Source organism: Oncorhynchus masou, chromosome 25 (genome assembly GCF_036934945.1).
Source record: "Oncorhynchus masou masou isolate Uvic2021 chromosome 25, UVic_Omas_1.1, whole genome shotgun sequence".
NCBI lineage: Eukaryota > Metazoa > Chordata > Actinopteri > Salmoniformes > Salmonidae > Oncorhynchus > Oncorhynchus masou.
The window spans coordinates 33476190-33537137 of NC_088236.1; the positions used below are offsets into that span (position 1 = coordinate 33476190).

At 42.4% G+C, this 60948-nt stretch overlaps 1 protein-coding gene across 1 annotated transcript; it reads left to right on the top strand.

Annotated features, from left to right (window-relative positions):
- The first annotated feature begins 5487 nt into the window (after nucleotides 1-5487).
- Nucleotides 5488-58249, top strand: LOC135513621 (uncharacterized). Its single transcript, XM_064936497.1, has 4 exons — nucleotides 5488-5564; nucleotides 5684-5880; nucleotides 8671-8854; nucleotides 57085-58249. Exons 1-4 carry the CDS (start codon nucleotides 5488-5490, stop codon nucleotides 58247-58249), a joined length of 1623 nt encoding a protein of 540 aa, XP_064792569.1.
- Nucleotides 58250-60948: the final 2699 nt, after the last annotated feature.

Genomic DNA, 60948 nt, shown 5'->3' on the forward strand with positions numbered 1-60948 from the left:
CAATTTGGAGGGTGAAACCAGAGGAACCACAAAGTGGGAATTTGCTATTTTCCACTGCATTATGAGATAATGTGTTAAAAGTGGTGTGCCTGTATTCAATAGCCACAGACTAGAACATTATTTCCATACACTTTTCCCAAGGCAATTTGAAAAAGGAGTAATTTCTACTTCAGGCTGAATTTCCTGTCATCTGAAGGGATGGTTTGATATAAAATGATATCACTATACTGTATCGTATCATCTAATGCATACTTGTGGAAAATGTTAACTTGAGCAGTGAGTAATGCACAATGATTTGATACATTTTCCATATCATATGCAGGAATGATAATTCAAAACCATTTAGAGCTTCAAGCAAGAAGCATATTTCTCAGGTTACAGTAGTTGGCTTGAATTAAAGTAAAAAGAAGGGATGTCTCAGAGCAGAAGTACGGTGAATCTTCCTGGTTATGGCTGTGGTTCTGGACCTGACCATCGCTCACTCAAATGCACTTAAGGGACAACAGAGGGACAGAATAGGATGGAAATTAACACACACACACACCTATCCCCTCGGCTCCATGGTCCAACAGACTCTGCTGAGCTCATAGTTTGGACACACCTCTGCAGGCTCTTTGCGCCCGTTGAGTAGCTCCTCCACAACCACAGGCCCACTATTCCTCCTGCTCCTCCACACCCACAGACCCAGTATTCCTCCTGCTCCTCCACACCCACGCGCCCACTATTCCTCCTGCTCCTCCTGCTCCTCCACACCCACAGGCCCACGATTCCTCCTGCTCCTCCACACCCACAGGCCCACTATTCTTCCTGCTCCTCCACACCCACAGGCCCACCATTCCTCCTGCTCCTCCACACCCACAGGCCCACTATTCCTCCTGCTCCTCCACACCCACAGGCCCACTATTCTTCCTGCTCCTCCACACCCACAGGCCCACCATTCCTCCTGCTCCTCCACACCCACAGGCCCACTATTCCTCCTGCTCCTCCACACCCACAGGACCACCATTCCTCCTGGTCCTCCACACCCACAGGCCCACCATTCCTCCTGGTCCTCCACACCCACAGGCCCACCATTCCTCCTGCTCCTCCACACCCACAGGCCCACTATTCCTCCTGCTCCTCCACACCCACAGGCCCACTATTCTTCCTGCTCCTCCACACCCACAGGCCCACCATTCCTCCTGCTCCTCCACACCCACAGGCCCACTATTCCTCCTGCTCCTCCACACCCACAGGCCCACCATTCCTCCTGCTTCTCTGGCTCTGAAAATAAGAGTTCTGTGTTTGGCTTGGCAGTACTTCAGAAGAGTGAAGCACTTTCTTTTACTCTTTCAAAGTTCTTCAGTGACAGTTATAAATGCAACTGCATAGTAGTGATGACTCAGGTTGAGTGGGTTCTTCTCCCACTGAGGATATGAACTGATTATATCACCAACAGGACACCCATCCATTCAACCCATATCAAACACAACACTGTGTGAAGCTGAGGCCAATGAGATGCTCAACAGTGCCCTGTTCAGTTTTTAAATGCTATCCCTCTGTAACTGACTCCCTGGAGTTAATGTGTACTTTATGCCTTAAAAAGAGTGAAGCGTTTCATTTCCTCCTAGTGGCAGAATGAGGAATGGCTATTTCATGTCTGCTGACAGATGTCCCTGTAAACGTCACGTCATTTCTGTGGACTTGATGTTCAGACATAAAAATCTTGCTGAGAGCTCAAAAGTTGCATTCATCCAGTACCAATGTCTAATGAAACATTTCATTGGTTTTACTCAGCCAACCTGGCAGCTTGCTCCAGTTTAAACAATAGGGGGCCTGTTGATTGAATTCACATATAGGTAGACTTCATAATATAGGCTGCTACTCTGAAGCCAACCAACAGAGAGACTGTTTTTCCAGACAGTATGTTCCTGAACCCAGCATTATTGTTCTGCACATGTGCAGTGTGGTTCTCCAGTCACATCACTGAGTCAAAACAAAGCCCTGGGATATAATTTAATTGCTATATTTAGGCTTCTAAATCAACCATAATATCAGTAAAGCTTTTTTTTACCTTTATTTAACCAGGCAAGTCAGTTAAGAACACATTCTTATTTTCAATGACGGCCTGGGAACAATGGGTTAACTGCCTGTTCAGGGGCAGAACGACAGATTTGTACCTTGTACCTTGTCAGCTCGGGGGTTTGAACTCGCAACCTTCCGGTTACTAGTCCAACGCTCTAACCACTAGGCTACCCTGCCACCCCATGTAAACATGCATTTCATGTGGATTAATATGCAAGTCCTTGTATAATTGAACATTATTTTGTGCCCATACAGTAGCTTAACTATAATGTAATGATTTTCCAATGCGTGCTCATGATCGTTCCAGAATGTGTCACCCAAAAAATATTTCCCTCATGAGAATAGTGTGTACTGTACTTATGTCTCACATTACTCTCTTCACCACTTGAAAGTGGAAAGGCACAAAATAAAGAAAGGCACAGTTACCTCATATTTACCAGTCATACCTTCCATGCGGTGGCAGACGATATTTAGCTTCCAATGATGTGTCAGCTCTTTCCACTGGCTTTCTCTTGGCAGTGTCCTTAAAACCTCTCTCTCCACAAGAGTAGGAGCTCTGCAGACAGAAACACCCTGACAGTACTCTCACTTTCATTGGGTAAAGTGGCATCAATTGTTGATTTATCTTCCTGCGTGTTTGCCTGTTACCTGTCACGTATTACATCATGTACAATCAGGGCTTTGTTCTTGTTTTATAAGAGCACCCAGTGTAAAGTAGTCCTTAAGGTACATGTAGATGTATTGTAGCATTTAACCCCGTAGCTCGTCTCCAAGGCTGTTTTGACTGTACTATGTGGGAGATATTTGAGGACAGCAACTCTGGTTTTAATGAACTCACAGATGTTGTTTCAGTGTTTCTGTGTTGAACCAGTTGTGCCTACTAAGACCTGTTACATCTTCCCTAACAATAAGCCTTGGGTATCAAAAAATCTAAAATCACTACTTAAAACTTCTTAGGGCTGCAATCCCGTTAACGGAATCGATATGACAACAGCCAGTGAAAGTGCAATCTCATAATTAAAATTCCTTAAACATGCATGTATCTTATACTGTTTTAAAGGTAATCTTGTTGTTAATCCCACCACAGTGTCCGATTTCAAATAGGCTTTACAGCGAAAGCACCACAAACGATTGTTAGGTCACCACCAACTCACAGATAAACACAGCCATTTTTCCAGCCAAAGAGAGCAGTCACAAAAAGCACACATAGAGATATAATTAATGACTAAACTTTGATGATCTTCATCAGATGACACTCATAGGACTTCATGTTACACAATACATGTATGTTTTGTTTGATAAAGTTCATATTTATAAAAAAAAAATCTCAGTAAACATTGCCGCGTTACATTCACTAGTTCCAAAAACATCAGGTGATATTGCAGAGAGCCACATCATTTTACAGAAATACTCATTATAAATATTGATGAAAATACAATTGTTAGACATGGAAATATAGATATACCTCTCCTTAATGCAACCGCTGTGTCAGATTTCAAAAAAATTTAACGGAAAAAGCAAACCATGCAATAATCTGAGAACGGCGCTAAGAAAAAAAATGTATCCCCCATGTTGGAGTCAACAGAAATCAGAAATAACATTATAAATATTCCCTTACCTTTGATGACCTTCATCAGAATGCACTCCCAGGAATCCTAGTTCCACAATAAATGTTTGATTTGTTCAATAATGTCCATTATTTATGTCCAAGTAGCTACTTTTGTTAGGGCGTTTAGTACACAGATCCAAACGCTCGTGCAGGTCCAGCCGAACATTGGACGAAAACTTCAAAGAGTTATATTACAGGTCGTAGAAACCTTTCAAACTAAGTGTAGAATCAATATTTAGGATGTTTTTATCATAAATCTTCAATAACATTCCAACCGGAGAATTACATTGTCTGTAGAAATGCCATGGAACCCAGGTCGCTATCATCCAGGACCTGGATCTCTGCCAGACCACTGACTCAAAAAGTTCTCATCCAGCCCCACATCACATTAGAAGCCTCATTCAAGTTTCTAAATGTAATGGATGTGAAACGGCTAGCTTAGTTAGCGGTGGTACGCGCTAAATAGCGTTTCAATCGGCGATGTCACTGCTCTGAGACATTGAAGTAGTAGTTCCCCTTGCTCTGCAAGGGCTGTGGCTTTTGTGGAGCGATGGGTAACGATGCTTTGTGGGTGACTGTTGTTGATGTGTGCAGAGGGTCCCTGGTTCGCGCCCGGGTATGGGCAAGGGGACGGTCTAAAGTTATACTGTTACATAAAGACAGTTGACATGTGGACAGTGGAAGCCTTAGGAAGTGCAACATAACCAATATCCCACTGTGTATTCAATAGGGGCTGGGTTGAAAATCAACCAACCTGGAATTCTTCTCATGTTTTTGCCTGCCATATGAGTTCTGTTATACTCACAGACATCATTCAAACAGTTTTTAGAACCTTCCGAGTGTTTCCTATCCAATACTAATAATACTAACACTAATAATATGCATATATTAGCGACTGGGACTGAGGAGCATGCCGTTTACTCCGGGCACCTCTGGGCACCTTTCATCCAAGCTACTCAATACTGCCCCTGCAGCCATAAGAAGTTAATAGAATGAAGGCAGTTTATGCTGAGGGTAATAGATAGGCTTTAAGAGATATACAACGTGAGATCAAAAGACAGATACTGGTGGACAAGGAGGCACGCAAGCAAGGTGGAGAGGACCCTCTCAACAGAAAGCTCAAGGGTGGCCTGGTAAAGGATTTCATCCATGGCTAGTGCCCCCACATAGGCAGGGGAAAACCAATGCTGACCTTGGGAGACATGAGGGCCAGAACATGGCTAATGAACTAAATGTTTTCTACTCAAGATTTGAAAGAAATAACTTTGTGTCAGAGGTAAAACAAATGGAAGCATCATTACAAATGTTTAAGAGGGTTGTTGTTAAACAGGCTGATGTTTTGAAGTTGTTCAGGGGATGTAAGGCATACAAAAGCCCAGGCCCAGACAAAATAAGTGGACATGTGTTAAAGCACTGTACTGAACAATTAGCTGGTGATTTTAACAGACATTTTCCAAGACTCGATCGACCAGCAACACGTGCCAGTATTGTGGAAAAACTCTATAATTATACCCATTTCTAAAGCATCTAATTCCTCTGTGCTGAAAGACTGCCGCCCTGTTGTCTTGACATCCTTAGTAATGAAATGCTTTGTGAAAATTGTGAAAAAGTCACCTAGAAGTCCCTCGACCCGTTTCAGTTTGCCTATCAGCTCAGCAGAGGAGTGATGCCATTCTTACTCTCGTCAACATGGTCTTTAGACATCTAGAGGGCACCAAATCCCAAATCAGGGTACTGTTTGTTGACTTTTCTTCTGCCTTCAACACAATCCACTTACATTCTGGCACAGAAATTCATAAGAGACTTCTCCTTAGATGGGGGCTGGTTTGTGGCTGTTGGACTTCCTGAACCAGAGGTCACAGCAGGTCACGGTGGGTCACAGCGGTTCACGGTGGGTCTCCACATGTAGGACATACGCACCACCAACACAGGCTCTCCTCAGATATGTGTTTTATCCCCACTCCTGTACATCTTGTACACTAATAGTTGTACTAGTTCCCATCCTGACAGACACTTAGTTAAGTTCTCTGATGACACTGCCTTGATCAGCCTGTTGCATGATGACGAGGAACATCATGGCCCGGTTCTAGATGACTTTCTAGAGTGGTGTGAGGAATCACACTTGGTCCTCAATACCAACAAGACCAAAGAGATGTGCATAGACTTCAGGAAGCGAACAACACCTACCTCTGCAACATCTATCAGAGGTCAGAACATAGAGATTGTAGAGGAATACAAATATCTGGTTGTCCTCTTGGACAATAAGCTTCAGTAGAGTAAATGTGCAGACCTGATATACAAAAAGAGTCAGAGACTGTAGTTTCTCAAAAAGCTGGGATCTTTTACTGTACTGTACTGACTCTATTTTACAAATCTTTCATTGAGAGTATTTTAACTTTTTGTATTGTTTGTTGGTTTGGCAATGCCACTGTCAGCCAGAAAAATATGCTGTGAAGGATTACCACCACAGTAAGTAAGGTACTTGGAGCCAAACAGACAGGCTTTGATGAGATCTTTAATGTCAGGACCCACAGCAAGGCTCACAAAATCATTTTAGACCCAAGCCACCCCCTGTACCCGGACTTGGAACTAGTCCTCTCTGGGGGAAGGTATAGGGCACCAACGGGCACAGAAAAACTGAAATATACAATTATTTGTGCCAGGTGTGATATCCTACAGTATCTGAACAGCTCGGGCTAATGTTCCTATCGACCCAGTGAAGCCAGCAGGCTAGTCTTTTGTTGTTGGCATGTAACTGTTATGAATATTGTATTGTCAATTTGTTTTCTACTGTATTTAAACACCACTTTAAACGTATACATGATACTGCAACAACATTTCCCCATGGGGACAATAAAGTCAGTAAAGTTAGCCCAGAGTCTGCAGTGCAGAATAAAGCACAGTGCATCCCACAGGCTCTCTTTCACATCCTCATTGACGGTCCTTGAGTGTGGAGACAGGTGGGCGAGAGACAGTTGCCACGGAGACAGTTGCCATGGCGTTTACTACCCTCAGCCCTTGCTACCTCGTAAGAGGTCATAACAGTGGAATGCTCATTTGAGCAGTGTGAAGGTCAGGGCAAAGCACTTGACCCGTTTGCTTGGAGTTTAGAACACATTACTACAGTTTCCTTTGCCAAGTAGAGGCGGACCTTGTCAGTCAGGTCATTGCCTATAGCCACACTGTTGCTCACTCTATCTTTACTGTATATGTCTCACTCTGTGCCCTCACTCTCTAATGCACACACATTTGGAAATACAAATATTTTTTATATTGGCACCTTATGTGACGAGCAGTTCTTGTAGCTCCTGCGTAAGAAAAGCGAGGCCTTATATACCTTGTGTAAATATAATTGAAACATGTCTGCAATGACAGGAACACCACTTTTCATGCTAATAAATTGTATTAATCTAACAGTTAATCTATTGCTCGTTTAAAAGACTGCTGTTTATTTATGAGCCAATGACTTTCAAAACTGTAAATCTTCCTTTCCACTCAGTGAGCAAAAGATCAAGTCCTTTTAAATTGATCATGCGTCTTTAATAATTAAGGTATATAAAAGCAAATGATGCCATCTATACGACCGGAGCAATATCTCTACAACTTCACCGCTTCCATTGGTCCCAATTAAGGGTAAATCTCTCTTAAGGCGCCTTGACACCTGTCCTTAGGCCAGTGATGGGAATGCCATTGTGGGACTATCAAAGCATAGTTGTGAAAGCTGTTTTAAAACAGTTGCCTTCTGTAACTTATGGCTGGTATCTGCTGTGGCTATGGGGGCCTCTAAATATGTGCTATTGAAGGTTTCAACACAGTGCCATTTACCGTGAAGACCTCCACTGGCTGTTTGTGAAATCATGCATTTCTTCATGACTCAACCTCACAATGAGGCTGTAGCCACTGAGAATGCACACCATGAGTCCTCTCTGTCGTTCCCAAGAGATAGTCTTGTGAATCTGTATCTGTGTCACGTTCTGACCATCGTTCGTGTGTGTTTTCCTTGTTTTAGTGTTGGTCAGGACGTGAGCTGGGTGGGCATTCTATGTTGTGTGTCTGGTTTGTCTATTTCTATGTTTGGCCTGATATGGTTCTCAATCAGAGGCAGGTGTTAGTCATTGTCTCTGATTGGGAACCATATTTAGGTAGCCTGTTTTGTGTTGGGTTTTGTGGGTGATTATTCCTGTCTCTGTGTTTGTTGCACCAGATAGGGCTGTTTCGGTTTTTTCACATTTCTTGTTTTGTAGATTGTTCATCTTTATTAAAGATGTTTACAAGTAACCACGTTGCGTTTTGGTCCGCCTCTCTTTCCCCAGAAGAAAACCATTACAATCTGACTGACCTTGCTATATTTAGATCAACGGTTATGGCTCTCTCTTCTCAACATGCCTGTTCTCCACAGACCCTCCAAGATAGAGTATGACTGTACACACCCCAGTGCAATATGGTCACATTTCCATAAATACCTGTATTAATAGACCGTAGTCCACCACAGCTGATAGCAATGTATTATACAGTCCATATTGTTGTTAGACTACATTATATACAGTGCCTTGCGAAAGTATTCGGCCCCCTTGAACTTTGCGACCTTTTACCACATTTCAGGCTTCAAACATAAAGATATAAAACTGTATTTTTTTGTGAAGAATCAACAACAAGTGGGACACAATCATGACGTGGAACGACATTTATTGGATATTTCAAACTTTTTTCAACAAATCAAAAACTGAAATTGGGCATGCAAAATTAAGGGGGCCGAATACTTTCGCAAGGCACTGTAGATGTCCAAAATGGCTACAGTGAGAAAAGGTTGTTTGCTATATTTTTTACAACCATCCACGGCAGTATTTCATGCAACAGTCAGGAGAGGTTGACAGGTCCAATTTGTGTTGTAAAAGTAAAAAAAGGGAGAGGCTAAATATAAGTGTGTATTACATTTCAAACTGCATAAACCATGTCTGTAAATATCCATGACTGTAATGGTCACTGGTTTCAAGCAGGCCACACTCCAGGCGTGCCTCACCGTCTGTTCCAGGGCACTGGCCGTGATGGATGGTTGTCAGGCCCCCACCACCAGACCCTCCCTGGGGTCACGCTGCTGAAGGTACTGCTCTTCTGGAGCCCAGCCACCAGCACTCTCATTTCCAGGAAGCTCAGCTCTTATCCCATGCATCCTAGACACTCGTAAAGTCTTAAATCGCTCAAATGGAGCAAAAAAAACTGAGAAAATTATACAGGATTGGTGAGTAATGAATGACTGCTTTGCCAAGACGAACATTATTTTACTGTGGTGTGCTGGCACTTACTTTTCTCCAAGTTGTTGCAAAAGAAGGAGAAGAGTTGTAATCAGATTTCCTGGAATGCATTGATTTCTCGCAAAGCTTTAGCTCCAAATCGCTGACAAACCAACACGTATTCCTGTAATGGAGGACTATCCAGTCGACATTGGGGTAAAAGAGTGCACTCGCTGCCGTATTAACACATTGGTCAACTTTTAGTTGTGGTATTAGACTCCTTTTTGATGTGCCATTGTACATTGAAACAGTAGTTAAGCAGTAAAATGCAATTCTTTCTAATTTGAGACAGCTAAGTACTGTTGCAGTTATAGGTCACATGTGTTGTGTGGTTATAGCTTACTGTATCTGGTCCTCTTGGTCAGTTGATATCCGGTTGTATGGCTCTGCATAGTGGTCGATAATGTCCGGTTGTTCTGGAGCTAGAGTGCTATACTGTACAACTGACAGTGTGCATTAAACCGGAGATTCGTGCCAGTTACTACCTTGTTCTGTGGGTTCATAATATACAGTTTGGCTGTCAGTGTGAGCAGTTGTTCATTCAATGTCTCCAAGCCACACACTGCATGGTCCCTAGGAGGACTGTGAGGGTCAGGACAGTGGCAAGGCTTCACACACACACACACACACACACACTCATAGCTATTTCTGTCATGGGTAAAGTGTGGTTTAGAGCCAGAACTCTTCCATCTGCTAAAGGCTCAGTGGGCCTAAGTGGTCAGGCAGTGTTCTCAGTGTACAACATGGAATGTGTGTGTCACCTTCAGGTTATGGCTTCTAACTTGTTTCCATTTAGGAGAGAAATGTATTAGATGCCCAAGCATAAAATGACCCAGTAAACTCTGACCCTCTATAGGTTGATCATTACATAGAGAATGTTTCTACTCATGCTGAACAAACGTTGAGTTCAACTGCCTTGTGAACTGGGGATAAATGTTCTCGAACTTTATAGGAGATGTAGTTAGGCCATGAACATGTAATTATGACCATGTAGATACCATGATTGTCATGCTCTGACCTTTAATATCTCTGTTTTCTTTATATTTTGGTTCGGTCACGGTGTGACGAGGGTGGGTATGCTAGTTTTGTATTATCTAGGGTTTTTGTATATCTAGAGGTTTTGTAGGTCTAGGTATTTATGTCTATGGTGGCCTGATATGGTTCCCAATCAGAGGCAGCTGTTTATCGTTGTCTCTGATTGGGGATTATATTTAGGTGGCCATTTTCCCTTTTGTGTTTGTGGGTTCTTATTCTATGTGTAGTTGCCTGTCTGCACTATCCATTCGTTTTGTTAGTTTGTTCAGTGTTCATTCTTTTAATAAATGTATTCCATGTCAGATATATATATTCCATTTTTTATTCAAATGGAATGGAGTAGAACAGCAAACACACACATGGCCACTGCGCCTGCTACTCCTCTCCATTTCCATATGAAATAGCCATTGGGTGCTGTTGGAGGGAGGGCAGGCCCACAACAATGGCCGGAGTTGAATGGAACAGCACTTCACCTTAGTGAATGTTCCCTCTGCTCTATACAATACATATCTGTTTATTTTATGCATTGATAAAAGGCTCATACAATACAAATATTTGTTTTAATGTTTTCTTTCACAGTGATAGCGACTCAGACTGGGAGCCCCCGGTGCCAAGCTGCCCGCTCTACCTCTGCCCCCTCTACTCCTGCCGCCAGTGGTGTTCATATGCCACAGTTCAATACTGCAGGCATGGCTGTGCCTCAGGGCCAAAAGGGCACAGCATGGAGGCGTCGTTGTGTTCTGTGTTGCATTAAGTCCCCCATCACCTGCACCACTTGTTCAGTTTGCCTCTGCTTTACATCAGAAAGAGACTGCTATGGGACATAGCACAGGCAGCAAAATATTGTGTAGAGGACTTCCAAAGGGTCTACCCCTGTTTTTTTAAATGTTTTTTTTCTAATATTTTTTAAAACATTTTAATATTTTTGTGTGTGTTAGAATTGCTTTTTGATATGTTGTATATAGTTATTTGCAGTGTTGTATATAGTTATAGGTCATTTCACCAATTTGGCCACTTGGGTACATTTGGGCAACTTGTGTGGGACATCTAGTTGACTTCATGTCATGTAGTAGCTCACCCATTCCTGAAGTTATCAGTCTGAAACTTTGCACACCTACAGTTGCCCTCTTGTGTTATCCATAAAAAGTATCTCTAGCATCCTATCTGACTGTGTGGCTATTCTAGTACACGTGAAAGATGATGCTCCAACAATAAAAAACAGAAAACGTATGCTCTTTCTTTCTCTTTTCTTCCACATGATCTACTGTGTTATATTCTCCTATATTCAATTAACATTTACACAAACTTCAGAATGTTTCCATTCAAATGATACCAAGAATATGCATATCCTTGCCTCTGGGACTGAGCTACATGCAGTTAGATTAGGGTATATCTTCAGGCGGAAATCGAGAACAAGGGATGCAGCCATAACAAGTTAATTGGTTGTTGGCGAGGGGTTCCGCTAGACAGGTTAAGTCCCTCTTTGTGGCACCTGACCACACTACTGAACAGCAGTCAAGGTGCAACAAAACTAGGGCCTAGGGGCTAACCGAAAGGTTGGTGGATAGAATCTGACAATTTATAAATCTGTCGTTCTGCCCCTGAACAAGGCAGTAAACGTTTCCTAGGCCATCATTGTAAATAAGAATGTGTTCTTAATTGACTTGCTTGGTAAAATAAAATAAAATACAATTCTTTTAGTTTTGGAAATATTGAGGACTAACTTATTCCTTCATACCTGTTCCGAAACTAACTCCAGCTCTTTGTTAAGTGTTGCAGTCATTTCAGTTGCTGTAGTAGCAGATGTGTATACTGTAGTATTGAGTCATCTGCATACATAGACACACTCAAAGCCAGTGGCATGTCATTAGTAAAGATTGAAAAAAGTAAGGGTCCTAAACAGCTACCCTGGGGAATTCCTGATTCTACCTGGATTATGTTTGAGAGGCTTCCATTAACTTCTTATGGGCAGGTGGGATGGTAGCGTCCCACCTGGCCAACATCCGGTGAAATTGCAGAACGCGAAATTCAAACTACAGAATTATAAATGCTTAACTTTCATAAAATCACAGGTGTAATAGATCCAAATAAAGCTTAACTTCTTGTTAATCCACCTGCTGTGTCAGATTTCAAAAAGGCTTTACGACGAAAGTACACCATGCGATTATCTGACAACAGCACCCCGCATACAAAACCATGAAAAACATATTTCAACCAGGCAGGTGCGACAGGAAAGTCAGAAATAGCGATATAATAAATGCCTTACCTTTGATGATCTTTTTCTGTTGGCACTCCAAAAGGTCCCAGTTACATCACAAATGGTCATTTTGTTCGATAATGTTCTTAGAAACACTACAGCCAAAATGGGAGCCACCTAGAAAAACTACAATTTCTGTCTCATTTTTCCAAAAACCAGCCTGAAACTCTTTCTAAAGATTGTTGACATCTAGTGGAAGCCCTAGCAACTGCAATCTGGGAGGACTTTGCCTTATAATAAAAGTGACAGTCATTGAAAATCGTGGTAGGCTGAATTGTTTTTTGGGGGTTGGTTTGTCCTCGGGGTTTCACCTGCCATATCAGTTCTGTTATACTCACAGACATTATTGTAACAGTTTTAGAAACTTTAGAGTGATTTCTATCCAAATCTACCAATTATATGCATATCCTTGCTTCTGGGCCTGAGTATCAGGCAGTTTACTTTGGGCACGCTTTTCATCCGGACTTGAAAATACTGCCCCCTACCCAAGAGAGGTTAAAGAACACCTTATGTGTTCTGTTAGACAGGTAACTCTTTATCCACAATATAGCAGGGGGTGTAAAGCCATAACACATACGTTTTTCCAGCAGCAGACTATGATCAATAATGTCAAAAGCTGCACTGAAGTCTAACAAGACAGCCCCCACAATCATTTTAACATCAATTTCTCTCAGCCAATCATCAGTCATTTGTGTAAGTGCTGTGCTGTGCTTGTTGAGTGTCTTTCCCTATAAGCATGCTGAAAGTCTGTCAATTTGTTTACTGTAAAATAACATTGTATCTGGTCAAACACAATTTTTTTCAGAAGTTTACTAAGGGTTGGTAACAGGCTGATTGGTTGGCTATTTGAACCTGTAAAGGGGGCAATATCGTCCACTATTATCCTCAGTAATTTTCCATCCAGATTGTCAGAGCCCAGTGGCTTGTAATTGTTGATAGAAAATAATACTTTTTTCACCTCTTCCACACCGACATTACGGAATTCAAAAGTACAATTATTGTCTTTTGTAATTTGGTCAGATATACTTGGGTTTGTTGTGTCAGCATTTGTAGCTGGCATGTCATTCCTAAGTTTTCTTATCTTGCCAATGAAAAAGTAATTAAAGTAGTTGCCAATATCATTGGGTTTGTGATGAATGAGCCACTTGATTCAATGAATGATGGAGCCGAGTTAGCCTTTTTCCCCAAAATTTCATTTAAGGTGCTCCAGAGCTTTTTACTATCATTCTTTATATAATTTATTTTTGTTTCATAGTATAGTTTATTTGATTTACTTTAGTAAAATGATTTCCTCATTTGCAGTACGTTTGCCAGTCTGTTGGGCTGCCAGACTTATTTGCCATCCCTTTTGCCTCATCCCCCTCAACCATAAAATTTTTCAATTCCTCATCAATCCAAGTGGATTTAACAGTTTTTACAGTCATTTCCTTAATGGGTGCGGGCTTATTAGTAACAGGAATAAGCAATTTCATAAATGTATTAAGTGCAGCGTCTGGTTGCTCCACATTACATCCTATTCTTTACATTATCAACATATGAATCACTACAAAAGTTATTGTATGACCTCTTATACACTATATTAGGCCCAGTCTTTTGAACTTTGGTTTTCCTAGATATGGCTACTATATTGTGATTACTACATCCGATGGATTTGGATACTGCTTTAAAGCAAATTTCTTTAGCATTAGTAAAGATGTGATCAGTACATGTTGATGATTTCATCCCTGTGCTGTTTGTAAATACCCTGGTAGGTTGACTGACAACCTGAACAAGTTTGCAGGCACTGGTTACAATTAGAATTTTTTTCTTGAGTGGGCAGCTTGATGAGATCCAGTAATTATTTAAATCACCCAGAAAATATACTTCTCTGTTGATATCATATCCATGACCAAGCATTTCACACATATTATCCAGATACTGACTGTTAGCACTTGGTGGTCTCCCTGTCACGCGGAATGACGCTGGAGGGACGAAGTAGGTACAGGTAGTAAACATTTAATAAATGACGGACATATAACAACACAGTTTCTGTGCCTAAGACAAGAAACAATCAATGCAGCAGCGGGGAACAGAGCAAGGGAACAGACAAAAATAGGCAAGGAAAAGAACATGTGATACGTGAGTCCAGGTGAGTCCAATAACGCTTATGCGAGTAACGAGGGAGGGCAGGTGTGAGTGATGGGTGGCAGGAGCGTGTGATGCAGGGTAATCTGTCGCCCTCAAGCGCCAGGGGAAGGGAAGAGCGGGAGCAGGCGTGACATTCCCACCAGAATGGGTGAGGCAGATGAACCTGAAGCGATATTACTTCAACAGTATTTAACATTAGATTGTCTCTAAGCTTTAAAGGAATGTGGTTCTGAATGTAGACCGCAACACCGCCCCCGCTGGCATTACTGTCTTTTCGGTAGATGTTATAACCATGTATTGCTACCACTGTATCATCAAAGGTATTATCTAAGTGAGTTTCAGAGTTTCCTATGAATGTTTTATTTTTTAAAACTTTTTATTGAATATCCGAAACATACAACATACTTGCAGTGAAGTCGCTCAACAACTACATCATACCAGTCATCCAATAGACTCCCATTCAGAGCGACACACAGAAGCATCCACGGTCAATGTCCTGCTCAAGGGCACGTTGACAGATCTCCCACCAGGCCAAAATACGTGAACCCGAACCCTCCAAGATTCCCGCACAGTTCCCCAAAGGTTTCATGTGAATGTTACAAACAAATTATTGACTTCATGGACCTTGTTTCTCAGGCTGCGTATGTTAATATTGGCAATTTCTAACACTTTTCTGGGTTGCTTGATTGTTTTTTAATGCTTTCATGGGAAGCTTAACAGAAATAGACTTCCTTCTGTGCAAACAATATAACTCTGGTTCATAGGCTCATGATTACTGTGTACAATAGCTGTTGGATCAACAGGGCAATTAGGGGGACATCATTTAAGTTACTTACATTGTGTCTGCCAAAGCCGCTAGGATAATGTACATTTGATGCAGTATTATGACGACTCATTGTCACAATGGTAGGGATTAACTGAGCTGGTCCTGTGTCATTGATAAGTCATTGTTTCAACGCAGCCTTGAAATGAGTGGAGCCAAGATAATTTGGATGGACTCCATCATTCCTGTAAAGTATTTTCTGTTTCCAGAAGGTTTCAAAGTTATCTATAAAAGTGATTCCATCAGAACTACTGTAATCTTTTAGACAGATGCCTGTAGTCTGCTGAATCTTTCACACCCGCTGCCCAACGATCGTACTGGATCTGAAATGATTGGCCATTTTTGGAGTCTTTTAATGCTAAAATCAGTGCTAAACAAATCAATTTTCAGATGTTCCGAGCTAGCCCTGCTAATGTTGTTTGATCCCACATGGACTACGCCAGTGTCAGCCCCTGGCATTTGCCGTAGAACAGTCGGAAGCAGCCTTGTGATGTCCTGTGCTTGTGCTTGTCACGTTCGTTGAATGGAGGAGACCAAGGCGCAGTGTGAGATGAATACATCTTCTTATTTAATGAAATGAAGAACACATAAACAAACTTACAAAATGACCATGAAGCTATATATGATAAGTGCAGACACAGGCAACTAACACATTGTAACACAATGACCCACGAAATACCCAAGGAATATGGCTGCCTAAATATGGTTCCCAATCAGAGACAACAATAAACAGCTGCCTCTAATTGAGAACCAATCTAGGCAACCATAGATATACATAACACCTAGACTAGTGAACACCCATAGACATACAAAACCCCTAGACAAGGAAAAAAACACATACATCACCCATGTCACACCCTGACCTAACCAAAATAATAAATAAAACAAAGAACACTAAGGTCAGGACGTAACAGTGCTCCTGGGTAGCACAGGGTTTTTGCATTGGGAACCGTGATGTTTCTCACCATAGACCTGCCAATGATGACAGCTGGTGATGTTGAATGGGCCGGTCTCTCAGGCGGTCTGATAAAGGTGGGAACTCTGAGAATCTGAACCTGAGGTAGAAACTACCAGAGAGGAAGACAGAACAGAGGACGAAGACACAGGTACCTCCGGATCCAATGTCGAATGGGAAGAAGGCGCCGGAACCTCTGGATCCAGGGCTGCAAAGCCGGTTCTGGTCTGTGTCAGTTCCGGGCTTAACATCTTCAAGGAGACTCCCGGTCCCAGAGGAAGCTTTCTTCGACTTCCACGGCGAGTGACGTATCTACATGGCTGGTTGGTTGGTTCGAGAACAGCTCCGTTCTCCTGGGAAGGGGGAGAACCATTCGGGGATGGATCCATGCTGAGCACCGGCCAGTCGGCTGTCGGGAGTCCAGCTATTGGGGTGGAAGATAAATAAAAAGTAGGCTGGCGTGGATCCCTCAGTAGCTTGTATAGGTTTGCTACATGCTCTGCGTCTCACTAATTTGGACACAAAATCAGTGTTATTTCTTACATTAGTACCCCAGGTCATCTTAGGTTTCATTACATACAGTCGAGAAGAACTACTGAATATAAGATCAGCATCAACTCACCATCAGTACGACCAAGAATATGACTTTCGCGAAGCGGATCCTGTGTTCTGCCTTTCAACCAGGACAACGGAATGGATCCCAGCCGGCGTCCCAAAAAAACGACTTCGTAAAAGAGGGAAACGAGGCGGTCTTCTGGTCAGACTACGGAGACGGGCACATCGTGCCCCACTTCCTAGCATTCTTCTCGCCAATGTCCAGTCTCTTGACAACAAGGTTGATGAAATCCGAGCAAGGGTAGCATTCCAGAGGGACATCAGAGACTGTAACGTTCTTTGCTTCACGGAAACATGGCTCACTGGAGAGATGCGGTGCAGCCAGCAGGTTTCTCCACACATCGCGCCGACAGAAACAAACACCTTTCTGGTAAGAAGAGTGGCGGGGGCGTATGCCTTATGGCTAACGAGACGTGGTGTGATCACAGAACTCAAATCCTTCTGTTCACCTGATTTAGAATTCCTCACAATCAAATGTAGGCCACATTATCTACCAAGAGAATTCTCTTCGATTATAATCACAGCCGTATATATTCCCCCCCAAGCAGACACATTGATGGCTCTGAACGAACTTTATTTGACTCTTTGCAAACTGGAATTCATACATCCTGAGGCTGCATTCATTGTTGCTGGGGATTTTAACAAGGCTAATCTGAAAACAAGACTCCCTAAAATGTATCAGCATATCCATTGCGCCAGCCTTGGATCACTGTTATTCTAACTTCCGCGACGCATATAAGGCCCTGCCCCGCCCCCCTTTCGGAAAAGCTGACCACGACTCCATTTTGCTGATCCCTGCCTACAGACAGAAACTAAAACAAGAAGCTCCCACGCTGAGGTCTGTCCAACGCTGGTCCAACCAAGCTGATTCCACACTCCAAGACTGCTTCCATCACATGGACTGGGACATGTTTCGTATTGCGTCAGGCAACAACATTGACGAATACGCTGATTCGGTGTGCGAGTTCATTAGAACGTGCGTTGAAGATGTCGTTCCCATAGCAACAATTAAAACATTCCCTAACCAGAAACCGTGGATTGATGGCAGCATTCGCGTGAAACTGAAAGCGCGAACCACTGCTTTTAATCAGAGCAAGGTGACTGGTAACATGACCGAATACAAACAGTGCAGCTATTCCCTCTGTAAGGCTATCAAACAAGCTAAGCGTCAGTATAGAGACAAAGTAGAATCTCAATTCAACGGCTCAGACACAAGAGGTATGTGGCAGGGTCTACAGTCAATCACGGACTACAAGATGAAATCCAGCTCAGTCACGGACCAGGATGTCTTGCTCCCAGGCAGACTAAATAACTTTTTTGCCCGCTTTGAGGACAATACAGTGCCACTGACACGGCCTGCAACGGAAACATGCGGTCTCTCCTTCACTGCAGCCGAGGTGAGTAAACCATTTAAACGTGTTAACCCTCGCAAGGCTGCAGGCCCAGACGGCATCCCCAGCCGCGCCCTCAGAGCATGCGCAGACCAGCTGGCTGGTGTGTTTACGGATATATTCAATCAATCCCTATACCAGTCTGCTGTTCCCACATGCTTCAAGAGGGCCACCATTGTTCCTGTTCCCAAGAAAGCTAAGGTAACTGAGCTAAACGACTACCGCCCCGTAGCACTCACTTCCGTCATCATGAAGTGCTTTGAGAGACTAGTCAAGGACCATATCACCTCCACCCTACCTGACACCCTAGACCCACTCCAATTTGCTTACCGCCCAAATAGGTCCACAGACGACGCAATCTCAACCACACTGCACACTGCCCTAACCCATCTGGACAAGAGGAATACCTATGTGAGAATGCTGTTCATCGACTACAGCTCGGCATTTAACACCAAATTACCCTCCAAGCTCGTCATCAAGCTCGAGACCCTGGGTCTCGACCCTGCCCTGTGCAACTGGGTACTGGACTTCTTGACGGGCTGCCCCCAGGTGGTGAGGGTAGGCAACAACATCTCCACCCCGCTGATCCTCAACACTGGGGCCCCACAAGGGTGCGTTCTGAGCCCTCTCCTGTACTCCCTGTTCACCCACGACTGCGCGGCAACGCACGCCTCCAACTCAATCATCAAGTTTGCGGACGACACAACAGTGGTAGGCTTGATTACCAACAACTGATTGGGACGGCCTACAGGGAGGAGGTGAGGGCCCTCGGAGTGTGGTGTCAGGACAATAACCTCACACTTAACGTCAACAAAACTAAGGAGATGATTGTGGACTTCAGGAAACAGCAGAGGGAACACCCCCCTATCCACATCGATGGAACAGTAGTGGAAAGTGTAGTAAGTTTTAAGTTCCTCGGCATACACATCACAGACAAACTAAATTGGTCCACTCACACAGACAGCATCGTGAAGAAGGCGCAGCAGCGCCTCTTCAACCTCAGGAGGCTGAAGAAATTCGGCTTGTCACCAAAAACACTCACAAACTTCTACAGATGCACAATCGAGAGCATCCTGGCGGGCTGTATCACCACCTGGTACGGCAACTGCTCCGCCCACAAACGTAAGGCTCTCCAGAGGGTAGTGAGGTCTGCACAACGTATCACCGGGGGCAAACTACCTGCCCTCCAGGACACCTACACCACCCGATGTTACAGGAAGGCCATAAAGATCATCAAGGACAACACCCACCCGAGCCACTGCCTGTTCAGCCCACTATCATCCAGAAGGCGAGGTCAGTACAGGTGCATCAAAGCTGGGACCGAGAGACTGAAAAACAGCTTCTATCTCAAGGCCATCAGACTGTTAAACAGCAACCACTAACATTGAGTGGCTGCTGCCAACACACTGACTCAACTCCAGCCACTTCAATAATGGGAATTGATGGGAAAGGATGTAAAATATATCACTAGCCACTTTAAACAATGCTACCTAATATAATGTTTACATACCCTACATTATTCATCTCATATGTATACGTATATACTGTACTCTATCATCTACTGCATCCTTATGTAATACATGTATCACTAGCCACTTTAACCTCTTACATCTATGGGGGCGCTATTTCATTTTTGGATGAAAAACGTTCCCGTTTTAAACAAGATATTTTGTCACAAAAAGATGCTCGACTATGCATATAATTGATAGCATTCGAAAGAAAACACTCTGACGTGTCCAGAAATACCAAGATATTCTCTGTGCGTGCCCTAGAACGTGAGCTTCAGGCAAAACCAAGATGAGATGGCATCCAGGAAATGACAAGGATTTTTGAGGCTCTGTTTTCCATTGTCTCCTTATATGGCTGTGAATGCGAGAGGAATGAGCCTGCCCTTTCTGTCGTTTCCCAAGGTGTCTGCAGCATTGTGACGTATTTGTAGGCAGATCATTGGAAGATTGACCATAAGAGACCACATTTACCAGGTGTCCGCCCGGTGTCCTGCGCCGAAATTGGTGCGCAAAATCACCTGCCAGTATTTTTCCATGCGATACAGAGAGGAAAGCAAGCTTCCACGAACTGCATATCAATGAAGAGATATGTGAAAAAACACCTTGAGGATTGATTCCAAACAATGTTTGCCATGTTTCGGTCGATATTATGTAGTTAATCCGGAAAAAGTTTTACGTTGTAGGTGACTGAATTTTCGGTTCGTTTCGGTAGCCAGACGCAATGTAGAAAACGGAACGATTTCTCCTACACACAGACGCTTTCAGGAAAAACTGCGCATTTGGTATGTAACTGAGAGTCTTCTCATTGAAAACATCAGAAGCTCTTCAAAGTTAAATGATTTTATTTATTTGGTTATCTGGTTTTTGTGAAAATGTTGCGTGCTAAATAGGAACCTTCTTATCGTGCTACTCAAAATGCTATGCTAGCTTTGCATACTCTTACACAAATTAGTCAATTTCTATGGTTCAAAAGCATATTTTGAAAATCTGAGATGACAGTGTTGTTAAGAAAAGGCTAAGCTTGAGAGCAGACGCATTATTTTCATTTTATTTGCGATTTTCAGAAATCGTTAACGTTGCGTTATGCTAATGAGCCTGAGGCTTTAGTCACAAACCCGGATCCGGGATGGGGAGTTTCAAGAAGTTAACTATGCCACTTTGTTTACATACTCATCTCATATGTATATACTGTACTCGATACCATCTACTGTATCTTGCCTATGCTGCTCTGCACCATCACTCATTCATATCTTTATGTACATATTCTTTATCCCCTTACACTGTGTATAAGATATTAGTTTTGGAATTGTTAGTTAGATTACTTGTTGGTTATTACTGCATTGTCGGAACTGGAAGCACAAGCATTTCGCTACACTCGCATTAACATCTGCTAACCATGTGTATGTGTCAAATAAAATTTGATTTGATTTGATTTGAAAGACAGATTTCCACCGGTCTAATGTCCATTGCTCATGTTTCTTGGCCCAAGCAACTCTCTTCTTATTATTGGTGTCCATTAGTAGTGGTTTCTTTGCAGCAATTCGACCACGAAGGCCTGCTTCACTCAGTCTCCTCTGAACAGTTGATGTTGAGATTTGTCTGTTACTTGAAATCTGTGAAGCATTTACTTGGGCTACAATTTCTGAGGCTCCTGCGTGAACTTGCCTTAGGCATGCTGCAAGGAGGCATGAGGACTGCTGATGTGGCCAGGGCAATAAATTGAAATATCCGTACTGTGAGACACCTAAAACAGTGCAACAGGTTAACAAGACGGACAGCTGATTGTACTTGCAGTGGCAGACCACGTGTAACAACACCTGTACATTCAAAATTCACGCCTGCGGGACAAGTACAGGATGGCAACAACAACTGCGAGAGTTACACCAGGAATTCACAATCCATTCATCAGTGCTCAGACTGTCCGCAATAGGCTAAGAGAGGCTGGACTGAGGGCTTGTAGGCCTGTTGTAAGCAGGTCCTCACCAGACATCACCGGCAACAACGTCGCCTATGGGCACAAACCCACCGTTGCTGAAACAGACAGGACTGGCAAAAAGTGCTCTTTACTGAGGAGTCACTGTTTTGTCTCACCAGGGGTGATGGTCAGAGTAGCATTTATCGTCGAAGGAATGCGTGTTACACCGAGGCCTGTACCCTGGAGCGGGATCGATTTGGAGGTGGAGGGTTCGTCAAGGTCTGGGGCAGTATGTCACAGCATCATCGGACTGTCATTGCAGGCAATCTCAACACTGTGTGTTACAGGGAAGACATCCTCCTCCCTCATGTGGTACCCTTGCTGCAGACTCATCCTGACATGACCCTCCAGCAGGACAATGCCACCAGCCATACTGCTTGTTCTGCGTGCGATTTCTTGCAAGACAGGAGTGTCAGTGTTCTGCCATGGCCAGCGAAGAGCCCAGATTTCAATCCCATTGAGCACGTCTGGGACCTGTTAGAGCGGAGGGTGAGGGCTAGGGCCATTCCCCCCACAAATGTCCAGGAACTTGCAGGTGCCTTGGTGGAAGAGTGGGGTAAAATCTAACAGCAGGAACTGGCAAATATGGCGCAGTCCATGAGGAGGAGATGCACTGCAGTACTTTATGCAGCTGGTGGCCACACCAGATACTGACTGTTACTTTTGATCCCCCCTTTGTTCAGGAACACATTATTCCATTTCTGTTAGTCACATGTCTGTGGAAGTTGTTCAGTTTATGTTTCAGAAGTAAAATGTTATGTTTATTTTTTTGTTGAGTTTACAATGTAGAAGATTTTTAAAATAAAGAAAAACACTTGAATGCGTAGGTGTGTCCAAACTTTTGACTAGTATTGTATATGTTTGTAATTTCTTACTGAATATTACATGGGTTTGATGTGAGTCTCTTTTTCTCCCAACTGCAGTCCCTGGTTGTAATGTTAGGAAGCAGCGCTGGCTGGATTGGAGGGAAGAGAAGGGAAGGGGGACAAGATGGATGGGGCTCGTGTGGTTAGCTTTGGGGGGAATAAAGTCAGCGTCTAGCCCACACAAGAGCTCTTCTAAGTCCATGTGCTCATAGCCCTGCTCTGAGACCAGCCTAAATCCAAGGAAGATGCTTTCATCTGGGTATTCTGTGCAAAAGAAAGAGAAAAGATCCCTGAGTGTGATCCAACCTGAATCGTTTTTGGATGTACAGCTCGGGAAATATTGACTTGGCCCCTACTCTTTGACATCACCACTTCTGGTCACCCACACCTTTAAATCCTTGTAAGGTGAGTGTTGTAAGTTGATGATGGTTGTATTGGGCCAAAAAGTTGAATCATTCATTTCCAGTACTTCACCTCTCTGTGCAAGCCAGCAGGTATTGCTCAGCATCTGGGAAGTCGTGTCCCTGCAGACAGGTAAAGGGTGAGACGGGTAGCAGGGTGGAAAGTGATGCTCTCTTAAATAGATGAGGATTGAATTGGATGGGGAAACATGGATATGGGTGGGTAGATGACTGGGCTGGGGGGTTGGTGGGAACATGGTGGGTGGTTTTTAAGCCAAGTTGGGGGCCCCCTCTCAACAGTGGAATATGATGTCATCGGCTACATATTCAATAAACGCAGACAGATGAAGTGGTAATATAGGCCAATAAAAGGTAGATGCTGAAACTCATTAATAAGTAACTCCCATGTTGGAAGGGAACATTGTCCCATGGAAACTAAACAAATAAATATTTACCAGTACTACACAGGGGGCATGTTTGATTGAGACTTCCAATGAAAGCTTATCTTTTGCAGCTCTCCTGTTTTAACTTTATTCCCAAAGTTAGCTTGTTAGATTATTATTAACAAGGATGAATGAGAAGACGATAGGCTATGTACACAATAATTTATATTTAATGTATCACACAAATACCATAGAACATTTGAAATATATATATCTTTTACATTTATTTTTAAAACTTTGTTTTTATTGTAGGAACACAATGAAAGTACAAATAAGGTCAAATAAAAAATAAAAAAATAAAAAAGATCTGGCAGTTACAGTGCACTTCATTCCTTCAACATCATATCATCATATTAGTTACATTGACATCTTTGAATTTGTCCTTTTCCATGTACGAAACCCATTTTTCCCAGTATTCTTGACCTCTCTCCTGTTGAGTTCTTAGAGCAAAGGTCATACGCTCCATGTGGTGTATTTCTTCTATAATGTCTATCCATTGTGTCACTGTGGGAGGGTCTTTTTGTAGCCATTTCCTAGTGATAGCCTTTTTACTGGCTGCCAGTAGGACCTTCAAGAGGTACTTTTCTCTATTGTGTAAGTTATCAGGTATTTCACCCAAGTACAAAGAAATGAATGTTTGTTCTATGTCAAATCCCATTATTTTTCCAATGTTAGATCTTATTTCTCCCCAGTAAGTTTTGATTGCGGGGCAAGTCCAAAAGATATGAGAGTGGTCTGCCCTCAATAGACCGCATTCTCTCCAACAAGGGTGTTGTGAGCCAGCCTGTTTTGATTTCAGTTTAGGTGTTATGAAGAAACATATAACATTCTTCAAACAGAATTCTCTCCATGACCTTGAGTTGGTGGAGCTATGTTGAGTCTCTAATATGTTCAACCATGTTTCATCAGTTATTTCAATGTCAAGTTCCTCCTCCCATTTCTTTTTATTATAGTTTTAGAATGTTTCTTTGAGGATTGAATACCCAAGTAGAGATTTGAAATAGTTTTTTTGTTACTCCCCAAGTTGTATGCGTTAGTGAATACTTGGATTAATTTTGGAGGTGCTCGGGGGTCAGTCACTTTTATCTCCCTTAAGAAACAGTGTCGAAATTGTAGGTATCTGTAAAAATCTTGTTTATCCAAGCCATGTTTTTTACTTAGGTCCTGGAAGTTGTCGAGGTCCCATTCCTTATAATTGTACTGAATGATGTGATGCCTTTCTGCGTCCATTGTTTAAACCTGCTGTCCTGAGTTGCAGGGATGAAGCTGGGGTCGTATGAAGGCTAACTTTAAATTATTCAGCCCCCTTAAGTTGTAGCGCCACCTTTTGCTGCGATTACAGCTGTAAGTCGCTTGGGGTATGTCTCTATCAGTTTTGCACATCGAGAGACTGAATTTTTTTCCGTTTTTGACTTAAGGGGGCTGAATAATTTTGCACGCCCAATTTTTCAGTTTTTGATTTGTTAAAAAAGTTTGAAATATCCAATAAATGTCGTTCCACTTCATGATTGTGTCCCACTTGTTGATTCTTCACAAAGAAATACAGTTTTATATCTTTATGTTTGAAGCCTGAAATGTGGCAAAAGGTCACAAAGTTCAAGGGGGCCGAATACTTTCGCAAGGCACTGTATATCGGTCATGCTTGCATATCATGAATCCTCCCCTTGATATGCCCTTCTGTCGCCCCGTTGTCAATGTGTCATTAATCCTTAGCTAATATATATGTTATTAACGTGAATTTAGGGAGGGAAATACCCAACCGATGTGCAGTACGAAAAACAAGGCAGCCATTTACTAAGTTGCGTCACCAGAAGCCTGAACATTTGAAATCTGTGCGTGCGTCTCTGCAATTTATGGGTGCACATTGGATGGTGTGATGACATTCAAGGTTTTCACATTGACTCAGTAGGAGGATTGTTTTTTGTTAGCTGCCATAGTGACCAGTTAACCTTACCATCTCATCCTTTATGCCTAATTGGAGGGCCAGTGGAAATGACCTGGGTAAGAACATGTTAACCAACATATTCACTAATGTCTTAGTAACTGGGCAGTGGGAAATGAATGTGTCATCTGGAAATATATGGCTTCATAAATTTGGCTTCACCGGTGAGCGTAACGTTGACAAAAAACTTGCAAACAAATCTTGTTAATTAATGGTTCTAAAAACATGTTTCCAACAGCTTTGTATTCATTCACCCTCGTTAGAGTCTCGGAGCATATTGTAATTTAAGGGGTTGGACAGGAATTATGAAGTGGCTAAGCTGTTGACTGATTAATTGAATACGGAAGAACATTGGAAATTACTCAAGATTTCCACTTGCACACCATTGACATTAATGTCGAGACTCACGGCAAAAAACATTGCATTACCCAGTTTTCTAAAGCAGATGCCACACCCCTAGAATGTATACTATATAGTGGTCATCCCCTAACTGCATTACATACAGTATCCTCAATGTGTTTTGTAACAGTACTGCTGGGCGATCTATCTAAAGGGTTGCTCATTCTGTGGCTAAAGTGCCTCCCCTCCACTGAAGTCCTCTTTGCACATAATGTCATCATGGTTGAGAGAGTATTACTCAATCTGCCCATACAATGAAGGCCAAAGACTGATGTGGTATTATGATGGTCTGAAGCAGATGACGTTACTCATGCCGCTATTTTTGTTTTCGTTTCCAATGACAGAATGTACAGTACCAGTCAAAGGTTTGTGCACACCTACTCATTCAAGTGTTCTTCTTTATTTTTTACTATTTTCTACATTGCAGAATAATAGTGAAGACATCAAACTATGAAATAGTGCATATGAAATCATGTAGTAACCAAAAAAGTGTTAAACAAATCAAAATACATTTTATATTTGAGATTCTTCAAAGTAGCCACCCTTTGCCTTGGTGACAGCTTTGCACACTCTTGGCATTCTCTCAACCAGCTTCATTAGGAATGCTTTTCCAACAGTCTTGAAGGGGTTCTCACATATGCTGAGCACTTGATGGCTGCTTTTCCTTCACTCTGCAGTCCAACTCAACCCAAACCATCTCAATTGAGTTGAGTTCGGGTGATTGTGGAGGCCAGGTCATCTGATGCAGCACTCTATCACTCTCCTTCTTGGTCAAATAGCCCTTACACAGCCTGGAGGTGTGTTGGGTCATAGTCCTGTTGAAAAACAAATGATAGTGCCACTAAGCACAAACCAGATGGGATGGCGTTCTTTCTCCTAGTCAATAACTAAAGTTCCCTTTCAGTCAGTCAACTTCGGTACAGCATACTACAGGGAGTCGCACTCTTGCCACTTCAGTTGAAGGATCTACAATCACACAGGACAATGAAATCCACACCTCGCTGGAAGCCCCACCTTCAACAGCTGATAAGGCCGGGATTCATTCCTTCAATTATTCCGCACTTCACTTCTGTGTGAACAGGAACAATTCACGCTACTAAAACAAACATTTGGAAAACGTCTCACATTGCGCCAACTAAACTGTCCCCTAATGGTAGAGTGTCCTCACCCCCTGGACATCTTGTGCTGAAATCTGTGCTTGCTCTCATAAGTGTTCTAATCATAAACAATTAGTTATTCTTAATTTTTTTGGTTCAATGAGTAGGATGGCTAAGAAAATGACCTAGACGACGATGCCCCAGTCATGCGGTTATATAATTTCTATGGAAGATAGTCACAATCTTTGAGAGTTTGTCTCAGCTTGGAGCACTCTCAGGCGGCATCTGCTCGACCAGTCCTTGTGCGTATTGCCATGTACTGCTAAGAAACTTAATGAAAAGATGTGTAACATTCTTGAAGAATCTTGGAATTACTGATGGCGACTTCCTTTTCCCAGATGCCGGTACCGTGGCTGGGTCTGAGGTGCAGGAAATGGAGATGGATTGGGTGGGATAACAGATGACAAGATGGTGCCGAAAACCATGGTTGACGTTTTACCATCTCCCAACCAATTGTGCAATTTTGTAATTTTTGTGCATTTTGTGTAACTTATTTTTTAACTTATTTTGTACATAATGTTGCTGCTACCATCTCTTATGACCGAAAATAACTTCTAAAAAAGAAGAAAAGCGATTACTCACCGTGGACTGGAAGAAACTTTTTCCTTTAACAAGTCTGACGAGAAGGATATTCTGCTTTCACGGGAACAGGCCCAGATCCACACCTTTTACACGAAGAAAAGACGCCGGAAAAAGGGACGCAGATCGGGGATCTTTCTGAGAATCCAGAGGCGAGCGAGTAAACTCCCAATGCCTTCCATTCTTCTTGCTAACGTGCAATCGTTAGAAAATAAAATTGATGACTTAACCTGTTGAAACTCTAGGGGCGCAATTTCATTTTTGGATGAAAAACGTTCCCGTTTTAAACAAGATATTTTGTCACAAAAAGATGCTCGACTATGCATATAATTGGTAGCTTTGGAAAGAAAACACTCTGACGTTTCCAGAACTGCAAAGATATTTTCTGTGCGTGCCCTAGAACGTGAGCTTCAGGCAAAACCAAGATGAGACGGCATCCAGGAAATGAGCAGGATTTTTGAGGCTCTGTTTTCCATTGTCTCCTTATATGGCTGTGAATGCGAGAGGAGTAAGTCTGCCCTTTCTGTCGTTTCCCCAAGGTGTCTGCAGCATTGTGACGTATTTGTAGGCATATCATTGGAAGATTGACCATAAGAGACGACATTTACTAGGTGTCCGCCCGGTGTCCTGCGCCGAAATTGGTGCGCAAAAGTCAGCTGCAAGTATTTTTCCACAGAATTCAGAGAAGAATGCAGGCTTCCACGAACGATATATCAATGAAGAGATATGTGAAAAAACACCTTGAGGATTGATTCCAAACAACGTTTGCCATGTTTCGGTCGATATTATGGAGTTAATTCGGAAAAAGTTTGACGTTGTAGGTGACTGAATTTTTGGTTCGTTTCGGTAGCCAAATGTGATGTACAAAACGGAGCGATTTCTCCTACACACAGACGCTTTCAGGAAAAACTGCGCATTTGGTATGTAACTGAGAGTCTCCTCATTGAAAACATCCGAAGCTCTTCAAAGGTAAATGATTTTATTTATTTGGTTATCTGGTTTTTGTGAAAATGTTGCGTGCTAAATGCTACTCAAAATGCTAAGCTAGCTTAGCATACTCTTACACAAATTAGTCAATTGCTATGGTTCAAAAGCATATTTTGAAAATCTGAGATGACAGTGTTGTTAAGAAAAGGCTAAGCTTGAGAGCAGGCGCATTATTTTCATTTTATTTGCGATTTTCAGAAATTGTTAACGTTGCGTTATGCTAATGAGCCTGAGGCTTTAGTCACGATCCCGGATCCGGGATGGGGAGTATCAAGAGGTTTTAATATTAAGATTATCCTACCAACGGGAAATTAAAAACTGCAACATCCTATGTTTCACCAAGGCGTGGCTGAACGAAGAAACAGACAACATAGAGCTGGTGAGATTTTCCATGCCCCGGCAGAACAGAGACGCTACCTCTGGTAAGACGAGGGGTGGGTGTGTGTGTCTTTTTGTCAATAACAGCTGGTGCGTGATGTCTATTATTAAAGAAGTCTCGAAGTATTGCTCTCCTGAGGTAGAGTACCTTATGATAAGTGGTCAACCGCAATATCTACCAAGAGAGTTCTCATCTGTATTATTCATTGCCGTCTATTTACCACCACAAAGCGAAGCTGGCACTAAGACCGCTCTCAACCAACTCTATAAGGCCATAAGCAAAGAAGAAAATGCTCACCCAGAAGCGGCACTCCTAGTGGCCGAGGACATTAATGCACGCAAACTTAAATCAGTTTTACCAAAATTTTAACCAGAATGTCACATGTGCAACCAGGGGAAAAAAAAATCCTAGACCACCTTTACTCCACACACAGAGATGCATACAAAGCTCTCCCCCGATCTCCTTTTGGCAAATCTGACCACAATTCTATCCTCCTGATTCCTGCTTACAAGCAAAAACTAAAGCAGAAAGTACCAGTGACTCACTCAATACGGAAGGGGTCAGATGACGCGGATGCTACACTACAGGACTGTTTTGCTAGCACAGACTGAAATATGTCATCCGATGGTATTGAGGAATAGTCATCGGCTTCATCAATAAGTGCATCAATGACAGCATCCCCACAGTGACTGTACGTACATTTCCCAACCAGAAGCCATGGATTAAGGCAACATCCGCATCGAGTTAAAGGCTAGAGCTGCCACTTTGAAGGAGCGGGAGACTAATCCGGAAGCTTATAGGAAATTCCGCTATGCCCTCAGACGAACCATCAAACAAGCCATGCGTCAATACAGGATTAAAGATTGAATCCTATTACACCTGCTCTGACACTCGTAAGATGTGGCAGGGATTGAAAACTATTACAGAATACAAAGGGAAACCCAGACGAGAGCTGCCCAGTGACGCGAGCCTACCAGCTAAATGCCTTTTATTCTCGCTTCGAGGCAAGCAACCCCAAAGCGTGCACGAGAGAGCACCAGCTGTTCTGGATGTGTGATAATGCTCTCGGTAGCCGATGTGAACAAACCCTTTAAACAGGTCAACATTCACAAACCCAGACGGATTACAAGGACCTCTGTTACTTGGCGTTTCATGGTGTTCACAGGGTAAGAGTGACAAGTTGGGTCACTGTCCACAAGGGGTGGCCACATAGGTGTCTCATTACTGGGATTCATTGCTGATTCTTGCCTGTAGCTCACTAGTCCACTAATCACCCCAGAAACATGGGAAATGACAGAGGAAAGAAGGGAACTGAAAAAGAAAACAACAGATGCCAAATCACAAAGGCTAAAACAGAAATTGGAGAAGCAGTACAGAAAAATCAACACACAAGTCAAAAGGCTAGTAAAAGAGACAAAAGGGCTTAACTGGAGGATATAGCAAGTGCGCCTGAAAAAGCAGCAGCAAGCAACCAGCAAGGAACAGTATATAAAATCACTAACCTAATTTGTGGCAGAAAATGCAAGTCAAATACTCAATTCAAAAACAAGCAAGGAAATCTCAAGACTACAGAAAATGAACAGGAAGCAAGATGGACAGAACACTTAAGATAGGTTCTCAACAGAGAAACCCCTGTGTATCCAATTAACACACCTGAAGCTGCTCCGGGAAGATTTATACATAAACACCGACCCACCACCCAAATAAGAAATAATCACTACCCTCAAGTCACTAAAGAATGGGAAAGCTCCAGGTCCTGATAACCTCAATGCAGAGCTGTTCAAAATCGATCCAATATTAGCTGCAAACATCCTTCTTCCACTCTTCACTGACACCTGGATGAAGGGCAAGATACCTTTAGATTGGACCAAGAGGGTCATCATACAGGTATGCTACTGTTCAAAAGTTTGGGGTCAGTTAGAAATGTCCTTGTTTTTGAAAGAAAAGCAAATTTTTGGTCCATTAAAATAACATCAAATTGATCCGAAATACAGTGTAGACATTGTTAATGTTGTAAATGACTATTGTAGCTGGAAACGGCAGATTATTTTTATGGAATATCTACATGGGCATACAGAGGTCCATTATCAGCAACCATCACTCATGTGTTCCCTTGTGTTAGCTAATCCAAGTTTGTTATTTTAAAAGGCTAATTGATCATTAGAAACCCCTTTTGCAATTATGTTAGCACAGCTGAAAACTGTTGTGCTAATTAAAGAAGCAATACAACTGGCCTTCTTTAGACTAGTTGAGCATCTGGAGCATTAGCATTTGTGGGTTAGATTACAGGCTCAAAATGGCCAGAAACAAAGCACTTTCTTCTGAAACTTGTCAGACTATTCTTGTTCTGAGAAATGAAGACTATTCAATGCGAGAAATTTCCAAGAAACTGAAGATCTCGTACAACGCTGTGTACTACTCCCTTTACAGAACAACGCAAACCCTCAAGAACATCAAAGAACGTCAACTTTATTGACTTTCAGAAGGCTTTTGACAGCATTCACCGCAAAAGCCCATAGAGGATCTTAAGAATTTATGGAATCCCCACCCATGTTGTTAACATCATAAAACATTTGTACAGCAACAACATGAGCAAAACAAAGGAGCTGATCGTGGACTACAGGAAAAGGCGGGCCAAACACCCCCCCATTCACATTGACGGGGATGTAGTGGAGCAGGTCTAGAGTTTCAAGCTCCTTGGTGTCCACATCACCAACAAACTATTATGGTCCAAACACCAAGACAGTTGTGAAGAGGGCACGACAACACCTTTCCCCCCTCAGGAGTCTGAAAAGATTTGGCATGGGTCTCCAGATCCTCTAAAAGTTCTACAGCTGCACCATCGAGAGCATCCTGACCGGTTGCATCACCGCCTGGTATGGCAACTGCTTGGCATCCGACCATAAGGCACTACAGAAGGTAGTGCATATGGCCCACTACATCACTGGGGCCAAGCTTCCTGCCATCCAGGACCTATATACTAGGCGCTGTCAGATGAAGGTCCAAAAAATTGTCAAAGACTCCAGGCACCCAAGTCATAGACTGTTCTCTCTGCTATCGCACGGCAAGAGGTACCGGAGCGCCAAGTCTAGGTCCAAAAGGCTCCTACCCCCAAGCCATAAGACTGCTGAACAATTAATCATATGACCACCCAGACTATTTACATTGACACCCCCCCCCCTCCCTTTGTTTTTACACTGCTGCTACTCGCTGGCTGTTTATTATCTATGCATAGTCACTTTACCCCTACCTACAGTACATGTGCAAATTACCTCGACTAACCTGTAATCCCTCACCCTGCCTCGGTACCCACTGTATATAGCCTCGTTATTGTTATTTTATTGTGTTACTTTTTATAAAAACATTTACTTTGGTTTATTTAGTTAATATTTTTTTTGTTTTTTATTTTTAAACTATGTTTATTAAGTTTTACACACACACACACACACACACACACACAGACAAGACAACACAAAGCAATATAACTAATATACTCAACTAGAAAAAAATACAAATAAAAATACAAATAAAAAAATAGCTTTAAAGATACCATACTTTAGACAAGTTAAACACACCAGGCAGAAGGCTACAAATGTTAAAGGGCAATCTATAGTACATGGACAGAGCAAACACCTCACCATTGTTCCTGTAAACAGTCAAGGGATAACGGTGGAGAAATGCAACCACTCACAGACAGTCATGGCCACAGACCGACCATCCACTGGACCAAAAATAACGTTTACAATGCTTTAAAATAAAAACAAAATAGAATGATTATTCATGTAGGCGTGAACAAAATGTAAAAATAACTGGGAAAAACAAGCTCACACTTCAGTCTCTGCCCGGGCAAGATGAACAAGGCATCCGCGTCACAATCAGTTAGCACATGGACCTTAATGCCCCCCCAGCAAAAACACAGAGAGAATCTCCTCCAACCCTTAAGTCACAGGGGGGTCAAATACAGACTTATTTTAGTTTTAATTGGAATACCATCAGAGGATGGACTGTTTAAAGTAAGATTGGAATGGAGCCCAAGCCTCATTTAACAGTTTGGGGTTCCCACGTGAATTGAATTTTTTCTAGTTTCAGAGAGCACAACACATCTCTCACCCAATATTTATAAGATGGGGGAGCTGCCATCTTCCAGTTCTGTAATATTAGCTGTCTAGCTAAAAGAGTTGTATAAGCAACAGTGTCCGACTGGATTCTTGATAGTGGGGTACCCATGGGCAGTACTCCAAAAAGGGCTTTAAGGGGAGACGGATCTATAACAGTGTCATATATATCAGAGAAACATTTAAATATTAATTCCCAGAAACCTGACAGTTTATGACAGCCCCAAAACATATGCAACACTGTGGCTGGTTCCACTTTACATCTGACACAGGTAGGATCAAAATCAGAGAATATTCTTCCAAGTTTGGCCCCCGACCAGTGGATACGGTGAACCACCTTGAATTGAATGAGGCTGTGTCTAGTGCTAAAAGAGGACGAGTGCACCCTGTGCAGCACAGATTCCCAGGCGTCTGCCCCAAGTTCCTCCCCCAAATCCTTTTCCCATCGAGTCTTTAAAGGCACCAAAGAAGGGTTCTGTAAGTCTTGAATGATTGCATATACATCTGAAATTGCACCCCTAGGAAGCTTCTTCAACTCCAAGATGCTGTATTTGCAGGCCTATTGGGAAATCCAGGTGTGTTAGCTCTGACAAAGTTTCTAGTCTGGAGATAGAGGAAAAAGTGGTATTGGGGGAGATTGAACTTTTCCTGCAGCTGAGAAAAAGAGGCAAATGTATCATCAAAGAATGATTGGGCTAGCGAGGAGAGGCCTAGTGAGTGCCAAATGCCAAAAGCCCCATCATTCAAAGATGGAGGAAATCAAATGTTCTGATTGATTGGGCCTGATAGAGAAAAGCCTTGGAGGCCAAAGGCTAAACGGAATTGATTCCAAATTTTAAGAGACTGCTTTACAATTGGGTTGACACACCTTTTGCCTAGGGACACTGGGAAGGGTGAGCACAAGCACAACACAGAGGAAAGTGCTGCAGGTTTACACGATTCAGACTCCATCTGGACCCAGAGTAGTCTAGGGCCAGTAGGATCAGTCTGCAGCCAGTACAGAACGGCTCTGAAATTTGCAGCCCAGTAGTATGTCTGAAAATTTGGTAGAGCTAAACCCCCCAATGACCTAGGCTTCTGTAAATGTTTTCTACCAATCCGTGGTACCTTGCCATCCCAAATAAAATGCATGAATGTTTGATCCAGTGAAATAAAAAAAGATTTTGGAATAGAAATGGGTAAACGTTGAAATAAATATAAACATTTGGGCAACACATTCATTTTAATGACATTAATCCTTCCGATAAGAGAAAGGGCTAGCGAATTCCAAAAAGTAAAATATTGTTTCAAACTGTCTGCTAGAGCAACAAAGTTTTCCTGAAACAAATTTGAATATTTCCTTGTCACTTTCACTCCCAAGTAGGTGAATTGATCCCGGACAATCCTAAACTGAGAACTTGTAAAAGAGCACTTCAAAGCAGCCTTGTTTACCGGAAAAAGCTCACTCTTGCCTAGATTCAGCTTGTACCCTGAGATTGATCCAAACTTTTTAAGAACAGATAGGGCATGTGGCAATGCGGTATCAGGGTTGGAGATAAACAAAAGGAGGTCGTCAGCATATAGCGAGACTTTCTGCTCCCAGCCCGCCCTGATTATACCTTGAATGGCATCATTAGAGCATAGTGCAATGTTGAGAGGCTCGATTGCCAAAGCAAACAACAAGGGGGAGAGTGGACAACCCTGTCTGGATCCGCGTGGGGCAAGGGAAAATAGTCAAGTCCGTACCGAAGCCATGGGGGAAAAATAAAGAATCTTTATCCACGCAATGAATTTGGGGCCAAAGCCAAATCCATAAAGGGCAGCTCTTAGGTAATCCCACTCAAACGCTTTTTCCGCATCAAGTGAGACCACCACCTCCGGGTCCTCCGACGCTAGGGAGTACAGTATATTCACAAGGCGCCTAATATTGAAAAATAAATGCCTATTTCTCACAAAGCCAGTCTAGTCAGAGTGTATTACTTGGTGCAGCAAGCCTTGCATACGGATGGCTAAAAGCTTAGCTAGGATTTTGTAATCACAGTTTAAAAGCGAGATTGGGCGACAGGATCCACATTCCAGGGGGTCTTTATTGTTCTTTAATAGTAATGAAATTGAAGCCTGATAAAGACTAGGTGGTAGCTTTGAAGTATTAAGGCCCTCTGCAAATAGTCGAGACAAGAATGGGCAAAGCAGACCAGAAAACGTCCTGTAAAATTCGGTTGGAAAACCGTCCGGACCTGGTGATTTACCACTTTTCATTGTGGACACTGCTGTTGAAATCTCCTCAAGCGTAAATTCTTCTTCTAGACAGTCATGGGAGTCTGTATCAATTGAAGGCATATTCAAGCCATTAAAGAAGGAGTCAATCAGCAAAGGGACTTGAGGGGATTCAGAGGTGTATAGCGCAGAGTAAAATTGTTTAAATTGATCATTGATCTCTTTATGTATAACTGTGGTGGCACCAGACGGGGTCCTTACTTGTGAGATTAAACGTGAGGCCTCAGATTTACGGATCTGATGCGCAAGGAGTTTACTTACTGGCCTTGTCGCCTTGTTCATAGACTTTGTATCGAGTTCGCAAGAGTAACTGTTCATTTTGCCTGGTAGAAAGCTCAACAAATTCAGATTGGAGTAGTTGGCGCTCTTTATGCAGATCAGAGGAAGGATCCGTAGCATACTTCTCATCCAATGTGGCTATGGACTCGCTCAGGTCCCGAAGTCGCTGAGAGCGAACTCTGTTTTGGTTGGCTGTATAAGAAATCATTTGGCCACGTACAGTGCCTTGCGAAAGTATTCGGCCCCTTGAACTTTGCGACCTTTTGCCACATTTCAGGCTTCAAACATAAAATATAAAACTGTATTATTTTGTGAAGAATCAACAACAAGTGGGACATAATCATGAAGTGGAACGACATTTATTGGATATTTCAAACTTTTTTAACAAATCAAAAACTGAAAAATTGGGCGTGCAAAATTATTCAGCCCCCTTAAGTTAATACTTTGTAGCGCCACCTTTTGCTGCGATTACAGCTGTAAGTCGCTTGGGGTATGTCTCTATCAGTTTTGCACAACGAGAGACTGAAATTTTTTCCCATTCCTCCTTGCAAAACAGCTCGAGCTCAGTGAGGTTGGATGGAGAGCATTTGTGAACAGCAGTTTTCAGTTCTTTCCACAGATTCTCGATTGGATTCAGGTCTGGACTTTGATTTGGCCATTCTAACACCTGGAAATGTTTATTTTTGAACCATTCCATTGTAGATTTTGCTTTATGTTTTGGATCATTGTCTTGTTGGAAGACAAATCTCCGTCCCAGTCTCAGGTCTTTTGCAGACTGCATCAGGTTTTCTTCCAAAATGGTCCTGTATTTGGCTCCATCCATCTTCCCATCAATTTTAATCATCTTCCCTGTCCCTGCTGAAGAAAAGCAGGCCCAAACCATGATGCTGCCACCACCATGTTTGACAGTGGGGATGGTGAGTTCAGGGTGATGAGCTATGTTGCTTTTACGCCAAACATAACGTTTTGCATTGTTGCCAAAAAGTTCAATTTTGGTTTCATCTGACCAGAGCACCTTCTTCCACATGTTTGGTGTGTCTCCCATGTGTCCTGTGGCAAACTTTAAACAACACTTTTTATGGATATCTTTAAGAAATGGCTTTCTTCTTGCCACTCTTCCATAAAGGCCAGATTTGTGCAATATACGACTGATTGTTGTCCTATGGACAGAGTCTCCCACCTCAGCTGTAGATCTCTGCAGTTCATCTAGAGTGATCATGGGCCTCTTGGCTGCATCTCTGATCAGTCTTCTCCTTGTATGAGCTGAAAGTTTAGAGGGACAGCCAGGTCTTGGTAGATTTGCAGTGGTCTGATACTCCTTCCATTTCAATAGTATCGCTTGCACAGTGCTCCTTGGGATGATTAAAGCTTGGGAAATCTTTTTGTATCCAAATCCGGCTTTAACTTCTTGCGTCGAGCAATCCCGGATCCGGGATTCTATTTATAGCCTCAAGCTCATTAGCATAACGCAACGTTAACTATTCATGAATATTGCAAATTAAATGAAATAAATATATTTGCTCTCAAGCTTAGACTTTTGTTAACAAAACTGTCATCTCAGATTTTCAAAATATGCTTTTCAACCATAGCTAAACAAGCATTTGTGTAAGAGTGTTGATAGCTAGCATAGCTATAAGCCTAGAATTCAGCCAGCAACATTTTCACAAAAACAAGAAAATCATTCAAATAAAATAATTTACCTTTGAAGAACTTCAGATGTTTTCAATGAGGAGACTCTCAGTTAGATAGCAAATGTTCAGTTTTACAAAAAAATATTATTTGTGTAGGACAAATCGCTCCGTATTGTTCATGTTTGGCTATGAAAAAAACCTGTATCCAGTTATAGCCTCAAGCTCATTAGCATAATGTAACGTTAACTATTTATGAAAATCGCAAATGAAATTAAAATGAATGTGCTAGCTCTCAAGCTTAGCCTTTTCGTAACAACACTGTCATCTCAGATTTTCAAAATATGCATTTGAACCATAGCAAAACAAGCATTTGTGATAGCTAGCGTAGCATTTAGCGTAGCATTTAGCGGGCAACATTTGCACAAAAACCAGAAAAGGATTCAAATAAAATAATTTACCTTTGAAGAACTTCAGATGTTTTCAATGAGGAGACTCTCAGTTACATAGCAAATGTTCAGTTTTTCCTGAAAGATTCTTTGTGTAGGAGAAATCGCTCCGTTTTGTACATCACGTTTGGGTACCAAAAAACCCCAGAAAATTCAGTCATCAAAACGGCAAACTGTTTTCCAAATTAACTCCATAATATCGACTGAAACACGACAAACGCTGTTTAGAATCAATCCTCAATGTGTTTTTCACATATCTCTTCATTGATATATCGTTCGTGGTAGTCTCCTTTCTCTGGTGAATCGCTTGGAAAAAGACGTGCAGTTGAAGATGACGCACCAATTTCGACGGAGGACACCGGGCGGACACCTGGCAAATGTAGTCTCTTATGGTCAATCTTCCAATGATATGCCTACAAATACGTCACAATGCTGCAGACACCTTGGGGAAACGATAGATAGGGCAGGCTCATTCCTGTCGCATTCACAGCCATATAAGGAGACAATGAAAAACAGAGCCTCAAAAATCCTGCTCATTTCCTGGTTGCAGTTTCATCTTGGTTTTGGCTGTAGCTTCTGTTCTGTGGCACTCACAGACAATATCTTTGCAGTTCTGGAAACGTCAGAGTGTTTTGTTTCCAAAGCTATCAATTATATGCATAGTCTAGCATCTTTTTGTGACAAAATATTGCGCTTAAAACGGGCACGTCTTTTTATCCAAAAATGAAATAGCGCCCCCATAGATTTAACAGGTTAAACTTCTTCACAACAGTATCTCGGACCTGCCTGGTGTGTTCCTTGTTCTTCATGATGCTCTCTGCGCTTTTAACGGACCTCTGAGACTATCACAGTGCAGGTGCATTTATACGGAGACTTGATTACACACAGGTGGATTGTATTTATCATCATTAGTCATTTAGGTCAACATTGGATCATTCAGAGATCCTCACTGAACTTCTGGAGAGAGTTTGCTGCACTGAAAGTAAAGGGGCTGAATAATTTTGCACGCCCAATTTTTCCGTTTTTGATTTGTTAAAAAAGTTTGAAATATCCAATAAATGTCGTTCCACTTCATGATTGTGTCCCACGTGTTGTTGATTCTTCACAAAAAAATACAGTTTTATATCTTTATGTTTGAAGCCTGAAATGTGGTAAAAGGTCGCAAAGTTCAAGGGGGCCGAATACTTTCGCAAGGCACTGTAGGTATGCTTTAAGGGACTCCCATATGGTAGAGCAGGACATACCTGGTGTTGAATTAGTTTCTAGGAATAAGGTGATTTCAGAAGAAATGAAATTGACAAACTCCTTATCTGAGAGTAAAATGGGGTTGAGACGCCATTGATAACACATAGGAGGTCGCTGGGGAAACTCTAGTTCAAGGACTAATGGTGAATGGTCAGAGATAACAATACTCTCGTAAGTACACTGCCGAAGGTTAGGCAGAAGTTTTTTGTACAAAAATAAATAATCAATCCGGGAGTATGTGTTACGATAACTAGGAGTGGTGGGTGGAATCAGGCGCAGAGAGCAGGGTTCAGTCGTTTGTCAAATTTATTCACCATCGCAACAAAAACGGTCATGCCAACACACAGGGCATATATAAGTTGACAGTCCAAACAACAGGACAGAAATAGTCCGGCGAACAAGGATAAGAACAAAATAACACCATCCAACACAGAGTAACAAAAACAAGCCCGCACAAATACCCAGCGGGCCTAGTGCCCTTAAATAATCTACAAACAAACCCTAATACAAAACGGGTGTACCCAATTACCCAATAACCAAAAAGAAACTGAAAGGGAATCGATGGCAGCGAATAGGCCGGCGATGACGACCGCCGAGCCCCGCCCGAACAGGAAGAGGCACCATCCTCGGCGAGGTTCGTGACAGTATGTTTGATGAACATGAGAATAAAAGGAATACCGTCTATCTGTAGGATGTAGGAAATGCCAGGCCTCAAACATAGCATATTTCTGAAGAAAGGTTTGAATAAGTAGGGCACATTTAGATGGGCCTGTATTTGTTTGTGAGGACTTGTCAAGAACTGGGGACATTTTACAGTTGAAATCCCCCCCTAAAATCAACAAATGAGAATCTAAATTGGGAATAGCAGACAGAAAGGAAGAAATTAAACTTGTGTCATCCCAATTGGGAGCATAAAAACTAGCCAAAACAAGAGGGGTGGAAAACAGTTCACGGGTTACTATGACGTAACATCCCTTAGGATCAGCAATAACCTCAGAAGCTACAAAGCGAGTAGCTTTATCAACCAGAATAGCAGCACCTCTTGATTTACTATGAAAGTTCGAGTGGAACACTTGACCAACCCAGTCCTTACGCATCCTAAAATGCTCACCAGTCCTCAAGTGAGTCTCTTGTAGAAATGCAATATTTGCATTCAAACCCTTTAAGTGTGTCAACACCCTCTTACGCTTCACCGGGTTATTAACCCCTTTGGTGTTCCATGAAATGTACTTGATCGCATTATTTCGGCCCCTCTGGGCATTCCCGTTATTCAACCCTGTCATTAGAATGGAACAGCAATGAGCGCCCAAAACCCCCAGAATAACTTTTCTCAGAGTAATAATGTACGGTTGTAGATGTTTGGAAAAAGTACAGAAAAAAAACTAAAAAGACAGAATGACAACATTAGAACTGAACAATTCAACCTGCCCCCCCACCCCCTCCCCCCATCCCAGACAATACCTCCACGAACAAGGTACAAGCCGAAATAGAACATGTTCTCTTCGCACAGTATGTGTGTGAGAGTGCGGTCTTAAACCTAAACCCACAGTCCCGCTCTTTAAAGTCGCATTTTGTTAGTGGATCAAGCAGCAAAAAGAACAATTTTTATGTATTTTTTTTCAAATAAAACAAAGGCGAATCCCTTGTGCAAACGGAATGACAAAAGCACCACTTGTAGATGTATATAATTATATTCCCAGTCTTATAACAGGCATTGAGATGAGGATGAGTTAAGTAAAACCTTAATACAAATTAAATTAAAATGACTGAATGCTTGTAAGGCACGCACACTAGATGATCAAAACATTAGATCACATCAAATAAGCCTGAATAGTTTTGCCAACTATACAAGACTAGCCTGTTATATCTAAACATAATTGTACCACGGGTGGGTTACTTACTATCCACAGTTCGCAAGCAACAGTTGCTGAACTGTGAGCATGTTCAAGACTTCTTGATGTGACGTTGAATGTGAGCCAGGAATCGCAGTCCATACTTCACACTTGGGTGGTCCAGAAGTACTCGTTTGTAGTTTATATTTTCTTATCTCTATTTCCTTAACTGCATTTGGGCTTGTAAGTAAGCATTTCACGGTAAGATCTACACTTGTTGTATTCGGCGCATGTGACAAATACAATTTGATTTGATTTGATTGCCATGCATTATGGGAATGAGCAACATGAGCTTTGATGTGAAGTCTGGAGTTTGTCAGCTTTACTCTTCAACCTGGCAATAGACTGGGTCATGCTACGAACAACAGAAGATCAGGCAAGAGGAATATGATGACCTGGCTCTTTTATCCCACACACCAACATCTGCAAGGCAAAACTGACAGAGCCCAGTCCTTTGGCCAGCCAGTCGGCCTGGTTATCAACTACAGCAAGACAAAGGTCATGCCCATCAACTTCAACTTAGCAAAAGCAATCAAAATCAAGAAACAGGACCGAGAGTTAAACCACAGTTTTACTTACTTTGGGACCACCATATGCCATGATGGAGGCACCAGCAAAGATATCTGCACCATAGTCAATAAAACAAGAGCAATCTTAACCGAAGTTCAATAAAGTCTGGATATCTGTACAATACAGCACAAATACAAAACTTGACATATACCAGAGCTGTGTACTGGCAACTCTCCTTTATGGTTCAGAATGCTAGAAAATGACAGAAGCAGAACTGAAAACAATTATCTACATCTTCTGGCCAAACACAATATCAAACACCAACCTCCTTAGCCAAATGAAGCACGAAGCAGTGGATGCCATACTCAAGAGACGCTGCTGGAGCTGGATTGGACGCTTCCCGAGAAAGAGTACAAACTCTATCCCAAGAATAGCTGTCCATTGGACTCCAGAGGGCAGACGTAAAGCCCCAACACAACATGGCGGAGAACAATCAAGACCGAGCTTCAACAACATCAGCAGAGCTGGGGCACGGTGGAGAAGATGGCCAGAGACAGACAGAAATGGAGTGCCTTTGTTGTTGCCCCATGCGCCAGCCGGCGCGATGGGATGAGTAAGTGAGTCTCTCTGTATGTGAGTTCTATTAAAAGTGTATTCAGACACAAGGTTGTCAAGAGTTGTGGAATTGGAAGAAGAACCAATCTCTACCAGTCCACCAGTCCCGCCCCTTCAGATGGCACTTAACAGGAGTCTCGTTGTCTGCTGCAACCAATGGCGCGGCTGTGCAGTGTTGCTCTGGATCATGTGAAAAGTCACGCTGGAGTACAGGCAGTAATTTGTTGTGCGTCCCCCACGCTTCTGCAGGGTCACCACATCGACAGTTCCCGAGGCCCCAGTGCCAGTTTGGAGGGAGGAAATATCCTCTCGTATCCAGAAGTAGGCAATCCTAGTGGTTTGTCAAAGATCTGGGACTGCTGGTACAGCCGGTATTCGTGGTTATGAAAACGTACAGGACTTTGCTTCCCATTCTAGACCTACATGCTCTCAGCAAGCACCTTAGCATTTACAAACTCAGAATGCTCATGAGCCAACAGCTATTACAGCGATTGGCTGGTGGAGTCAGTCTCAAGGGGGCAAGCAGTGATGCACACATCCATGCTACTGACCCGTATTCAGTCTCTAGGCTTCATAAGAAACCATAAAAAGAGCTATCTGACTCCATCTCAGCTCATTGCATTTCTGGGTCTGGAGCTCGGTTCACTCTCATATCGTGCTTTTCTATTCCCACGGAGGGTGTCCGGGTTCCGGCTCTGTTCAGCGAAATCTCAGCTGGGTCAGGTGTGTTTTTCGACAGTGCCTATGCCTACTGGGGATGATGGCTTCTGTGATGGAAGTCATTCCTGTGGGGCTATTGTTGATATGGCCCTTCTGGCGCTGAGTGCTAGCCACTCACCCGGATGTATCTCGCTTCAGGTGTCCCTATTGTCAAGGGGCTCCCATGGGCTGAGTTGGTGGCATGCATCAACAGATGGGGAGAGACTCTGTCTCTCCCCCTCCTAACCTTGGCTCGCTACTTATTGCTGGGGTGCAGTAAGCACGTTTTTGCTTTGGGCGGCACATGTCCACCGTTGCCTCAACTCAGGTGCAGATATTTTATCCAGGTGGGACCCTTTCTCTCTGGAGTGGAGCCATTTTCGTCAGGGTCCATGTAGATCTTACGCATTACAAGAAAAGGAGGGGTATCCTATTTTCAGTTCCTGGAGTTGGTAACCCCCAGAGTAAGGGGCTTTTTCCTGATGAGGGACCTGATTGCCCTGTTGGATGGTCTGGCGCACCAGTGGCCTCGAACCCTCCTTTCCGCGTTTCTGCTTTGGTTCTTGACAAACGTGATTGTAGATCCTTAAACCAAAGTCAGGAGAGTGTGACTCCCCATAGTCTGTTGTACTTCATCTCCCCCTTCAGGAAACAGTAGTTATAGTCATAACATTATGATATTGTGACCCTATGACCCTATGAAGTGATTAAACAGCAAACAGGCATACTGTACTTTTATTATACATTATCAGTTTATGTTTATGACATAATTTTACTACCAGTATCTGGAATACAGTACAATACTAGACCTAGTAGCCTAATTTAACTCCCGAACCCATCTGTTCCTGGAGAGCATAAAGTTGTAATGCCTATGGTTGGGGTCAGAGCTCCATAGCTTACACACACTAATTGGTTGAAAAGTTGTGCTCATTAGACTGGAGCCCATAGTTTGTCCTGACATCCTGACTGTTAAAAGCTGTAGGGGAGTTGAGGCTAGAAGCCATCCTCAGCAGGAACACACCCATGCTGCTTCACTTCCACAAATACTCCACTTTTATAGCACTGTGGAAAAATACCAGAGACTGCTCCTGAGTGCATGTGTTAGTAGACATTTGAGAACATCAAGACTTTAAAAGACGCTCACATTTCTTTCATTCAACCCAATAGAGATGCAGTTCATTTCCCTTTGATGGCACTTTTACTTGATCTGTGTGATTCCTTGTTTCATTCAGAAGTAGGTGTTTCAGTCCTAATGATATTTCTCTTCCACTATCACCAGTGGTTCAGGCTACATATTGTTGCACATGTCTTTTAGGCAAAGTACATAGAGTTTTATGGACATACTGTAGGGCTTCGTGAATGTTTGTCCAGAAACAGAAGGTGGAAGAAATGAGGCTAGAATGTTTGCTTATCACATGGGATATATAACAGTTCATTTAGCCCCCAGCCCGCGCTACTGCATAGAAAAGTAGGACGAGTGCTCAACAACGATGACCAAAATCAAACACAAGAGGGCACTTTTTCTTCAAGTATCAACACGATTCCCATAGAATAGCCTCACTTGCCATGTTAATAAGACTGGGAACCAGAGACAACGAATCAATGTAGTCATCAATGCTAAAACAACTATTTCATCAACAAATTAATTTCCTCTTATAATTCTACATTCACTTTACTTGTGTACAATATGTGTGTTCTCTCTCAACTACTTTGGAGCATGGTACTGTCACTTCCTCAAAATCTTTTTGGTTCCAGATAAAACCCTTTTGGGTTTTTTCCTCTGTGGAAAGGGTTCTGCATGGAACCCAAAATGGTTCTACCAGGAACCAAAAGGGTTCTACCTGGAATCAAAACAGGTTCTTCAAAGGGTTCTCCTATGGGCACAGCCAAATAATCCATTTAGGTTCTAGATAACACCTTTTTTTCTTTGAGTGTATGAAATCAATATTGTTTACTATCAATATGGTTTGATATTGATATGAGCAAGGCATATCGTGAAATTGGCTTATCCTTGCTGTAACCTACAATATGATGTAAAAGAGCATACATGACTGTTTCTGCAGTCACAAAACCTTCTTACAGGGTCAACTTAGCACAATATGATAAATCATTTGTTGGGTGCTTATATTTAAAATCAAATCAAATTGTATTCGTCACATGCGCCGAATACAACAGGTGTAGACCTTACAGTGAAATGATTACTTATGAGCCCCTAACAGGAGCAGTTTCCAAAAATGTGGATAAGAATTAGAAATAAAAGTAACAAGTAATTAAAGAGGAGCAGTAAAAAATAACAATATATACAGGGGGGTGCCGGTACAGAGTCAGTCGGTTAGTTGAGGTAGTATGTACATGTAGGTAGACATAATTAAAGTGACTATGCATAGATGACAACAGAGAGTGGCAGTGGTGTGGAGAGGGGAGTGGGACGGCAATGTGAATAGTCTGGGTAGCCATTTGACTAGATGTTCAGGAGTCTTATGGCTTGGGGTAGAAGCTGTTTCGAAGCCTCTTGGACCTAGACTTGGTGCTCTGGTACCCCTTGCCATGTGGTAGCAGAGAGAACAATCTATGACTAGGCTGGCTGGAGTCTTTGACAATTTTTGGGGCCTTCCTCTGACAGTGCCTGGTATATAGGTCCTGGATGGCAGGAAGCTTGTCCTCAGTGACGTACTGGGCCGTGGGAACTACCCTCTGTAGTGCCTTGCGGTCGGAGGGCGATAACAGGCAGTGATGCAACAAGTCAGGATGCTCTTGACGGTGCAGCTGTAGAACCTTTTGAGGATCTGAGGACCAATCCCAAATCTTTTCAGTCTTCTGAGGGTGAAAAGGTTTTGTCACCATGTTAGTTTGTTGGTGATGTGGACACCAAGGAACTTGAAGCTGTCAACCTGCTCCACTGCAGTGCCGTCGATGAGAATGGGGGCGTGCTCGGTCCTCTTTTTCCTGTAGTCCACAATCATCTCCTTTGTCTTGGTTACATTGAGGGAGAGGTTGTTGTCCTGGCACCACACAACTAGGTCTCTGACCTTTCTGTAGGCTGTCTCGTTGTTGTCGGTGATCAGAACTACCACTGTTGTGTCATCAGCAAATTTAATGACAGTGTTGGAGTCGTGCCTGGCCGTGCAGTCATGAGTGAACAGGGAGTACAGGAGGAGACTGAGCATGCACCACTGAGGGTCCCCTGTGTTGAGGATCAGCGTGGTGGATGTGTTGTCACCTATCCTTACCACCTAGCGGCGGCCCGTCAGGAAGTCTAGGATCCAGTTGCAGAGGGAGGTGTTTAGTCCCAGGGTCCGTAGCTTATTGATGAGCTTTGAGGGCACTATGGTGTTGAACGCTTAGCTGTAGTCAATTAACAGCATTCTCACATAGGTGTTCCTTTTGTCCAGGTGGGAAAGGGCAGTGTGGAGTGCAATAGAGACTGCATCATCTATGGATCTGTTGGGGCGGTATGCAAATTCTATACAATTATTTTTGTCTTATAATTCTACCTTCACTTTACTTGTGTACAATATGTGTGTTCTCTCTCAACTACCTTGGAGCATGGTACTGTCACTTCCTCAAAATCTAAAAGGAGGAGCCTTTTTGATTCCAGATAAAACCCTTTTGGGTTCTATGTAGAACCCTCTGTGGAAAGGGAAAGTGGGTCGAGGGTTTCTGGGATGATGATGTTGATGTGAGCCATAACCAGCTTTTCAAAGCACTTCATGGCTACAGACGTGAGTGCAATGGGTCAGGAGTCATTTAGGCAGGTTACCTTAGTGTACTTGGGCACAGGGACTATGGTGGTCTGCTTAAAACATGTTGGCATTACAGACTCGGTCAGGGAGAAGTTGAGAAGGTCAGTGAAGACACTTGCTAGTTGGTCAGCGCATGCTCGCAGTACACATCCTGGTAATCCGTCTGGTCCTGCGACCTTGTGAATGTTGACCTGTCTAAAGGTCTTACTCACATCGGCTGCAGAGAGCGTGATCACTCAGTCTTCCGGTACAGCTGGTGCTTTTTTTGATCTTGTCACTGCTGCTTCCTGCTTTAATATCTGCTTGTAAGCAGTAATCAGGAGGATAGCATTATGGTCAGATTTGACAAATGGAGGGCGAGGAAGAGCTTTGTATGCATCTCTGTGTGTGGAGTATTGGTGGTCCAGAGTTCTTTTCCATGTGTTTGCACGTTTAACATATTGATAGAAATGAGGTAAAACTGATTGGACTGATCATGTCAACATCATGCTTTCAAAATGCTTAGCTAGCAAGCTAGCAGTCGTCACCATAAATCAAGTCGAGAATCAAATCCTTTTCAATCCTGAAGAGAAATTAGAGATAAAACGTCTCGGTGCTCCTCGGCCGTTGAACATAAACATTACACAACAAATCTGGATTGTAAATTTCTCTTTGATGACAAAATTTGCCCACGAAGGACCGCCACGCCACAATCCTGTTCAAGCGCATCACAACGTGAGACCAAAAATGTCTTATGCTGCTTCATAAATTATATAGGATTCCAGAGAGAGATGTATACTGTAACTAAGGTAATACTAAGTGTATGTTGTGTAGTAAGCTGTGCTATGTGCCTCACCCTAATAATTTGGTCTATTTTCACCAACGCGGTATTGTAAACACATCGTTCGTGGCCGGTGTGTGCTTGTTTGCCTACAGTATAACCTGTTTTAGAGAAAAGTAATCATTGAATACTGTAAGAGCTTTCATTGTCTCTTTATACCTGTATGTAAGAACAGCCCATGTTCTGAACTCTGTCTCTGTACATTTCAAAAGTGCTGAAGAAATAGTTATATTAACTACGTCCGTCGTCTCTCACTCATTAATGTCTTAATCGAAATTACGGATTGTGACCGTAGAGATCTTTTTATTCTCTATGTTTGTTTGGTCAGGGTGTGACTCGGGTGGGAAAGTCTATGCTTTCTGGTTCTTTGTTTTTGGCCGGGTATGATTCTCAATCAGGAACAGCTGTCTATCGTTGTCTCTAATTGGGAATCATACTTAGGCAGCCTTATTTCCTTTTCTCATTTGTGGGTTGTTGTCTTTGTTAGTGGCATGTGTAGCCTTAAAGAGCTTCACATTCATTTTGTTGTTTATTGTTTTGTTGGCGACATTTAAAATAAAATAATGTACGCTTACCACGCTGCACCTTGGTCCGGTAATTTCCTTGACGACGATCGTGACAAATTGCCTCTTATCCTCTTGTCGTCCCCTTATGCTTATCTCAATTGTCAGTAGAAACCACATTTGTTTAAGCAAGTCAGCCATATCAGCAATGTTTTTTTAAAGGCTTACTTCACTGAGGCTGAATGAACTGTAGCAGTGGTAAGGTGTTGGGAGTCACTGGGGCTCTGCTGTTGGGACAGCTTTGTGTAGGCCCTAACAGTTTGTGGGCACCGTTTGTCACTGTGATAGTGCAATCAATGTATTGTTTAGTGTTGTGTTGTTGCTTTGCTGGCATGTATCCCACTTTTATTTTGTCCCACCAAGATTTACATGCTAAAATCGCCACTGTATGTTAGTATGATCTGTTATATGTTGATGAGTGTCATTGTCATGTATTACACAGAGAAAGCTCGCCATCTACTGGTGAACTATTTTGCTTTTACAATTTCTCAATTGCTTAGACATAATTCCTGGAACAACTTACCATTTTCTCAAATCATCACACACAATTTTTAAAACTCACAACCAACGGTACAAACATCTAACTTCTGAGTCCCAATTCAAACACAAGCTGTCAAACACAGACTACATGATTGTTTGTTACACACTGGAGGGATTAATTCAAAACACTGCTACCAAAATGTTTAGAATAGGTTCAGACAAATCATTTGGAACTTTGTAAAATCACAGCACTGACCATCCTTATCTGGATAGTCAGTGCTGTGATTTTACAAAGTTCCAAATTATTTGTCTGAACCTATTCTAAACATTTTGGTAGCAGTGTTTTGAATTAATCCATCCAGTGTGTAACAAACAATCATGTAGTCTGTGATTTTGAAAGCTTGTGTGTTGTCTAAGTGCAAAGTTTGAATTGGGACACAAAAGTTAGATGTTTGTACCGTTGGTTGTGAGCTTTTAAAATTGTGTGTGAAGATTTGAGAAAATGCTAAGTTGTTCCAGGAATTGTGTCTTAGCAATCGAGGAACTGCAATGTAAAGTGTGTTCTGGCAGTTCTGTGAAATGCACCATAGTGCAATAGGTATTGTATGTTCATCAAAAACAACACAACAGGCAATGTTTGGGGGTGTTAATTTTCTTTTGTGAAAATTGCATTAGTGTAGAGAGCAACATTTGGCACGCAGTTGGGCCTGGTTAAGTGGCATTACAGAATTCCTGTGATCCAAACAGCTCCTCAACTCCTCCCTTCACTAAGTTTTGTTCACACAACACAATAACACATTTCTCCCTGTTATGAACTCTCCTGATTCACATATCAAACACTTCGAAAAGGCCAAGAAACAAAAAACATGATTCTAGGAGAATGAGTTTTAGGACTCCACTGTGGATGGTGGGTTCACCTTTTAAAGCCTGTAGGGTAATCGGGGTACAAAGTTCAAACAGTCAGATGAACCGGGGCACCAATGAGTACAGTAGGGTGAATTCCCCCCTCAACATTGATGTCAGTTTTGTGTTTTCCCTCTAGAATTTGGGGAGGGTAAGCTGATCCTACATCTAATACAAATCTGCTTTCATTCAGGTTTTACAGATGAAAGTCTTTGAATGAGCAGGTCCAAGGTAATTGCTTAGGTCATTCTGACAGTGCTCGGGGATCTCATCATAGAAATACTACAGTCAGTGTGTGTGTTCTTCAGTTCAATGGTGATAGTGTTTCCAGATCTCAGCAAAGACCTTTGTGGGTGACAGGGTCGTGTCATGGCTGGCTTACACACCCTCCATAATCACCAGTGTACTTTAAACTCCCATTCACCTGCTTCTCACCCTTTCCACCTGTCTCTTTCAAGAGCTACCAATGGCAAAGTTTGAATAGGGTAAATATTCACGGCTATATTGTCAGGGCACATACAGATAAGAGAGCACCAGTTGTATTTTACTTGCAGGTTGTGTTGAAAAAATGAAATTGCCAATGGCTCATTCTGTGCTCTAGGCTTATTCTCAAGCAAGATCAGTGCAAAGTCCACTATTAACCCTGTGACAAATGCAAGCTATGCAGAATCTTTCCAGAGTTTCTATTCAATCCTGCTTTGACAGAATGTACTGGAAATTACAATGGGATGTGAGCCATGAGTCAGGCTTAGTATGGCCTGTATACTGAAGGGATGATAACAACTCATTCATCATTACAGAGAGGCTTTTCACTTAAAAAAAAGGTGGTTGGGAGGAGCTCTATCACTCTTATTTGTATTATTCTTCACACCTTTATTTAACCAGGTAGGCTAGTTGAGCACATGTTCTCATTTAAAACTGCGACCTGGCCAAGATAAAGCAAAGCGACACAAACAACAACACAGAGTTACACATGGAATAAACTATGTGTGTGCAAATTAGGTAAAATAAGGGAGGTAAGGCAATAAATAGGCCATAGTGGGGAAATAATTACAATTTAGCAATTAAACACTGGAGTGATAGATCTGCAGAAGATGAATGTGCAAGTTGAGATACTGGGTTGCAAAGGAGCAAAAAAAATAAAAAATAACAGTATGGGATGAGGTAGTTGGATGGGCTATTTACAGATGGGCTATGTACAGGTGCAGTTATCTGTGAGCTGCTCTGACAGCTGGTGCTTAAAGTTAGTGAGGGAGATATGAGTCTCCAGCTTCAGTGATTTTTGACATTTGTTCCAGTCATTGGCAGCAGAGAACTGGAAGGAGAGGCGGCAAAGGGGGAATTGGCTTTGGGGGTGACCAGTGAAATATACCTGCTGGAGCGCATGCTACGGGTGGGTGCTGCTATGGTGACCAGTAAGCTGAGATAAGACGGGGCTTTACCCAGCAAAGGCTTATAGATGACCTGGAGCCAGTGGGTTTGGCAACGAATATGAAGCGAGGGCCAGCCAACGAGAGCATACAGGTCGCAGTGGTGGGTAGTGTATGGGGCGGCAGGGTAGCCTAGTGGTTAGAGCGTTGGACTAGTAACCGAAAGGTTGCAAGTTCAAACCCCCGAGCTGACAAGGTACAAATCTGTCGTTCTGCCCCTGAACAGGCAGTTAACCCACTGTTCCTAGGCCGTCATTGAAAATAAGAATTTGTTCTTAACTGACTTGGCTAGTAAAATAAAGGTAAAATTAAATGGGGCATTGGTGACAAAACAGATGGTACTGTGATAGACTGCCTCCAATTTGCTGAGTAGAGTGTTGGAGGCTATTTTGTAAATGACATCGTCAAGGATCAGTTTGGCAGTCAGATTTACGAGGATATGTTTGGCAGCATGAGTGAAGGATGCTTTGTTGCGAAAAAGGAAGTTGATTAGAGATGCTTAAGGTGAGTCTGGAAGGTGAGTCCAGTCCAGTCTAACCAGACATCTAGGTATTTGTAGTTGTCCACATATTCTAAGTCAGAACCGTCCAGAGTAGTGACGCTGGACGGGCGGGCAGGTGCGGCAGCGATCGGTTGAAGAGCATGCATTTAGTTTTACTAAATGAGCAGTTGGAGGCCACGGAAGGAGGGATGTATGGCATTGAATCTTGTCTGGAGGTTAGTTAACACAGTGTCCAAAGAAGGACCAGAAGTATACAGAATGGTGTCGTCTGCGTAGAGGTGGATCAAAGAATCACCAGCAGCAAGAGCGACATCATTGATATATACAAAGAAAAGTATGAGTATAAATGTATACAGAGAAAATAGTTGGCCCGAGAATTGAACCCTGTGGCACCCCCATAGAGACTGTCAGAGGTCCAGGCCTTCCGATTTGACACACTGAACTCTGTCTGAGAAGTAGTTGGTGAACCAGGCGAGGCAGTCATTTGAGAAACCAAGGCTGTTGAGTCTGCCGATAAGGATGTGTTGATTGACAGAGTCAAAAGCCTTGTCCAGGTCGATGAATACAGCTGCACAGTATTGTCTCTTATCGATGGCAGTTATGCTATCGTTTAGGATGTGGGTGAGGTGCACCCATGACCAGCTAGGGAATCAGATTGCATAGCAGAGAAGGTACGGTGGGATTCGAAATGATCGGTGATCTGTTTGTTAACTTGGATTTCGAAGACCTTAGAAAGGCAGGACAGAATAGATATAGGTCTGTAGCAGTTTGGGTCTAGAGTGTCTCCCCCTTTGAAGAGGGGGTTGACCGCGACAGCTTTCCAATCTTTGGAGATCTCAGACGATACGAAAGAGGGGTTGAACAGGCTAGTAATAGGGGTTGCAACAATTTTGGCGGATACTTTTAGAAAGAGAGGGTCCAGGTTGTCTAGCCCGAATGATTTGTAGGGGTCCAGATTTTTCAGAACATCAGCTATCTGGATTTGGGAGAAGGAGAAATAGGAAGTTATGGACAAGTTGCTGTGGGGGTGCAGGGCTGTTGACCGTGGTAGCCAGGTGGAAAGCATGGCTAGCCGTAGAAAAATATTTATTGAAATTCACAATTATCGTGGATTAATCGGCGGTGACAGTGTTTCCTAGCCTCAGTGCAGTGGGCAGCTGGGAGGAGGTGCTCTTATTCTCCATGGAATTTACAGTGTCCCAGAACGTTTTGGAGTTTGTGCTACAGGATGCAAATTTCTGTTTGAAAAAACTAGCCTTAGCTTTCCTAACTGCTTGTGTATATTTGTTGCTAACATCCCTGAAAAGTTGCCTATCGCGGGGGCTATTCGATGCAAATGCAGTACACCACAGGATATTTTTGTGCTGGTCAAGGGCAGTCAGGTCTTGAGTGAACCAGGCGCTATATTTGTTCCTGGTTCCATTTTTTTTTAAATTGGGCATGCTTATTTAAGATGGTGAGTGAGGAAAGCACTTTTAAAGAAAAACCAGGCATCCTTTACTAACGGAAAGAGGTCAATACCCTTCCAGGATACCCGGGCCAGGTCGATTAGAAAGCCTGCTCACTGAAGTGTTTTAGAATAGTGATGAGGGGTGGTCGTTTGACTGCAGAACCATTACGCACGCAGGCAATGAGGCAGTGATCGCTGAGATCCTGGTTGAAAACAGCAGAGGTGTATTTGGAGTGCAGGTTGTTTAGGATGAGATCTATGAGGGTGCCCGTGTTCACGGATTTGGGGTTGTACCTGGTAGGTTCACTGGTAATTTGTGTGAAATTGAGGGCATCAAGTTTAGATTGCAGGACAGCCGGGGTGTTGAGCATATCCCAGTTTAGATAACCTAACAGTACGAACTCTGAAGAGAGATGGGGGGCAATCAATTCACATATGGTGTTCAGGGCACACCTGGGGGCTGAAGGGGGTCTATAACAAGCGGAAACGGTGAGAGACTTGTTTCTGGAAAGGTGGATTTTTAAAAGTAGAAGCTCGAATTGTTTGGGCACAGACCTGGATAGTATGACAAAACACTGCAGGCTATCTCTGCATTAGAATGCAACTCTGCCCCCTTTGGCAGTTCTATCTTGTCGGATAATGTTATAGTTAGGGAAGGACATTTCAGGGTTTTTGTTAGCCTTCCAAAGCCAGGATTCAGACACGGCTAGGACATCCGGGTTGGCAGAGTGTGCGAAAGCAGTGAATAAAACAAACTTAGAGAGGAGGCTTCTAATATTAACATGCATGAAACCAAGGCTTTTACGGTTACAGAAATCAACAAATGAGAGCACCTGGGGAATGGGAGTGGAGCTAGGCACTGCAAGGCCTGGATTAACCTCTACATCACAAGAGGAACAGAGGAGGAGTAGGATAAGGGTACAGCTAAAGGCTATAAGAACTGGTCGTCTAGTACATTCGGAAGAGAGAGTAAAAGGAGCAGGTTTCTGGGGGCAGTAGAATAGATTCAAGGCATAATGTACAGACAAAGGTATGGTAGGATGTGAATACAGTGGAGGTAAATCTAGGCATTGAGTGACGATGAGAGAGGTATTGACTCTAGAGACACCATTTAAACCAGGTGAGGTCACCATATGTGTGGGAGGTGGAACAAAAGGATTAGATAAGGCATATTGAGCAGGGCTGGAGGCTCTACAGTGAATAAGACAATAATCACTAACCAAAACAGCAATGGACAAGGCATATTGACATTAGGGAGAGGCATGCGTAGACGAGTGATCATAGAGTCCAGTGAGTAGCTAGGCGGGCTGCAGACATGGCAATTCACACAGCTAGCGGGTCGGGGCTAGCAGGCTAGCAGAAGGGCCTTAGAGGGACGTCGCGACGGAAGAGACTGTTGTAGCCCCCTCGTGCCTTTACGTCGGCAGACCAGTCGTGATGGATCTGCAGGGCTCTGTGTAGTAACAGGGTCCAGGCCAATTGGCAAAATAGGTATAGTAGCCCAAGAAATTGGCTGATGATCCTCTTCAGCTAACAGTCCGATATGCTCTAGACAGCTAGCGGGTCGCGGCTAGCAGATGGGCATTCATGAGACGTCGCGACGGAGGAGCCTGTTGAAAAACACCTTCGGGAGGATTACGTCCGGTCGTGGTAGTCCAGTCGTGATGGATCGGCGGGGCTCCGTATCGGCAGTAAAAGGGGTCCAGGCCAATTGGCAAAATAGGTATTGTAGACCAAGAAGTGGCTGATGGACCTCTTCAGCTAGCCGGGAGATGGGCCTAGCATAGGCTAGCTCCAGGCTTATTGGTGCTTGCTTCGGGACAGAGACGTTAGCCAGGAGTAGCCACTCGGATAGCAGCTAGCTAGCTGCATTGATCTAGGTAAAAAGGTTCAGAGCTTGCCGTAGGAATCCGGAGATATGGAGAAAAAGAAGTCTGATATGCTCTGGATTAAATTGGGCTGTGCAGACTGGCAGGAGTTGTCCGGGCAAAAGGTTAGCTGATGACCGCTAGCAGTGGATAGCTGACTACTAGCTAGTAGCTAGTGTCGGGGTTCGTTCCTTGTTCCTTGTCAATCATTTGCTTATTGGTGAAATCAGCAATCAGACAATATATTTAAGTAAATCAATCATTAATGTATAAATGCAATTGCAGACAGAAGTTGATAACGGGAACACAGCACACATGTTTCCAAGTAAGTTCCGCACTCCAAAATTAAAGAAATATATGCAAAGAAAAAAAGATATAAAAAGATATATACATGGGACACGACAAGATGAAGACAAAGACGCCTGACTGCTACGCCATCTTGGAAGTTGCTCTGTCATTTATTCAAACCAAGATGGGTAGTGCTGTGAGGGGAGGGATTTAATGAGTGTATCAGCTGTGTATTATCTCTTCTTAAGTTATCATGCAATGAGTTCAATACCATAGATAGAACATATCATTCCATTCAATAAACAGGTTAGTTCACCCAGACCCAGCCATAGCCTTTTGGGGGCCCTAAGCTAAAAATTTTTTGATAATTTGTGGCCACCCTCTTGGCACCTTAGAGAAAAAAAATCCTGCAATTTGACACATTTCACCATGACATGCCATGTTAATATGATATCTGAGTGAGAGTGACTAACATCAATCGGGGCCCCATGGAGGTTAGGGCCCCTGGGCACATGCTTTGCGAGCCCCGGTCGGTTATTGGACCATATTTACTGTGAGTTTAAATAACTGGTTAGACTAATTTACCAATCTAAGAAATGTTAGCTGACATAGGCTAATTGAGTAACTGCCAGTGACTGACAAAACAAGACAAAAACCAACCTGGACTCAGGGGTAGATGTAACATAGACAATCTGGGCCACTCAAGTGGGTATGATGATGTTATGTTTGGTATGGTATGTATTCAATTGTTGATGTCCATCATCCATTTCATTTGATTATGCTACAAATTGCAATTCGGATATGTTACGAATTGCAATTTGTACAATATGTTACAAATGTACAGTATGATATGTTACGAATGCCAATTTATTGTGGCTAACATTAGCTAGGGGGCTAGGTAGCTAACTCTAACATTAGCTAGATGGCTAACAAGGTTAGTGGTTACGTTTAGGAACCTGTTAAACTTTAATCTTACTCCTGTCAATGGCATAAGAATATTACTGCTGGCAATAAGAATCTACTTTTCTAACTCTCAACAGTTAGTTGAAAACGGTCGCTTATGTCTTAGTTGCTTGGGCCGGCCCTGAGTCGTGATGGGCATTCCGAGTCTTTTTGATGAGCCGGACTTTTGGCTCCATTCCCCTAAAATAGCTGTTAATTTGGCGCCCAACTGGCTTTTTGTTCAGTACCTAACCTCCCAGATAGCAATGCAATGAGCACTTGGGAGGCTGGAGTCCCTCCAGAGTGGTCGCGCTGTGTCAGCTTTGTTGGCAATTTTCTCATTCACGTGGCGCCGGGGATATGCCGCTTTGTCAAGACGCAGCTGCGCACTTTTCGTTCAGTGCAGTTTTCCTCACACATCCCATCCCCTTTAATCGCCCTTCTCCCTACCGTCGACACTACAGCTGCCAATTAGAGGCAATAAGCTTTTTCAGCATCAAGCCAGTAGTATGCCTACTTCTTGTCACCAGTTATTTTAATGATTATTTAAGGTAGGCTATATGGAAAAGTCCTGTAAATGATGATGTATGTGCGATAACGACGGTCAGCCCTGGTCATCTGGATCCACTGGTGACGAGTGCTTAAAAATATAATAAAACCATGAAAAATAGCACATCTCGAATGTAAAGCCTAAAAAGTGTAGTACCATTATGTCAGATCGTGATATGTGAGTTCAAATACATTTTAACCAGACATAATTATTAGATCGCTTGCAAAAAAAGGAAGATTATTCAAGCAGTAGCCTATGCAAATCAGGGCGCTAATTTAACGGCTCTTTCACAGATGCGATTCGGTTCTTGATCCATTGAAAAAGAGCCGTTCATTCGAGAACGACCCATCACGAGCTGAGTCCACCATGTGGAGACGTTGAAATATGAAAGCGTTTGACACCTGCTAAGAAACATCAATGAATAAGGTATGTAGCCTGCACAATTATTAATAAATGGCACTTTTTGTATGTTTGATTGTTTTGATTAATTTGATCAAGAGAATTGTAAATGCATTGATTCCTCGAATTTATGTTAGGCTACGCTGATAAAAAGCATATGTAGCTCACAAATACCGTATTACGTTTAAAATATGTTATTATAATTACCAGTGTTTCCTCATAGTTAACTTTATCTGGAAATAAAGCGCTCATATTATTACTGCACTAGAGTGAAAACATTCTGTTGATGCGCATCCCAACGGAAAAAAAGCCTAATTTGGAAAATTATATATATTTTTTAATGTGGATGTTGCAGTGTTAAAATATTCACATCCGAGTCCGCAAATTAAAAAAACAAGGACAAAGTTGCATTGGCTAGCTACTGTATTTAAAAAAGAGAACTTGAGCTCTAAACAATAAACGATGTCTCCCCCAATAGGTCTGGTCTGGAATCACAGAGCTGGATTTTGATGGACATAGCCTACACTATGCTGAAATTTAAGTTTGGTCTTCTAATATTCTTTGCAGTGATATGTTTATATTGGACATGGTCCATATATATCAAATTGAATACAAACAAATACCCTGCAAAAACACATTGGCAAATTCTCATAAGTGATCAAACAATAACTCAGATTAAAGACACTAAGCATTTAATGGTGTCTGCCTACAAAGACCACAGAGTGGATGGAGCAATCCGTATCATTAGTATAATCAGAAGAAGTGATCTCCAGCCACTTCATTGTTTTTTCTGTGATGGACATGGCTGCTTTCCTGCCTCAGTGGCACAGGTGGAGATGCACAGTGACCATTTTGGATTCCCCTTTGTGACCACAGATGTGCTGTGCCAGAGTCCATCTATGTATAATGTGACACATGTCACTATATCAATACATTCAGATATCAAAGCTAACCAAAACCAGCACTTCCTGTCCATACAAAACAAAGAACTGAGAGAGGCAAAGATATTTCCATACAACTTTACAGTGTGCATCTCCAACCTTTTCGGGGGCTACAACAATGTCCTGCAGTTTGTCCAAACTATGGAGATGTACAAACTCCTTGGGGTGCAGAGAGTGGTTATCTATAACACCAGCTGTGGTCAGGACTTGGAACCAGTGTTAGTTCACTACAGGGAAGAGGGTATACTGGAAATAGTAGAATGGCCGATTGATCAGTTCCTCAACCCATCCAAAGGCTGGAGGTTTGAGCAGCACAAAGGAGATCTCCACTACTATGGGCAGCTGACCACTCTGAATGAATGCATCTATAGATACATGTACCAGTCAAAGTACGTACTTCTTCATGACATTGATGAGATCGTGATGCCTTACCAACATGCCAATTTGCATCTACTGCTGGAGAACCTTCAATACCAGCACCCCAGAGTAGGAGTCTTTGTCATCGAGAATCACATATTCCCTAAAAACCATTACGAAGACAGTGGCAAGTTTAAACTGCCACAATGGAGGGAAATTCCAGGGATCAATATCCTGGAGCATATTTACAGAGAACCCTCGAGAGAAGCTGTTATCAACCCTACCAAACTGATTGTCAACCCTAGACATGTAGTACAGACATCTGTTCACTCTGTGCTGAAGACTTTAGGGGAGACCTTCTGGGTACCACCTGATGTGTGTCGGCTAGTACACGTCAGAGTTCCCCTGCAAGGGAGCCTCACTAAAGATCAGCTGCTTGTGGACAAAAAGCTGTGGGAATATGAAAAGGAGCTAGTTCAAAATGTTGACAACACTTTAAGGAAATCTGGACTGTTGCTTTGATGATGCAAATCTGATTTTGACATTCTTTTATCATTTTTGTTTCTTGGCCTATTTCATATGAATAATAGTCTGTTTTGCTCTAGCCAAGCCTTGACGACTCGTTAGACAGTAAAGTCAGCCACCTCCCAACTTGGCAGAAAAGGACTGTGCGATGAAATGAATAGGAGTGAATGGACAATTATTGCATTATGATCGTCCCTGATGTTTTCCTAAGCTTCCCAATACCTACCTGATTGCATTTCAGACACTACAAACCATACTTCTTCCTGATTTATTTTTGGACTATCTTTTTTGCTATGTATTAGTGTGTTATTCATTGCGCTGCTATGAGTTAATAGCATTAAGGCCAAATTCAATGCTTCATAAACAAGCTATATGGTCCATGTAATTACTATCTTAAAACAATTCCATATATTCGGGTAGTAAATATCAGACAAAAATGGCTTATATTCTCAGTTTTGACACTTTGGTTAACTCTGTACATGTAATTTATTTGACAAACCTGTTTTTAACTTGTCCCAAGGACCTCCCCTTGTGTATAAAAAGGTGGTGTTATATTAAAGGATGTAAAGTTTTCAACCAATTATTCAGCAATTATCAATAATTTACTGAATAATTAGTAACATTAATAACATTAATTTCCATTTGACATTTGTGTGTATTATTACTGTTTGTGAGAGTGTATCATTATTTGTTAAGTGATTATTAATTGGAAAAAAACTTGAAAATATGTTAATCTGATTCCTCTCTTCCTGTTTCACAAACCCCCGGAGGTGGACTGGCCACAAGGGAAAAAAATGATTTACCAGCAAACAAAAACTTCTAATGTGTATTCACCATCAGTTATACATGCATGTCACTTTAGTGTTAGTTATTATTGCCTCATTCCATTACATCTTTTACCTTTCTTTCCTCTGTCACATTTGTGTGATTGTTCCTGAGGTTCGCTAGCAATAGTGGAACATATGGCTAACATATTACAATTTGGCCAATAATTTTGTGGCAAATACCAGATGGGCTGGTCCATTTTTAGCCCAATGGGCATGTCTATTGTGTTTTGTGGAAAATGGTAATTATCTTTTTAATACTGGGACCTTAAGGAAAAACAATATATACTAGCAAATGAAAAACTAGTGTTTGTAAATTTTTTTAAATTCAATAATAACGTTTTAATTGACATTCTGACTCTCTGACTTAATTCTACTTTAGAGATTTTGAAACCGGGGATGACTCACAATGATTGATTTGGAGGTGAACTCTTAATGATGGTGACTCAAAGCTCTTCCTGTGTAATTCTGACGAGTTAAGCATGCATAAATGATCGTAATTCCCTTTTTATGCACATTTCTCTCTGAGTATTCTGACCTTTATTAAACATGAGAAAAGCATGCTATTCACCCAATATTTGTTTGGGGTGGAAATCAAAGAAATGAAGGTGTGTCTACAGATACGCCATATTCTGACCTTGACTTAATTCCCTCATAATTCCACCACCTTTATGCGTGATGAATAAAGGTTGCGAAACCTGACGGTTCCAATTGGAACAACATTACTTTCATTTTCCCGATAGAAATAACACCATTCTCCATGCACTGTAGTTTACAAATTGATAAGAGCTATTGATGAGAGTTAGGTAAATTGAAGCCATTTGGATAAGGGGATTGTAAATATAAATTACAATCTATTTTACCTTATGATTGCTGGAGACCAATGTGAAACCAGTCATAGGGCAGCAAACTGGAGGATATCAACATCATTTTTCCATATTGGAGTTTATGAAATGCTGGCCTTATAACTTGCAGGTATTATATTTGGCAACCCAAGCTATAGGCTTCTGTAGCCATGCACAAATGATAGTATAGTGCCAAACCTACCAAGTTGATTTACGATTTCTAGAATGTTTTAATTACATGCCCAGACTACTTTTTACTATTTGTATTGTGCTAATTATTAGCCACTATCAGTAGCCAACGCAAACGTCCCTTTTTCAGGACTTGTCTTTCAAAGATAATCCGTAAAAATCCAAATAACTTCACAGATCTTCATTGTAAAGGGTTTAAACACTGTTTCACATGCTTGTTCAATGAACCAAAAACAATTAATGAACATGCACCTGTGGAACGGTCATTAACTTCTTGGTGACAGGGGGCAGTATTTTCACGTCTGGATGAAGTGTATGCCCAAATTCAAATGCCTGCTACTCATCCCCAGAAGATAAGATATGCATATTATTATTAGATTTGGATAGAAAACACTCTGAAGTTTCTAAAACTGTTTGAATCATGTCTGTGAGTATAACAGAACTTATGTAGCAGGCGAAACCCAGAGGAAAAACCATTTAGATTTTTTTTTTCACTCTTTTCAATGGGATTTTATTGGGAATCCAGATTTCTAAGGTACCTTCGATTATTTACTTTAAAAAATACCTAAAGTTGTATTACAAAAGTAGTTTACAGGTAATTTTTGTAGATATTTTGTAGTCACGTTGCGCAAGTTGGAACAGGTGTTTTTCTGGATCAAACGCGCCAAATAAATGGACATTTTGGATAAATATCGACAGAATTAATCGAACAAAAGGACCATTTGTGATGTTTATGGGACATATTGGAGTGCCAACAAAAGAAGCTCGTCAAAGGCATGATTTATATTTTTATTTCTGTGTTTTGTGTCGCGCCTGCAGAGTTGAAATATGTTTTCTC

Excerpts from the sequence above, each read along its gene's own strand:
- LOC135513621 (XM_064936497.1), top strand. The coding sequence starts at position 5,488 with ATGGGGGCTGGTTTGTGGCTGTTGGACTTCCTGAACCAGAGGTCACAG. Across the intron at positions 5,565-5,683 it reads GTGGGTCACAGCGGTTCACG|ACACTTAGTTAAGTTCTCTG; the intron begins GTGGGTCTCCAC and ends CCATCCTGACAG. Across the intron at positions 5,881-8,670 it reads CTCTGCAACATCTATCAGAG|GCCACACTCCAGGCGTGCCT; the intron begins GTCAGAACATAG and ends GGTTTCAAGCAG.